A 72,089-nucleotide genomic window follows, 5' to 3' on the forward strand; every position below is an offset into this window, starting at 1 on the left:
TACACCTTATGAGAAGGATTTAGGAGTCATAGTGGACTCCAAGCTATCAACTTCCCAACAGTGTTCAGAAGCCATTAAGAAGGCTAACAGAATGTCAGGTTATATAGCACGATCTGTGGAGTACAAGTCACAGGAGGTTCTGCTCAACCTTTATAATGCACTGGTGAGGCCTGATCTTGAGTACTGTGTGCAGTTTTGGTCTCCAGGCTACAAAAAGGACATAGCAGCGCTAGAAAAGGTCCAGAGAAGAGCAACTAGGCTGATTCCAGGACTACAGGGGATGAATTATGAGGAAAGATTAAAAGAGCTGAGCCTTTACAGTTTAAGCAAAAGAAGATTAAGAGGTGACATGATTGAAGTGTTTAAAATTATGAAGGGAATTAGTACAGTGGATCGAGACTGTATTTTAAAATGAGTTCATCAAGAACACGGGGACACAGTTGGAAACTTGTTAAGGGTAAATTTCGCACAAACATTAGGAAGTTTTTCTTTACACAAAGAATGATAGACACTTGGAATAAGCTACCAGGTAGTGTGGTAGACAGTAAGACGTTAGGGACTTTCAAAACTCGACTTGATGTTTTCTTGGAGGAAACAAGTGGATTGGACTGGCAAGCTTTGTTGGGCTGAATGGCCTGTTCTCGTCTAGATTGTTCTAATTCTAATTCTAAAATCTAATTCGTGTTGCCATCAGGGAACAGTAGTGTTGCTTCCCAATGAAGAGGCGTATCCGCGAGAAATAAAAGATTTGTTATTTGGTGAAAGTGAAATCAACAAACACTTATAGGCAAAATATCTGAATCTATAATAATCTGTTTGTGTTTGCATCATCCAATGCTCAAAACGTTACACTATTCAGGACCATACGCTACGAGAATCTGTGATCCCGCAACAACTAATGCTGCTACAAGTTTAATTTGAAAGAAACAACAATTCAATCAGGTTTATATTTATGATCACAGAGAAGCGATGCAACATAGAATTGATAGAGTTAAACGATCATACGTATTAGAAATTCTATAGCCAAAAATGGACACAAATTCATACGTCCAAAAGTATCACACTTTACACAAAAATTATCTGAATTTTTTAGATTTCTATATGAATCTGAAAGATCACGCTCACATACATAATAAACCAACATGTGAAGAATTGTCAACGATAATAGTTTTGAAAGACAGAGATATAAAAGACAGAGTTGATATTCATGTTTATCCAAAAGCACAGCATGATTCGGCACAAGAGGCAGAGCTGGGAAATGACTAACGCATAAGGCCCGCACGAGGGTTGGTGAGTGAAGTGAGCAGGGGGCAGAGCCCCCTAGTGCACTTTAAATTAAAGTTTATCGTCTATCCATATTCCCAGATATTTATATGAAGGCACCCGTTCAATAGATTTAACATCGATTGTGAAAATCAAATAACAACTGAAAATGAGCTTTTGCAAAGACCATAAACTTTGTTTCCTGAACATTTAAAACCAATTTTAAACTCAACAAAGCAGTCTGTAGTGATTGAAATGCAATCTGAAGCTTCTTTACTGCCTGCATTATAGACAAGTATGCGTATAAATAACCATCAGCATTGAGACACAGTGGTGTGAAAAACTATTTGCCCCCTTCCTGATTTCTTATTCTTTTGCATGTTTGTCACACAAAATGTTTCTGATCATCCAACACATTTAACCATTAGTCAAATATAACACAAGTAAACACAAAATGCAGTTTTTAAATGATGGTTTTTATTATTTAGGGAAAAAAAAAATCCAAACCTACATGGCCCTGTGTGAAAAGTAATTGCCCCCTGAACCTAATAACTGGTTGGGCCACCCTTAGCAGCAATAACTGCAATCAAGCGCTATGATAACTTGCAATGAGTCTTTTACAGCGCTCTGGAGGAATTTTGGCCCACTCATCTTTGCAGAATTGTTGTAATTCAGCTTTATTTGAGGGTTTTCTAGCATGAACCGCCTTTTTAAGGTCATGCCATAGCATCTCAATTGGATTCAGGTCAGGACTTTGACTAGGCCACTCCAAAGTCTTCATTTTGTTTTTCTTCAGCCATTCAGAGGTGGATTTGCTGGTGTGTTTTGGGTCATTGTCCTGTTGCAGCACCCAAGATCGCTTCAGCTTGAGTTGACGAAGAGATGGCCGGACATTCTCCTTCAGGATTTTTTGGTAGACAGAAGAATTCATGGTTCCATCTATCACAGCAAGCCTTCCAGGTCCTGAAGCAGCAAAACAACCCCAGACCATCACACTACCACCACCATATTTTACTGTTGGTATGATGTTCTTTTTCTGAAATGCTGTGTTCCTTTTACGCCAGATGTAACGGGACATTTGCCTTCCAAAAAGTTCAACTTTTGTCTCATCAGTCCACAAGGTATTTTCCCAAAAGTCTTGCCAATCATTGAGATGTTTCTTAGCAAAATTGAGACGAGCCCTAATGTTCTTTTGCTTAACAGTGGTTTGTGTCTTGGAAATCTGCCATGCAGGCCGTTTTTGCCCAGTCTCTTTCTTATGGTGGAGTCGTGAACACTGACCTTAATTGAGGCAAGTGAGGCCTGCAGTTCTTTAGACGTTGTCCTGGGGTCTTTTGTGACCTCTCGGATGAGTCGTCTCTGCGCTTTGGGGTAATTTTGGTCGGCCGGCCACTCCTGGGAAGGTTCACCACTGTTCCATGTTTTTGCCATTTGTGGATAATGGCTCTCACTGTGGTTCGCTGGAGTCCCAAAGCTTTAGAAATGGCTTTATAACCTTTACCAGACTGATGGATCTCAATTACTTCTGTTCTCATTTGTTCCTGAATTTCTTTGGATCTTGGCATGATGTCTAGCTTTTGAGGTGCTTTTGGTCTACTTCTCTGTGTCAGGCAGCTCCTATTTAAGTAATTTCTTGATTGAAACAGGTGTGGCAGAAATCAGGCCTGGGGGTGGCTATGGAAATTGAACTCAGGTGTGATACACCACAGTTAGGTGATTTTTTAACAGGGGGGCAATTACTTTTTCACACAAGGCCATGTAGGTTTGGATTTTTTTTCTCCCTAAATAATAAAAACCATCATTTAAAAACTGCATTTTGTGTTTACTTGTGTTATATTTGACTAATGGTTAAATGTGTTTGATGATCAGAAACATTTTGTGTGACAAACATGCAAAAGAATAAGAAATCAGGAAGGGGGCAAATAGTTTTTCACACCACTGTATATTTCTGCTTGAGATTGAAGAGGCCATTTATAAAAACAAAGAACAGAATAGGACCCAGAATGGATTCCTGCATAAGCACACTGTGTTCAACCTACAAAATAAATTCTGAACCATTTAACAGCATTAGGACTGTAACCAATATTCCTAAGTTTGTTCAACAACAATTCGTGGTCCACTGAATCGAACACTTCAGACAGATACAAACAAGGCCACACAATGCTGTTTCCTATCCAAGGCAGCCATCAGATCATTTGTCACAGCCAATGCAGCAGCAATAGTACTGTGGCCAGGCCTAAAACCAGATTTAAACTCCCTTCAAAATGTTATTATCAAGTAAAAACTGCAGGTTTACTTCAAATACAAGGATCTCAGCCAAGATTGAAAGTTTGGAAACTGGATGGTAGTTACTCATATCTGACTGATCTTCACCTTTAGCTAGGGGGACAAACTTTAGGTATGGAATTGGAAAAATAGACACATCAAAATATGAGTTCATCAATAACATCTGGTGTGACCTTTAGGAGATAAGGATCTAAATCAGGGGTCTCCAACTCCAGTCCTGGGGCCTCATGTACAAACGGTGCGTACGCACAGAAATGTTGCGTAAGAACTTTTCCACGTTCAAATCGCGATGTATAAAACTTGGCGTAAAGCCACGCACTTTTCCACGGTACCTCATGCCTTGTCGTACGCAAGTTCTCTGCTCGGTTTTGCAAACTGGCGGCACCCAGCGTCAAAGCAGTGCTACTGTTCCTGTGTGGTTACTCCTTATTTTCCTGACGCGGCTTTATAAATGCACTGAAACTAACCGCATATTGTTTATTAGTGTAATGCATCTGATTGTAATTAACTTGTAACAATAATTTAGATGTCCAGGGAACAGCCATAGTATTCCAAATACCATAACTGCTTTAGCGTTGTTACTCTCACTTCTTCTTCTTTCAGCTCCTCCCGTTAGGAGTTGCCACAGCGGATCATCTTTTTCCATATTTCTCTCACTGCACCACTCGGAGTATTTATATTACTGTATCTGAGTGTGAATCACAGCAGCAGCTGATCGGAAAGAGAATTATCGGTATACGGCATTAAGCACACGCTGTTTTGGCCACTGCAAAACGTTTCAAAACCTTTCCTGTACGGATCTCACAGTTCAGAAACAATTTCATCCCAAGAACTATAAACACACTCAATCAAGTGCTCCTTGTACAGTAGAACTGTTTTTACTTATAAGTAAAATGACCTCACTGTAAACTTGCACTACAGTTATAATATTACACAACCTGCGCCACTTTATAAAACGCGTATTTACATATGATGACAACATCATTTTTAAGATGAAATGCAGCAAAATATGTTTATTATATTTTACAGATAAAACTTTTAACTTCATTTAAATAATCTAAATTCTTCACTGGTACTGGCGTGAAGGATAGAATAATTATTTCAATATTTCAATGTTCCTTTAACGTTTTGAAGAATCGGCACTCTAAGCTTACAGATGGCTTAACGTCTATTACAGAGCTGATTGTGTGGCGATCCACCATGCATAAGATAACATATTGACATTGGACTTTTTCTATTGGACATAGAGCCACCCATGAGTACTGCTGCAATAAATAATTTCATCGAAGGTCGCACACAATCACTGCGCCGTGAAACCCATGTTTAATAGCGTGCTTTAACTATCATCATGAAAATGACATCACGTATACATCTCAGTATTTTAGTTATTCAGAGAGCTGTAATATCACAAATGTAATGGACTCTGTGTCCAGTTGGAGGAAGAGAGCCGGTTTAAGAAGCAAGTAGTGATTCACACACATAGAGCACATAGAAGATCACATACAAAACAAATCATTTAATGTGCTACTTTAATTACAATGTGATTTGAGAAACTGGTTAATTAAACAATTTTAAGATGAAGTTTATGATGTTCTATTTTAATGACAAAATAAACTACGTGATTAAAGTGGAAATTTTGAGTTTGAAGTGGACATTTCGTGCTTTTTCCCCACCGTGTGCCTTTTTTTTCTCTGTACCCTAATAAGCTTTCATATGACACTCAGATGGTGGGCTACGTCTTGCCTTTTCACTACGACTTTGCCTCCACTTAGTATTCGCTGAAATTCTTCCATTTTCCCTCTTCCTTTTCCCATTGTGTTTTCACAGAAGGCTGAGCTTAAGGGCGATTTATATTGATGTGCATATTCAAAGAGGCGTAATTCTGGGAGGAGTAGGGGCGTTACATAAAGCGCGTGCACGAGCGTTACTTTTCACGCTGATCGGGATTTATGTAGCGGAAGGACGTGGAAGTTGGAGTACACACAGATTCCAGCATCTGGATTTTTCTGTGCGTAAGCACATTTCGGCTTTTGTGCTTACGCCATGTTATAGTGCGAGTTCTACGCTCGGCGTTATACATGAGGCCCCTGGAGTTGGAGACCCCTGATTTAAATGATTTGGACCTGCAGACTTTTTGTGATCAATGTATTTCAGAGCTTTTGAAACTTGAGCAATTATAACGGGTTTAAAATGAAACAAATCAGAGTTTCCATTAGTTACAATAGTGGCAGGACATGGAACAGATGTAGTTCTACTTACATTGTCAAATACAGACCCAGCACAAATAAAACGTTTATTAAACTGACTAACCAAGGCAGCCTTGTCACTTATTTTATCTGAGCCAACAAGAATATCTGAAGCAGCATACGTACCTGACAAAATTTAACAAAATTTCAAAATTTTGCAGGGTTATTTTGGTTTTCCATAACTGACTTAAGATAAAACTCCGATTTGGATTTCCATACCATTAAGGCACACTTATTCCTTAAGGTTCTAAAAGTAGCCCACTGTAGCAATTTTTTTTTTTCTTTAAGTCACCATGGCAGATTTTCAAGAGACAATGATGGTCACCTTTTTTCGACTCTGACAGACTTTGCTCCCTGCGAACAGATTGTTAATCAGTGACATTGCACTGAAGTGCTGAAGCCTCTACAAGAAATCATCACAAGCAAAAACGTTCTGAGCAGCAGGCACACAGAGAACTGCATTTTGCAACGTGACTGCACACCTGCACACACCTGCATTGTCATTCAAAGAGGTTTGGATTAAAAAAAAAAATGCAGGTGTTATTTCACCCAACAATCATTCACCAGATCTCACCCCCTGTGACTTCTTTACGTTCCCAAATTAAAACTGAGAATGAAGGGAAGAGGATTTGATACTGTGGAGAAAAATCCAAGAAAAAACACAGTAGGCTCTAAACACAGTATCAAAAGATGAGGACAGGAAATGTGTTGATAAGAATGGGAGTGCTGGGCAAGTGCATTACATCTCAAAGAAAGTATTTCAAAGGGGAGTAAAAGGGAAATTGTGAAAGGTTTAAATTGGTGTCCCTGCCAGTTTAATGAATTCAAAATATCCATTCTTCTAAGCAAATAAATATCCAAATGAATCTGAAACATGATAACCCACATTTCTGAAAATATTTAATTTCCTAAATACTATTGTAAATTATAACATATGTCCGATAATATACACTTTTGCTGCTTGCACACTTACATTTGTACAGCTCCTGAATTTGGAGGAGCAGCAGCACATTTCTGTTCAAATCAATGCAGTCACATATCTTGTAAATCCATCTTTAGCAAAGGTATCTGCTAAATTAAACAGCATCAGTAAATGGTTACCCAAAAAGTTCAAAGTACACAGAAAAAAAAACTACTGCTAAATATCTGACAATGAAAATCATTTAGTTACTAATGTTACTGTGGAAAACGCATTAGACTGCCACTGCTGCTGAGGAACACAAAGTTAACTGTGCTTGAAGTATCTTGTGGTAAAGTGGTACAAAACTGAATCATTCGGAAAACCAACAATTGCAACTTGACAGCAATTACATGTATCAGCAGTTACATTTTATAGAACCCTATGGATTTTAAGAATAAGCATATTTCACTGATTAAACCAATGGATTGTGCAAAGTGCTGGCAAAAGGATCATCTTTGAGACTGTACTCCTTATTGCCATTTAACATTTGTAACATAACATGTACTGGTGTGTAAAAAATTTGTAATATCTAGCATGTACAGTGGCTTGCAAAAGTATTCGGCCCCCTTGAACTTTTCCACATTTTGTCACATTACAGACACAAACATGAATCAATTTTATTGGAATTCCAAGTGAAAGACCAGTACAGAGTGGTGTACACGTGAGAAGTGGAACGAAAATCATACATGATTCCAAACAATTTTTACAAATAACTGAAAAGTGGGGTGTGCGTAATTATTCAGCCCCCTGAGTCAATACTTTGTAGAACCACATTTTGCTGCAATTACAGCTGCCAGTCTTTTAGGGTATGTCTCTACCAGCTTTGCACATCTAGAGACTGAAATCCTTGCCCATTCTTCTTTGCAAAACAGCTCCAGCTCAGTCAGATTAGATGGGCAGCGTTTGTGAACAGCAGTTTTCAGATCTTGCCACAGATTCTCGATTGGATTTAGATCTGGACTTTGACTGGGCCATTCTAACACATGGATATGTTTTGTTTTAAACCATTCTAGTGTTGCCCTTGCTTTATGTTTAGGGTCGTTGTCCTGCTGGAAGGTGAACCTCCGCCCAAGTCTCAAGTCTTTTGCAGACTACAAGAAGTTTTCTTCCAAGATTGCCCTGTATTTGGCTCCATCCATCTTCCCATCAATTCTGACCAGCTTCCCTGTCCCTGCTGAAGAGAAGCACCCCCAGAGCATGATGCTGCCACCACCATATTTGACAGTGGGGATGGTGTGTTCAGAGTGATGTGCAGTGTTAGTTCTCCGCCACACATAGCCTTTTGCATTTTGGCCAAAAGGTTCCATTTTGGTCTCATCTGACCAGAGCACCTTGTTCCACATGTTTGCTGTGTCCCCCACATGGCTTGTGGCAAACTGCAAATGGGACTTCTTATGGTTTTCTGTTAACAATGGCTTTCTTCTTGCCACTCTTCCATAAAGGCCAACTTTGTGCAGTGCATGACTAATAGTTGTCTTATGATCAGATTCCCCCAACTGAGCTGTAGATCTCTGCAGCTCGTCCAGAGTCACCATAGGCTTCTTGGCTGCATTTCTGATCAGTGCTCTCCTTGTTCGGCCTGTGAGTTTAGGTGGACGGCCTTGTCTTGGTAGGTTTACAGTTGTGCCATACTCCTTCCATTTCTGAATGATCGCTTGAACAGTGCTCTGTGGGATGTTCAAGGCTTTGGAAATCTTTTTGTAGCCTAAGCCTGCTTTAAATTTCTCAATAACTTTATCCCTGACCTGCCTGGTGTGTTCTTTGGACTTCATGGTGTTGTTACTCCCAATACTCTCTTAGACAACCTCTGAGGCCGTCACCGAGCAGCTGTATTTGTACTGACATTAGATTACACACAGGTGCACTCTATTTAGTCATTAGCACTCATCAGGCAATGTCTATGGGCAACTGACTGCACTCAGACCAAAGGGGGCTGAATAATTACGCACGCCCCACTTTGCAGTTATTTATTTGTAAAAAATGTTTGAAATCATGTGTGATTTTCGTTCCACTTCTCACGTGTACACCACTCTGTACTGGTCTTTCACGTGGAATTCCAATAAAATTGATTCATGTTTGTGGCTGTAATGTGACAAAATGTGGAAAAGTTCAAGGGGGCCGAATACTTTTGCAAGCCACTGTATGTTAATAAATATTTTGTATAATTTTAATTTTGTAAAACTAGTTTAATACTATAATATAATGTATAAAGGTAAGAACACTTTATAACCAGTTGTGGTTTTAGCACATTTATGACCCTGCTAAATCAGATAACATTTCTCTTCTCTTCATTCCCACATCTGTGATGGGAAGAAGTTAAGTCAACCAAAGTGCACCAGGTGTGTGAAGAGGCACTTTACATTCTGTTAGTCTGTATGAGCTTACTAGCTTATACCCCTAGGAAGAAAGCCAAGACTAGAGGGCAGGTTTGAAAAGACAGTTTGTGCACCCATTGGCCCATGTCATGCCGAAACAAGACTGGATGAACTAATGGAGTCGCCATTGTCGCACACGTGCAATTGGGAGACAGCCGAAGGGCCTAAATGATAGCAATTCCACACCAGACCAGGGGGCGGCAGGGTGTGCTGACTGTCTCTCTCAATCCCTTTGCAGACCATCCATGGGAAATCCCACAGGGTATCAGCGTAACTGATGACATAATTTCCGGTCCTGATGACAACACTTCCGGTGCCAACCCCAGATGATGTCATTTTCTTGACTAGCCTTTAAAATTGCCATCTTGTCTCAATAACTTCAGTTCTGTTTTGGACTCGCATCTGTGAACATCTCTGTTCTATGTAAAATCTAATTTTTGCAGCCCTTGAACAATATATGGGTGGCTGCCCCAAACCTTCATGATGTTTATGACTCATTCTTGTGACACCATGCACCCACTGGTCTAGAAGTATAACAATGAAGATTGTTGCTTGAGGACATAGGTATAAAAGGTAATATAACACAGGGCTAAAGGCTGGGATTTGTATATTCTACAGTAGTAAAGTCTACATAATAAAAAGTGTAAAAGGGCAAAATATATTATTCTCAATCCCCCATAATTCAAATCAGGGTTATGGAGGGAACAGAATAGAGAATGGGAGCCTGGGGTGAGAGCTGGAAATAAAACTGCACAAGGCGCCAGACCATTAATGGTCCCACTCACTCTCACACACAGGCCAATTTGGAATTGCCAATTAAACAACTAGTACATCTTTGGAAATATGAGAGGGAAATTCACACAGAGACAAATATGTCAGCTCTAAACAGCCGAAGTCTTGGTGCATAAATTGAACAAGGGCCGCTGGATCTGAGACTGCCGCACTACCCACTCAGTCACCATGTATTATGTCATTTGAAATGTACGCCTTAGGCGAAAATATGCCTCTTTTGAAAGACAATAATAAAAGAGAATATAATTCTTAATATTCACTGATGCCAAAGAGTGGGTGTATGAGGATTTTTTAATTGTACACAATTTGAATACACATAAAGAGAATATTTCAGTTTGGAAAATATATTTACTCCATATGAGATACCGGGTGGACTGTACGTCACAGATGTCCCAGTAACCAAATGCAAACAAAAACTTTACAGTTCCTGTGTAAGGCAGCAACATGTGTAATTTCATAGAAGTGTAGAATCAGAAGAAACTAAAAAGTCAGTTAAATAAACTCTTGAAATTTGAACATAAAAAGACCTTTAGTTTTTCAGAGTTAAAAATATCTATATATATTTTGACGTCTAAATTTTTTTTAACAATCACAAAAAAGCAGTGTCAGGACTTGCATAACATTTAAATAGCAACTCACAAAGTACACAGACACTCTCCTGGAGAAATAAAAAACATAGAATGAAAAACTGCAATGAAATACAACTACATGCATTTCTATAAGATAAAATAATAAATATGTGGCTGCAATTCAACTTGTTAAGTCAATCATATACTGGATAAAATACTCAAATTGCAGCCTCAGAAAAGAACTCAGTCAGGCTTATAACTCCAATCACTGAAATTTTATTCAGGATTCCACCTAGAGGGTTGCACATGTACTGTACTTCACACCAGTGTTCATACATCTGAAGACCAAACAAGTTATGAATCTTGCAACAGGATCACCAATAGGCAGGAACTGGTCATCTAATTGTACAGTAACAATTGACTACTGATTGAACATACTTTTACATACTTTCAATGTAACAATAACAAATAATACTCCTCTCCATACTTTGTTCATACCATCAGTGACATATACGTCTCTTTAGGACAGACGCACATCTTTTTAACAGCCTTATTGTAAGATTTACCACAATGTGCATCTTATTCCATGTGCACTGGAATCCTTTCAGACTAGTTTAAAGAAGAATCACACTTCATTTACATAGTTAATTTGATTTGATATAAAAGCTTGTGTATAATCATACTGCTTCACCCAAAATGTACAGGACATAGTGGCCCTGCAATTAAACTACAGTGAAAAAGCATGTGACCACCATTAAGTACAATGATTTGGATACTTTCACAAGGTAGACATGTAAATTCTGCCAAAAGCTTTCGAAAACAATTGCAATTAAATGTTCACTATCTCGTATTTGCAAACAGAAAGCAATAGTGTCAGATTTTCAGCAACAGAAATACTGCTTCATAAAATAAAGATTTATCGTTATTTCATTTTTTGAACAAACCTTACTTTATTTAGTACACATTTGGAGAAAGTATTTTATTTCACTTTGAAGTTGTATGTATATCATTTTTTTGCTCTTGACTCAGTATTTCTAGGAAAAAAAGATGATTTTTCAGTTTCTTAATGTCTTAGTGACTCTTCCACAAAGAGCAAGTTTTGGACTGCTAGTTTTCCCAGCCTTTGCCCCCTGGCTGCTGGGGCAAGCGCAGTCCCACCAACTTTGCAACATCTTCAGGTTTGGACTCGCCTTTGCCATGATATTCTTCATGTAGTGCCAGATGCATTCTGGTACTTCTCAGCAGACACAAGTAGGTGGCAGCTTGGTGAAGTAACTCTTGTTGTGCACGGCACAGCTTCTCGCTAGTCACCTGTTAGAAAACAGAAAGAAAAAACACCTCAGGAAGAAGAAAAAGCAGAATCAGGCACTTCTAGTCTGTTCACGTAATGTGTTGTGGGGGTATAACATATACAAAAACTCCAAATGTTTGAAATTACACAAAGAGACAGTATACAATATAATAGTCTGACTGATCAGGAAACAGCTACTTAAAAATGAGAATTCAGACAGTGCTTTGTAAAAGTATTCAGAACCCAGTAAATTTGAAAATGTCAATCCACAAGGCACCATCCAAGAAACTTCAGTTATCTGAAGCACATCTGCAAGGTAAACAGGCAAAACGTCTAGTCAGTGTACAAAAATAGTAGATACCCACTACAAAAGAAATTAAGCTGATAGTGAGGAAAAGCTGTCACAGACAAATGTAAGTGTATTGAGTCTGAAAGCAGTATTTGTAGTGACAATTAATTTGTTTCAAATGTTTGTTCTCTTTGAATAGATGATTTTGCAACAACAATAAAATTGGAACAAGTTGTGTATTTACTGGTTGTAATCCCACAACATATGAAAACTTTCACAGGGTCTCAATTCTTCTAAAGGGTATCGTATGTTACTTCTCCAGAAGCCAAACAAGTAACTTGTGAGCCGCAGACTGTCTACACATTGTGATTTTGTTTAACAGATATTAAATTGGTTGGGAAATAAAATTTTAGATATTTTTATATTTAGCAAGTTGATACAAAAGAGATAGTTTTGTTGGGAAATTACTGTTGCTTTAATCCTCAAATAAGATATGTGTAAATATTATTGAGATATACTGCAAACCATTTTGTTAATAAAATCTATCGACTTGTTCCACAGCGGCTTATCATCCTCCTGGAACAGTGGAATTGAGGAACACTGAACTGTACCCAGACTGTAGTTTGCTATTTGTCCCTACACAAGTACACTGAGTGTATCTGGTGGGCAAAGGTTGGACAAATACTGATTAAACTGACTATTATTTGTATTGCCTATTTGTAAAATAATGAAAACAAGCAAAAACTTAAAATTGTGCAATAAGTTGTCCACAAATGCTTCATCTCCATCATCTTTCCCACAGTTAGCTAACTGTACTAGAAACATTTATTATTGCCAACATTTAGAAATGTATGCATTATACCTGCTTATGGTTGTAATTTTATCAGAGAAAAAAAGCATAAAAAGCAAAGGCAAACTCCCTAGACATGTAATGAGAGTATGTAAATGAAAAATGTTAAACACAAATAAGTATTATAAAAACATACATGCAGAGATAAGAAAAATAACAGCATAAAATAAAATCTTCATTCTCCACTGAATCTGCTGTGATTGTAACAACAATCTGTAATCTGAACACCACACAGGAAGGGAAAAAACTGATCCTGAAAAAACAAAAATATTTAAAAATGTAAAGTACAAAACAACAGAACAGACACAACTTTGATGATGCCATGGCCCACATAACAAGGTCAAGCACTCTTTTAATCCAGTGGTGTGGCTAACTTGTTTTCCCACCATAGCACCAAATCAAACACTCCTTTCGCATCTAATTTTTATTTTTCTTCAGGCCTCAGCTTCTCTTAGCTCACTGTTCACCCCACAATTCTCCTGCCTCTGCACTCAACAGGTCACTGGCTACAACTTAGCTTTACACCACTGGATAACTTCTGGACAAGTCACTTGATGAGTTCTGAGTTAGAGATGGCCTTCCATTTGGTCCAGGAACACTCCTAGTCCATTTGCTTTGTTCTGAATTAGGGGATGTTTTGTTACTTTGTTCCAATTTCCAGTTAGTTCCGTTTCACAGTGCAAAACACATATAGCAATAAACATCCCACAGGCATGTTGTGGACTTCTTTCATTGGATAGAAACATTTTTTTTCTCTGCAAAAAAATGTCATAGAGAGTTAAGAACAGTTATATTTGTGCACCACCCTGCTTTCCGTAATTATTTGGTTTATTTACTAAACACAGCTGTATGAGCAAAACACCTATTATTGAACAACTGGAAGACTACTTGAAAGCTATGCACTACTACGCACAATAAGAAAAGGACACATTTCAAATTGAGGAGTGTACAAAAGAAGGCAAGATATGCTGAGGGTATAAACTGATGTGCTTCAGTTTTATAACAGTAGATGTGTCATGAGCATTTCACTTACCTGTATGATGTTGCATCTTTACTCTCTGGTAGCCATATCCTCAATTTAGTTTATCACAAATCACATCTACAGTCTTAACACTTATAAATATTTTTTAATAATATTCATTTTGGAATTTTTGATTAACATTTACTGCATATGTTAAAATTTACTGTGTCTCCATATACGCATTGCGCCTGCAAAGTGATCGCAATGAAAGGCCATTGCATCTGCATGCATCCCTTTCATGGTTTAAGATCAGAGGGTTTGATCATTGGTCTAACATTACACTGTTATTTGTTTCTTACCACCTCTGTATGTGTTTTGATTGACCCAATCACACCTGAATTTACATCTTTTTTCTTTCTTTCAATTGCTGTATGTGTGTGGTTGAAGCTGTGAACCTGAATCAGAAGACTTGCTCTGATAAATTGGTAATTTTCTTTGTTGTTTTATGCAAATTGCTTTACATTCGTATCTATGAGCGTATTTATGCTTACCTTTTCTTAACCATCTTAACCTTTGAGATTACAGATGTGGTAGCTCTTTGGAGTAGTGAGAACAGCAATATATAAAATGTAATTAATTATTATTATTATTCCCTAATTACCAGCAGTAGACTCTTCGCGTAACTACCACAGCATACACTATTCTATTGATAATGCAGAGTATTACATGTAGATCGTTCCCATTTCAGATCACATTCCCACCTCATGCAAACTGCTTTTGGTACCACACCAACACAACTTTGCCAAAGGATCTCAGTACAGTTGTTTTGTTGTTTTGGTCCACACCAGAGTGTTCATATCTACCAAAAAAGGAAAATCACAAAAGCAAAACCGAACTAACTGAACTGTGGAAATACCTCAGAACTTGGTCCATCAACACTCTTTGTGCCTACACATTTGGAGCTTCAGGTGCCCTTAAAGTGGCCAAGTCTTCAAGGTAGCTCTCCAATGGCCAGGAAGAACTGAAGACCCTTGTATCTCCTCCCTGGACTCTCACTCTTTGTTTAATTAGAGGCATACTGACCACCTAGCTGATTTTGCCTTCTCATACTTACATGCACTGGGGTGTTCCTGCTACAAGTGTGGCTCTCCTCCTCTCCTGGTGATGTGATGCAGGACTTTTCTATGCTTTTTGCCATCCTAGTGGTTCCCTTGCTCCTAAGCAGTATTTTGCTAACACATAACCCCTTCAAAAAACTATGTCTGCCAGATAAGATGGATCACCCATTTCAATAGGTCAGCTTTGACAGCTTAGCCCTAACCTTCTTTGTATTTTTCTTGTGAATCTGGTTCTGATTCTTCATCTAGTGAAACTTTGCCCTAGCTATCTACCCAACTAACATTAAGGGTGCCCGCATGTGTAAGACAACTTTAGATTGACCCTTGGTATCATTCCTAATGCCACAGGAACACCTCTAAGAAGTACCTGAGAGCCTAAAGGAGGCCTTAAAGACTCCACCATGCTGCCCACTTTTTTCATGGGATGACAATACTCCACTCCCACTTTACGGACCTCAATGGCATTTATCTCTGCTTTATGAAGATATTTTGGCACCCTTCCTTTGACTGGAGGAACCTCTCCTCAAACTCTTGTCAACTCTCTTACAAAAAGAGTATCCAAAGATGTATGCTGCTACAATTTTAACAAAACATTCTCAACCCTATTTACTCCAATTCAGCGATCAAAATGTCCACTCATGCACACAACACTACTCACATTGGGTCAATATGACATAACCACTTAAACTAACTAGCACATCTTTGGAAATGCAGGAGGAAAACTGGAGTACACAGAGGAAAACCTATTAAAGTATGGAAGTAGCTACAATGACCAGACACACGAGTAAAACATATGACGCTGGATACAAAGGGCAGCAACACTACCCATTGTGCTACCGTGCTTCATCATTTCAACTTTAGTTTCCAAAAGCTGTACAAAAGCACAACTTCCACTGATAAAGGCCACTTAATATAAAACTCACTTTGGGCAAAATTTAAAACAAAAGTGGCAACATCAAGCAGAAAAGGTTTCAATAATAGTCTGGAATAATTTGAAAATACTTTCAAAAATAGCTAACCTTGAAGAAGAGGAACAAGCAAACATTTGGAAAACACTTGACTTCATATAGAACTGTTCCAATCAGTTACACAGTACATGAACATGTGCTTTTCTACAGCATTTTAATTGCTCGCTGCCACATCTTCTCTTATAGTCGCACATCACTGCATCTTTTTTTTTTGTGTTTACAGTTCTTGCAGTCCACAAACAACTGCAGATTGCAAATTACATTCTGAGTAGTAAAATAATAATGCATACCCTGAAAACAAACATGAGAACACATACATTTTTATTTTCTATCAATTTTTTTCTTACTTTACACAAACTAAACATGAAACATGCTCACAACAATATAAATCATCTGATTTAAGTTTTAATAAATGAGGCTTTTTTTCAGAATGCAAAAAGATAGAATTCTTTCACCAAAAGTGCTTCAAGATATACGAGGGGGGACCCAAAAATAACCGGAAATATTTTTAAAACGTGTTTAATTTAATTTTCTGTGCAAACTACAATTAGTATTCTTCAAAGTACTCTCCATTGGCGGAAATACACTTATCTAACCGTTTGTTCCATTGTTCGAAACATTTTTTAAATTTGTCTGAAGTAATGCCTATTAATGCTCTGGTCGTTTCTTGTTTTATCTCTTCGAAGTCAGCAAAACGCCTTCCTTTCAAGTCTTTTTTCATCCGAGGGAACAAAAAGAAATCACACGGAGCTAAATCCGGTGAGTAGGCTGGGTGGTTCAGGGTTGTCATACCGTTTCAATAACAATAGTTTCTGCAACACTTTTTTTCAAGAAGAAAACAAAATTGCACTGCTGCGCGTTGTTCACGATAATCGGCCATCATAAAAAAACGACGCTTGCATAAAACTACTTTTACAAAATTCACTGAACACAAGCACAACCTTCCAGACTGATGGCACTTGGCAGACTGACTTGTGAGGAGTGTAACTAGATCGCCCTAGCGGCCCAATCACGTACTACAAGTACCAACCTAACAACAGCAAAATTCCAGTTATTTTTGGGTCCCCCCTTGTATATATGATGATAAACAATGAAGATCTAAGCAGGGGGAAAAAAAAACAAAAAAAATACAATTTTCTTTTTTCAAAACTGTGCAAATAGCACTAGATAACAAATATGTTTTCCTTAAAGATGACTTGCTTTTTGCACAATGCAAATGATAGCAACAGCAACTACTCATAAAATATCTCAAGTTTTAAAACATATCTAAAAGGATTAAGAAACAGACGTGATATAATACACTATTAAAACACAATCAACTTTCACATGGGTCATTCAGCTTGACACAGCATAAATAATTTATCATCATTACTGTTAGGCCAGCCATGAAAAACACAAAGCCCATTGCAAAGTATTGCTGCTTGCAGTGGCTTTCAACATGAGGTTATAACACAGTCAAAAATAAAGCGATAAACTAAATTATTTTCAAATAAATAACATATAAACTAATACAGGAAATTAAAGTTTGAAAATGAAATTTTAAAAATTCTTGTAAAAATTACCGCCAGGTTTCCCAATACTCCTCAATTACAGCACATCTCACACTAAATGTCCTTGGTCTGCAAGGTAGCAACAATGATAAATCATGCTTCTCAAAAGGTATGATTTGTGTAAGACACTTGTGATCATTTATAGAGGAACAACTTAATGTTCAATATAATACTACGATGAACATTTAACATTATCTGCATGAACAGGTAAAGAGATATAAGCTGTCAAATGACATACTTAAATACAAGCTTTTGGTTTATGTCACACAAAAGAGGATACGCAATCTCTTTTTACTTTTAAACTGGCCAAATGGCAAGTTTTTCGGCACTGTTTAACACTGTGAAGGACAAAGTTTTTTGATACCTTCTTAGATATTAATCTATATACAGCGCTTCCCTATGAATTGAAATGCTTGTACTATGCAAGTGATCCTCTAAAATTGTTAGGCAAATTTGCCCAACATGCCCACTGCAAAAAAAAAAAATTCCAAATAACTAAGGAAAGTAATTAAAAATGAAAAAATAAATGTTTGGGCACAGGCCTCCAAATACTAAGCACCTCATTCTTCTGCTTTTTTACACACCACAGACTCCATAGAGACACCAATAAACCCTCCCAGCTCGGTAACATGCTCGAGACTACATGGGAGACCACTCTTGAAGCTCTGGAAATTTAAAAATGAGAATCTAGGAATTTGGCAAGACAAAGAGGTGTGTATTTATGCAGTACACTGAGGGGGTTGGAGTGTTTGGGGACGCTATTTGGTTCGGTACCGGCACTGAGGTCTAAAAGCTAGTAGTGATACTCAAATTAAAGTTTTACTACTGACACAGCACTAATATGTATAAAAACCAAGAATGATCACAACAGGACGTTACCAGGTCGGATCACGTTCACATACTGAGTAGGAACAAACTGTACCCATTTCTTAGTAGGTCCTAGGAACCTTGACTAAAAACACAAATCATTCAAAAACCATTTTTTTCAGAGCAATTTAACTATTTACACTATAAAAGAGACATTCACTTTAAAACCCCAAGTTCTCCATACCTTAAACACTGCTTTGTTCCAAAATATACTACCACATACACAACAAAGGACTGATTAAACATGATGCCAGCTCAGCACAAAGCTCTAAAAGGATAGCTCTTGGAAATTGAAATTGACTTAGAAGCCAGTCGTCATCTACAGTATAAATACACGCTCTTTTCTAATTTTTTCTCTGTGATGTCTTCTAACAACGTTAAAGCAGCTATGGTAGTTGGAATAGTTTGGCCTTTCCATGCACCATTATATTGCTACAGAATGACTACAAACAAGTGAATTAAGCTTGTAAATGATATGCAATTAATTTCTGTGTATTTGATAAAGTCTGCTTCATTGACGTGAATATGAAAAAGAAAAGTAAACGATATAGAAACAACAGCACTGCTTCCAGATTGGAAAACCGAACAGAAAAGTGTATACGCAAGGTGTGCAAGCTGCTGTGAAAATGTGTGTGACTTTACACCAAGTTTAGTTTTTATACACCTCGAAGTGAGAATGGAAATGGACGTACATCAACATTTTTGTGTGTACGCACCATTTATACATAAGGCCCAGAGTCCGAGGCGCAGGCTTTGCAGGAATGTGCTTAAGAGAGGGAGTGCTGGTCAAGAAAAGTTAAGACACAATTATACTTAGGAAAGGAGCTAAAGGTACAACATGTAGGGCTAAGGGTATCAGATATTTTTAAGTGTATCCTTTACCGGTCTTTAACAGGTAATGTGGCTAGTCATAAATAAAGGAAGAATATTGATCTCAGATGATTTAACTTCGATTCACAATATGCACTGATGTGTATGACTGCTATTTCTATGAGAACTGTTTTACTGACTTAAGCTGTCTGGTTAACTGCATTTTATTTTCCATTCTGCTCTTCACAGATTTTTCATCTGTTATGATACTTTTATTGTTACACTTGCAATGCTACATGCCATGCTTTCTCTTAATGTCTGTTATACGACATTGCAAAATTTAAACAAAAGAGGTAAACTAGACCTCTGCTGCAAAATAATATTGCCGCTACTACCAACTGTATATGGCGAAAGAGAGTAGGATGTGAAACATCATCATCTAATTCTAAACCTTGCCATTAACAAATCTATACTAATAAAAGGCAAAGCCCTCACTGACTGACTAACTGACTCATCACTAATTCTCCAACTTCCTGTGTAGGTAGAAGGCTGAAATTTGGCAGGCTCATTCCTTACAGCTTACTTACAAAAGTTAGGCAGGTTTCATTTCGAAATTCTACGCATAACAGTCATAACTGGAACCTACTTATGTACATATATACGGCCATAGCCTGGAGCTCAGTCGCCGTGTGAGGCGCAGTTGCGTTCCTCATCATCACGCCTCCCACGTAATTAAGTTCCTGCCCATATAAGGCCGCCCTTCAGCAGCAATCCAATAGACACGCTGCCGCTAAATATTCGCAGGTGAAGGACTGTGCTTATGCAAACAAAGATGAGATAGTCTGGGATAGACTAGTGTTTGGCACAAACTCAGCGAAAGTACGAGAGAAACTTTTAAGTGCCGGGTCTTAGCTAACATTAAATAAAGCCGTGGACATGGCAAGATCGCACGAGATAGCACAAGCACAGCTGAGAACCTTCGATGCATGTACTCCGAGCGGCTCATGTGAACTGACTGTGAACGCAGTACGCAGAGAACAAGAAAGAGCTCCAAAGAGCGCTAAAGAAAAAACGCATTACACAATTGAGACAGCAGCAAAAGAATATGAAGCGAGTGACGCATACAAGCATATTCATAAGTGCAGCTACTGCAGAAACAAAGCACGGTGTATACCTTAAGTTTAAATTAAGTTCATAGACAGGCTGCCGCTGGCGTTTGTCATGCCAATGACGAATACGATATTCGCGAGATACAAGTTTAATGAGAAGACGCAGGGTATAAATGAGACTTTTGATCACTTTGTAATGAAGTTAAAATTGCTGTAACGGAGTTAAAATTGCTGGTGAAGGACTGTGCTTATGCAAACGAATAGGAAAGCAAGGTGTAAAGCTTAACTTTAAATTAGGTTCATAGACACGCGGCCGCTGGCGTTTGTCATGCCTAAGACGAATACGATATTTGTGAGATACAAGTTTAATGAGAGGACGCAGGGTATAAATGAGACTTTTCATCACTTTGTAACGGAGTTAAAATTTCTGGTGAAGGACTGTGCTTATACAAACGAAGATGAGATGGTCAGTGATAGAATGGTGTTTGGTGCAAACTCAGCAAAAGTGCGAGAGAAACGTATAAGTGCCGTGTCTGAGCTAACATTAAATAAAGCCGTGGACATTGCAACATCGCAGAAACCTGTTATCTTTACAACGGTTGATAAACACGGATTATAACTTGAACACAACACATCCTCCAAATACGAACCTGATTGAAAGAAATAATGATAATCAAATCCTTGATGACAGCAACACTCATAACAGTGACAAAACAATTACATTGACAATCATGTTATGTTATTTTTAAAATGTTTCCTTTTCTTTTTCATAACTTCTTTAACACACTACTTCTCCGCTGCGAAGCGTGGGTATTTTGCTAGTGAAATATAACTATTGACATAGCAATGGTAAAGAATCTGTTTTGCTATTTATTTAATGCTGATAAGATGTTGAAATAGTCATGGTACTGAACCATTCATGTAAACATTGTATTTCAAAATGCCTCTCTTGGTTAATTGCTTTTTTGGATGATAGTAAACCAGAATTAAAATAATTGCTTATTCTTAAAAAGGTACTAAATATACTGATGCAAGGTACCAGGGGAACTGGTTATATATCAGAACACCATTCCTTTATGGTAATGAAGAACCTGAAGAATTTTTTTTTTTTAATTTTGCAAGAACAAAAAATGATCAAGTATTCAGATGACAGTGAGAAAGAGAATGCACTAATATTGCTGACAAAAAACAAAGATGCTATGTTTACTCAAATGGTTGAATAACAAGGCCCAAATGGCAGATTTCCGGGTGAAAAAAACACTATTACCATTTAATTCAAATCCTACCAATTTTAAATATTCTGTCCAAATGTAGCTGTATTATGGATAATACTCTTTAACCATGAGTGATGGCAATATAACAGAAAATAGGCTTTGAAAATTACCATTCAATGAAAACAAAGGACTCAACCACCAAAACTAAAAATGGAACCCATATTACGCATCCCAACATTCCATAAACACCCTACATAGCAAATCTTGTGAGTTCAAGCTTTAAAAAGCTAGCCAGAATCTGACACTTCATACTACATTACAGGGCTTGTAATATTTAGAAATATTTGGTCCAATAAACATTTTAAATGATATATTCAGAAAATGGTCTTAACTTGTGTAAGAGTAATTATGTGGAAAACAATGGCAACTCTGAATTGTGTGAGTGGGGCCTGAAAAAGAGGCTATATATCACATGCTCAGAGCAACCAGGATTAGTGTTGAGAGATGACAAACATGGTGCATAAACTATGGCTGCCGCATCAATAATTTTGTAAATGATAAATCTACAACTAATTTTTACCAAATAATTCAAAGAGGCATATGAACATGTGTTGTGTTTAAAATATTGAATAATTTTACATAAGGAGAAAAAAACACAACTGAAATAACTCCAAATAAATCGTCTTATTTTTTAAAGATTATCAAGCAAGTCACAAGTGAGAAAATTAGGGCCCAAGTCCAACTCAAGTTCAGTAATGGTACTCAAGTCACCCACCTTTAATCTGAAGAGAAGTGAAAAGTGGAAACAAGAAGTTGGAAATCTTTTTTTTTTTTTTTGATTGTTGTTTATTTAAAATCCACAAAGGGCTGAGCTTATCCTGGCAATAGCTGCAAGACAGGGAGTGTCTGCCGAATAAAGTCTCACAATGAAACTAGTGTTGTTTGAGGAAAAACATACAAAAACAGGAAAAACACCCAAACTGCAAACAAAAAGACACTGGTAAGTTGTAGCCATGTCTGTTTGAGTTTTTCCCAAGTATCTGCTCAAGAAATATATGTCTATTTAACTGGCAATTCCAAATTGGCACTATGTGAGTGCGAGTCCTAGTGTACAGTGGGCTTAGTGATTGACTGACAGCCCATCTTTGGCCTCCTGGATTAAAAGGGTTTGAGAAAGTTACGCTGCCTTAGGGAATACTGTTGATAATCTGTATGATTGCAATTTCCTGTTTCCCATTTTATATTGTTACTATAAGAATAAATGTAAATAGAAATTTAAGTAAAGTTCTAAAGAGCTTTTTTCCCCAAAATCCAACTCAATTTTTAAACAAGAAACCATGTATATACTGAAAAACGTAAAAAAAAAAAACCTGACATCTCTTTTCTCCTGTAGCACGTTGCAAAAACTCCCTGAGCTAAATGCACTTAATGTAAATTTGCCAAAAGCGGCACATGATATTTTAACTCAAGTCATGCTATCTCAGAATGACTTCCCCTGTAATGGTATAAAGGATTGCTCTCTAATGACACAAGCCAAAGGTTGGCAGCTTCAACAGACAAGAGCAGCATTGTGATCAAGTTTAATTTTTAAACACCCGCAAAGCAGACAGACAGACTGGTAAATATTAAAATAGACGAAAGAAAATAGCAAGTACATGGCTTGCAAGGATGAATTATTGACACACTTAAGGTGAATAATTAACTGTGATGTATTATTTAAATAGGTAGGAATGCTGGAGGAAGACAAGAGGACGTTGTACCATCAGACAAAATTACAAAAACAATGCCGTGTATGCAGATGATAAGACATACTAAACACAGAAATCAAAATCGTTAAAAGCAGCCATATACAGTGTCTTGATTTTCTCTTAAACAATAAAAAAAATATTTCAATAGTAAAAAAGGACAGATGATGAACAAGACTGAGGCAAAATTAGTAAAGAAATAAATAAACAGAACTATTCTCTAGCATGCTGAACTGAAAATACTGTCTTCGAGACATGAGAAAAAAAAAACATGAAATGTTTTACTGTTTAATTCTTAAGACTCTTGCAATGTACTTTGACTATTGCTTTGTTTTTCAAGGTGGGAATGCTTGTCCCAATACAGAGTGGAGCATTGCATTGTACTGTATACAGATTTGCATGCCCACTATAGGCTAAATAATGTACTACAGCTACATTTCAGTATAAATCCAGACTTCACTTGGCAAACGAGCAGCCGCTAGGTGCACTGAGGTTAGCTATTACATGATTACAGAGAAAACTGGACAAACTAATGAAAGTGACACTTCAATTTCTAACTATTAAGAAATCCAAAGAACACTGTGTGTAGTTGTGTGCCATGATGTGACAGAAGGGTGTTTCTCCCAGGGTTGACCCACTTCATGTGCCCACTGTTGAGGACAGGCAAAACGTGTCAGTTCTTGTCACACTTGCCTATACTAATAAAAGGCAAAGCCCTCACTGACTGACTGACTCACTCACTCATCACTAATTCTCCAACTTCCCATGTAAGTAGAAGGCTGAAATTTGGCAAGCTCATTCCTTATAGGTTACTTACAAAAGTTAAGCAGGTTTCATTTCGTAATTCTACACATAACTGTCATAATTGAATCCTACTTACGTACATATATACGTCCGTAGCCTGCAGCTCGGTCACCGTGTGAGGCGGCGTTGCGTTCCCCATCACCACGCCTCCCATGTAATTGACTGCCTGCCCATATAAGGCCGTCCTTCGCTCCCGTCTCTTCATTCTCTTCCTTGGTTCGCCACGGTATTCACGTCTCCCACCTGATAATTGTTTGTTTATTACGATGTGAAGTTCGCGATGAAGGTGATTGTATGCTTACAACACTTGACAGATGCCGAATGTCACTTCAACACAAGTCCTACAAATACTAACATATTTGAAAAAACCATGAAAGTCAAACCGATTACGACAGCAGCAATCCAAGCTGTGAGAAAACAGTAAAAAGGAGGCATGTCAGACGTCGTGGTACATTTTCTGTTGCAGCTAGACAGAAACAACTTCATGATGCTGCCGCCAAATACTCGCAGAAAAATCCACAAGTTAATAGACACGCTGTTGCTAAATACTCGCAGGCAAATCCACAAATTTATAGAGACGCTGTAGCTAAATACTCGCAGGCAAATCCGCAAGTTCATAGAGACGCTGTCACTAAAAAATCACAGGCAAATCCACAAGTTCATAGAAACGCTGTCTCTAAATACTTGCAGGCAATTCCATAAGTTCATAGACATGCTGCCGCTAAATATTGGCAGGCAAACCCACAAGTTAATAGACACGCTGTCCATAGATACTCGCAGGCAAATCCACAAGTTCATAGTGACGCTGCCGCTAAATACTCACAGGCAAATCCACAAGTTAATAGAGACGCTGCCGCTAAATATTCACAGGCAAATCCACAAGTTAATACCGGTAATGCCTGTTAAACATCTTAGATTCACAGGTGACGATTTGAGTAGTGGACACTTTGATGTTTATGAATGTTTCAACTCTGAAAAGCTGGATGCGAAGTTATCAATGAAGCAGGTTGTATGCTTACAACGCTTGACAGATGCCGAATGTCACTTCACAAGTCCTGCAAATACTAACGTAATTGAAACAAACCATGAAACTCAAACCAATTATGACAGAAGCAATTCAAGCTGTGAGAAAACAGTAAAAAGGAGGAGTGTCAGACGTCGTGGTACATTTTCTGAACCAGCTAGATGAAACCAACTTTGTGACGCTGTCGCTAAATACTCACAGAAAAATCCACAAGTTAATAGACACGCTGTCGCTAAATACTCGCAGGCAAATCCACAAGTTCATAGAGAAGCTGTCACTAAATACTCGCAGGAAAATCAACAAGTTAATAGAGACGTTGCCACTAAATACTCGCAGGCAAATCCACAAGTTCACAGAGACGCTGTCGCTAAATATTCGCAGGCAATTCCACAACTTAATACCGGGAATGCCTGTTAAACATCTTAGATTCACAAGTAGCGATTTGGGTAGTGAACACTTCGATGAATGAAACCTGTTATCTTGACAACGGTTGACAAACACGAAATGTAACTTGAACACAACACATCCTCCAAATACAAACCTGATTGAAAGAAATAATGATAATCAAATCCTTGATGACAGCAACACTCATAACAGTCACAAAACAATTACATTGACAATCATGTTACGTTATTTTTAAAATGTTTCCTTTTCTTTTTCATAACTTCTTTAACACACTACTTCTCCGCTGCGAAGCGCAGATTTTTTGCTAGTCACAAAGCTTTATGTTCCAAACAACTGTATTCAGTTTGCCTTTTCGCCACAAAAACTGTGTTAACAGCCATTCTCCCTCAGTAGCTGCTGTTTGCTGGAGATGTGAAAAATCGGGGAATGGATACATGTGACTAGCGATGGAAGAGTTATTTTAGGGATAACGGTAATGCGGTAAAAGAGGACTTAATTAACAAGACTGCTGGCCAGAGTACTATTATGATAAACAGAACAAATATTTAACCGTATATTTTGGTTAACTTTGAAGCCTCTGCAGCCCAGATTATCATGTGCAGACTTCAGTTTATGAGGAAAACAAAATATTTACTATAATTTATTACTTTATTTCTGTTAGTATTTTCAGCTACTTTAATCGTTTTATATAGTTTTACTTTCTCATCTTTGTTAAATATTTCATTTCAGTTTATGATTTTTTTAAATAGATTTTGTTTAAAATAATAACCTTGCTTCACAGAGATGGCAATTATTCCAGGATATGGATTCATTAATATAAAACTATAACACACCAGTACTAATTACCATACCACTGTGCTGTAGGAAAAAAATAACTAAAAATATATATTTTTATTTATATTACTATTACTATTATTATATTTGTATATTTCTTTAAAAAGTCTATTAAAAAAGCATTTTTTGTAAACTATACATTGGTAAATATCAAATGAGATGGCATCTTGGACAGCATAAAACATTGCTGACAAAAAACAAAGTTAATCATAAGTAAACAGAACTGCAGCAATTTCCCCTATATCGATCATGTGTGTACGTACAGTATGCAAATACATTTCTCCTTGACTTGACATAATGTTTTTAACAGGAAAAAATATCCATCCATACAACTGGCTTTGTTATGGTTCCTGGGTTTAGAGGAAAAGTGACATAAGGAGGCCACTGCAATAGCTTCATGAAGAAGAATAAAATATGTGAACTATTGTTTTAAACACAAGATTTAGTCAGACAAGTCTTTCCATCTGAGAAAAAAGATTTTAGAGATGTTTATTTTGATTTTTGTCATACTATGTTAATCCATGAGGTGAAATTAAACTAAATCCCAGATGATATACTCTTTAGTGGACATGTCCTTTACTGCCACCTCACTTAATCTATACATCAAAGAAAAGAAGATCATCTGAGGGCAAATGGAGAACCAGCTCACAATCGGATGGTGGCAACTAATTAGGCAAATATTAAACAGATATTGTGGTCCTCTACTATCAATACTCTAATACAGACACAGAAGAAATATCAAGTTTAAAAATGTAAAAAAACCTTAATACTAAGCTTTTCCCTCTAGTAACTTAAAAATATTGTTTTGATGGTAAATAAAATGTAGTTATCATAAAGTAAGACTGAAACTGCAGTATAAGACCCCAATGCTCTATATTGCCATAAGTTTCTAAAAATTCTTATTCATCCATCCATCTGTTTCCTGCATCTGCTTTTCCAAACTTAAGAGTTTATCAAAGCATCAAAGTGCTATGGGAGGAAATAAGTCTTGTTTGGGTGTTAATCCATTGCAGAGTGCACTGAAAAATACATCCACTCGTTTCAGGACAATTTACAATCTCCATTTAACCTAACAACTATCCAGGGCTTTGGATTCAGACAGGAAGTACACCCTGGGGAAAACAAATACAAAAATCAATAGAAGTAAAAAAAACTTCACAAAATAAGGCACTCCATGTTGGATCTAAACAAAGATCCAAGCACTTGCACTACCATCCCACCAATAGTACCACCAGGATTAAAATAGATACATAAATAGCAAAAGTCACAACTTTCTCCTAATTTAATGAACTTTATATATATTTATTTTGAGTAGTGAACTACTTCCACATTTTTATGAGGGTAACTACCTAATATCTTTTTTTTTTTTTATTATTAATTTTATTACAATCAATACATAGCAATCAAGTTTTTACAAAAAAAAAAGAATTATGCTAAGAACAGATCGGTCCCCACCCTTGAGAGAGAGAGCAAGCCAAACAGTGTAAAATTGTAAAAATACCTAAATCAACAAATTCTCTGTGCTTTATAAACTCATTTCAAAATATTACTGATTAGATCCTGTCATGTTTTGAAAAAAGTCTGTACAGATCCTCTAACTGAGTATTTGATTTTTTCCAATTTTAAATAATATAACACATCAGTTTCCCACTGACTTAAAAGAGGAGAGTTTGGGTTCTTCCAGTTTATCAGAATAAGTCTGCGTGCCAACAGTGTAGTGAATGCAATCACAATTTGTTTGTCCTTCTCCACTTTAAGACCCTCTGGAAGAACCCCAAACACAGCTGTTAATGGGTTAGGAGGGATTGTGAGTCCAAGGCTGTCTGAGAGGTAATTAAAAATTTTTGTCCAGAATAATGTTAATTTGGTGCAGGCCCAGAACATGTGACCCAGTGAGGCTGGGGCTTGGTTGCAACGTTCGCAGGTTGGATCATGCCCTGGAAACATTTTGGAGAGTTTTAGTCGAGACAGATGTGTTTGATATATAATTTTGAGTTGTATAATTGTATGCTTTATGATATGGAGCTTGAGTGAATTCTCTGCATTGCTACTTTCCACTCCTTTTCTGATATATTAATTGAGAGATCATTTTCCCAGTGTCCTCTTGGATCTTTGAAAGGAAGGGATTGTAAAAAGATTTTATATATTGTAGAGATGGAGTCTAATTCCTCAAAATTGAGCAATATTTTTCCAGCGTGGATGAGGGTGCAAGATGAGGAAAATCTGGAAGGTTCTGTTTAACAAAGTTCCTGATTTGAAGATAGTGAAAGAAATTTGTAGCTGGAATGTTAAATTTGGAATGTAATTGTTCATAGGATGCAAAGACGTTGTCTATATAAAGATCTCTAAGCAAGTTAATTCCAAATTTTTTCCAGATATTAAAAACTGCATATGTTTGTGAAGGTTGAAAGAGGTGGTTCTTTTGCAGGTGCCACAGAATGAAGCTTCTCCGTCTTAAAATGCTTTCTACATTGGTTCCAGATTCTAAGTGAGTGGAGCACAATTGGGTTATTAGTGTATTGTCGATAACGTGTGTTTATTGGAGCGCAGAGCAGGGAATACAAAGAAGTACTGCAGGATTTTACTTCTATTGCGGTCCATGCCTATATATGTTCTTCTATTTGTGTCCAGGTTCTTATCGACTGTATATTTGCCGCCCAGTAATAAAACTGGAAGTTAGGTAGAGCCATGCCGCCTTCTGCCTTTTGTCTTTGTAGGGTCGCTCTTTTGATGCGTGGATGTTTAGAATTCCAAATAAATTAGGTTATTGTTGAATCTAATTGCTTAAAGAACAATTTATTAATGTATATTGGTATGTTTTGAAATAAAAAAAGGAGCTTAGGAAGAATATTCATCTTAACAGTGTTAATTCCTCCAGCTAGTGTGAGATGAAGGGTTGACCATCTATGCAAGTCTTGTTTAATTTTTTCCATGCAGACGACGAAATTTTAGATTTTAGAGAGTATTTTAACGTCGTTATTCAGAAGTGAAATTGGTCTGTATGATGCACATTGTAATAAGTCCTTATTTTGTTTTGGAAAGACAGTGATTAGTGCTTGGCAAAAGGTTTTTGGAAGAGATTGGTTATCTCTGGCTTCTGTAAATGTTGCTAATAGGAGGGGAGCTAGCTGAGCGGAGAATTTCTTGTAAAACTCTGCAGGGTAGCCGTCAGGGCCTGCTGCTTTTCCACCTTGGAGTGACTTTATAGCATCCAGTAATTCTGATAATGACAGAGGTTTATCGAGTTCCTCCACACTAAAAGCGTCAATTTGTGGTATCTGTAATGTATCCAGAAATGCATTAGATTGTATATTGTCTTCTTTAAACTCAGTAGTATATAGGGATTTATAGTAGTCTCTAAAAGTGTACATTATATTTTTGTGTTCGATGATTTTATCTCCGTTCGTGTTAGTAATTACCGAGATTGCGCTATGCATATCTTGCTTGTGAATTTGTTGCGCTAAAAGCTTATTAGCTTTCTCCATGTTCATAATAATGATGTCTGGATTTGTAAATTAGTTGTTCAGTTTCTTTAGTTGTCAAGAGGTTTAATTCTGAATGTAGAGCCTGCCTCCTCTTATGTAGAGTCTCGCTTGGTAGTCTGGCATGTTCTTCATCTATTTTAGTAATTTCGCTTTTTATCTCTGCTACTTTCTTCGCTTCGGATTTATTTCTGTGGGAAAGATATGAGATAATCTGTCCTCTTAAGAAGGCCTTAAGAGTTTCCCAGAGTATTCCTGCAGAGATCTCAGGGATGTATTTGTCTCTAGAAAGAATTCGATTTGTTTGGATATAAATTCAGTACAATTCTCGTCAGCTAATAGAAGCAAATTGAGGCCATCTGGGGTGAGTGTATGGGGCTTAGTAATTTCAGCTCCAAGATCATCGGAGCATGGTCTGAAATAACAATAGCATCGTATTTACAAGATTTAATCTTAGGCAAGAAGTTATTATCTATAAAGAAGTAATCAATCCTTGAGTAGCAATGATGTACTGGTGAGTAGAAAGAATATGTTCTTGAATTTGGGTTTAAAAACCTCCAGGGATCTGATAAGTTGTGATCAGTTATAAACTTTGTAATTATCTTTGCGGTGTTAGTTGCCGTTCCCCCTGTGGAGGAAGTCTTATCTAAAAGTGGATTTAGAACACAATTAAAGTCCCCAGCCATTATAAGTTTATGAGTGTTCAGATTGGGAACGGATGCAAATAAATTTTCTATAAATTCCTTATCATCAACATTAGGTGCATAAACATTTATCAAAATCATTTTACAGTTAGATAAGTCTCCCATGACCATCACATATCTCCCTACCTAATATCTTAATTTGACTTTAACGTAAGCATATTCTTTATATGTACTAAACCAGTATTTTTATTTATGAAGGTAAATATCCTACTGTGTCCAGCCCTACTGAGCAGAAATTGATAAAAAACATATGTCAGATTTGGATGAGACTCTGAGCGAAATCTTAGCTGGTCTTAGATGAAAGCAAAGATTACAAGCATATTCACAGTATGTACATTCACTAAAAAAGAGTAATCTGTGTAAAATAAATTGAATAAGATTAATTAACTTATAAAAGGCAAATAAATTAGTGAAACTCTGAAATCTTCAAAGTACCTAATCCAAAACTAAACTGCTCAAAAAAATTAAAGGAACACTTTGAAAACACATCAGATCTCAATGGGAAAAAGAAATCCTCCTGGATATCTATACTGATATAGACTGGGTAATGTGTTAGGAACGAAAGGATGCCACATCGTTTGATGGAAATGAAAATGATCAACCTACAGAGCCCTGAATTCAAAGACGCCCCAAAAATCAGAGTGAAAAAATTATGTGGCAGGCTAGTCCATTTTGCCAAAATTTAATTGCAGCAACTCAAAATTGTACACAGCACTTTGTATGGCCCCTGTGTTCTTGTATACATGCCTGACAACATCGGTGCATGCTTCTAATGAGATGACAGATGGTGTTGTGGGGGATCTACTCCCAGATCTGGACCAGGACATCACTGAGCTCCTGGACAGTCTGCGGTGCAACCTGGTGGCATTGGATGGAACAAAACATAATGTCTCAAAGGTGTTCTATTGGATTTAGGTCAGGAAAGTGTGGTGGCTAGTCAATGGTATCAATTCCTTCATCCTCCAGGAACTGCCTGCATACTCTCACCACATGAGGCCAGGAATTGTCGTGCACCAGGAGCCACTGTACCAGCATAGGGTCTGACAATGGGTCCAAGGATTTCATCCTGATACCTAATGGCAGCCAAGGTGCCTTTGTCAAGCCTGTAGCGGTCTGTGTGACCCTCCATGGATATGCCTCCCCAGACAATCATTAACCCACCACCAAACTGCTCATGCTGAATGATGTTACAGGCAGCATAATGTTCTCCATGGCTTCTCCAGACCCTTTCACTTCTGTCACGTGCTCAGGGTGAACCTGCTCTCATCTGTAAAAAGCACAGGGCACCAGTGGTGCATCTGCCAATTCTGGTATTCTATGGCGAATGCCAATCAAGCTGCATGCTGCTGGGCAGTGAGCTCAGGGCCCATTAGAGGACATGGGGCCCTTGGGTCACCCTCATGAAGTCTTTCTGGTTGTTTGGTCAGAGACATTCACACCAGTGGCCTGCTGGAGGTCATTTTGTAGGGCTCTGGCAGTGCTCATCCTGTTCCTCCTTGCCCAAAGGAGCAGATACTGGTCCTGCTGATGGGTTATGGACCTTCTATGGCCCTCTCCAGCTCTCCTAGAGTAACTGCTTGTCTCCTAGAATCTCCTCCATGCCCTTGAGACTGTGCAGGGAGACACAGCAAACCTTCTGGCAATGACACGTATTGATGTGCCATCCTGGAGAAGTTGGACTAACTGTGCAACCTCTGTAGGGTCCAGGTATCGCCTCATGCTACCAGTAGTGACACTGACTGTAGCCAAATGCAAAACTAGTGAAGAAACAGTCAGAAAAGATGAGGAGGGAAAAATGTCAGTGGCCTCCACCTGTTAAACCATTCCTGTTTTGGGGGTCATCTCATTTTTGCCCCTCTAGTGCATCTGTTGTTAATTTCATTAACACCACAGCAGCTGAAACTGATTAACAACCCCCTCTGCTACTTAACTGACCAGATTAATATCCCATAAGTTTCATTGACTTTATGCTATACTCTGATTAAAAAGTGTTCCTTTAATTCTTTTGAGCAGTATATTTTATAAGGTTTTTATCATGAAAATTCTTAAACACAACTGATTTAATAAAAGTCTCTTTAATGCTTCATAGCAGCTTTGGGGAAACGTTACTTCCTTTATACAGTATCAGAATGTAGAAGAGTGCCACTATCTTGAATTGTTTTACTCACTTTCAGATTAGTGGCTCTTAAATTTTTACAAGGAAAGCAAAATCAATGAAAAAAATCTTTGCTGTAATTTCGATAGAAATCATGCAATTGTAAAAATAATTTAAGCATTCTTTTTTACTTTTCTCAGTCTATAAATGTAAATATTTAAATATGTATTTTTATTACTATATGACCTCTAGGATATTTGCTCATCCAAGTTTATAACCTGATACAAGAAAACAATAGTTTGAAAAACAGCAAACTGGGTATTGTCATGTTAAACCAGGAACCAATTAAATGAGCTCGCAAAATTGTTGCAACAGCACCACTTGCAGTCAAATCAAAAAGTCTACAATCTCTACAAAGGTACAATGAACGACAAAGTGTTTCCAATCATTTATGAAACTTGAACACTTACTATTACAGCAGTAAGCAAATGCATGCTCAGTTATTCAAAGAGCTTACGGTGGAATTATAAACACCAAACTCAGTTCTTTTCAGTACTTCAAGCAGCCAAATAAACAATGCTTGCTTATGTCCTTGTAAGGCGCACACACAATAAACAACACTCCCTGCCTTATAATTAAAGACTTCAGCCATCCAGCACAGATGCTTTACTTACTTTTACCTTCTGGCAAGTGGTATAAGGCCATCGATACACACATCAGTACATTCAGCAGAACCCAAAGTTCATAAGGCTGCAGAACATTCAAACATAATGAATGATACTGTATACACAATGCATGCTATGAACACTTTTTGTTTATTCTTTTGTACTTTATTTATTAACAGTTCAGAGGAAACACACAAGTAACAATTTCAATGTACTACGAACACAACAATAAACTTGAATTGAAGTTAAGATTGAGTTTAGTAAGTCTCACTTGAATAAGCCTTGTTCTGCAAGGCTCAATCTATTCCGTGTACACAAAGAGTTTCTCATTAACTTAGGAGGGCCTTAGGTAATCTGCAAATATGTGCATGCTTGTGGTATTTAAGCAGTTCCAAAAAAATATCTTCGACAACACCTATCATGGCTCAAAAAGCACAGAGGAGAATGCAACATCTAGATAGCTTGAAAAAGTTTAGAGTTTTATTTAATGGTTATAAAACACAAGAACATATAACAGAGACAATGTTATTCTTTACAGCAGTTGAACAAGAAGTAATACATGTCCTATAAAAACAGAAAAAGGAAATAACATTCGCTATTTAGAAAGCAAGACAGGCTACATAGCAATCTTATTAGATAGATTAAAGGCCACGGTATATTATGGTTCTGAAGTTGTGTATGGCATCATTAAATGAAAATAGCACTATTTAAATTAAAAAGGTTTCCTTTGAATTGCCCAGTTTGATTATAAATTTACTGTACTAGTGTGAGTGTCAGACTTCAAGAACTTAAAAAACAGTCAAAGAGTTCAAATCAGGGTACTGACATGCCGGACTGAGGGTTGGCACTGAGTACCAATGCCTCTTCTTCTGTCCCCCCAGACCATCCGAGGAGAAAACCATCTAAGTAATTCACTTCCGGCACCAAAAGAAGACCTCCTTCTACCTTCTGCCCTACAAACACGCCCTTCCTGCTTTCCCATTATAAAGTCAATCAGTTAACTCAATCAATCAGTCAGTCCAGTCATATGGTACTCATATCAGTCTTTTGAGACTACTCAACTTCATTCTTTTATTCTACAATATATGGGATGGATCCTCTTTTTTGGCTTGTTTTGTGCTTATTACACAGGTTAAATGAATTATTGAGGTATCCAATTGAACCACTTTGTTAATTGCTACTCTTTATTTGATACAATAAATATATTATCATGACATGCACAGTATATCAAAATACAATGTGCTATCTTTCTAATAATATTTTTGTGCTGTTTTTTTAAAAGTTTAAGTAGTACACAGGCTCACACTTCAATAAAATTTACATGGAAAGCAGCACATCACAGTTGACCCTAAGTGTGGCATTTTTTCTTGTACATCAAATTACTATGAACATCTCTTAGGTAATTAGTTTCTGAGGTTCACTGACTTAGACTTGGTACTTCTAGTATTAGAGAGTTTAAATTCACTCTTCACTCTTATATTACTTAGTTTTATTACTACATTTTACTTTGCCTCTTATAAAAAAACAAACGCAAAGGGGACAAATTAAGTAATAATTTATTATTAATTCTTAGTGTTTTCAATGTATAGTTTAGCTTTTAATGTTATATCATTTTGTAACACTTTTTACACATTGTTTAACTAAGAATGTAACAACAACATGCTAAAGAAAAGTCAGAACCTTTTTCCTAGGTTGAGGTTTTCATTAGTTGCAGGAGCCATAAACTCCCAAGCTCCAGCACACTAAAGTTTTATATTTAGCCTGGTACAGAGCATGCAAAGACATGACGCTTAGCTGCCTCAGTTACCAAAAGCAAATTGCCCCAGTCCTCCTTGGTGGAGCAAAAACCAAATGTAATAAGACCAGCTTGTTCAATTATGCAAGGTTTACTCATGACACTCGCTTTGTGGAATACCCTCTGCATTTTGCAATATCATGATGCCTCGCCACTTGTCCATGGCTTAAATATCACAGTCAGTCACTAATATAGTCTTACTTTTCAGCTACAAACTATTAATGCAATCAAATCCTTTAGGACACTAAGTGTTGTATTTTAAATAATTTCAGATTATACAATGATTGCCACCATTATTCAGATTGAATAACATAACAGTACATCACTAGATACAGTATGAACCGATGTCCTCTTTATTTTTTGTTAAATGTAACTATTAGGATATAATGAAGAAAGCAAACTTCACGGAACAAGATGAATTAATAGGAAAATGACAAAAAAAAAAGAGTTAATAGCTTAAAACTACAACAAGAATAAAAATATTCCTAAATTTCTTACAAACGTAAATCTTAAACTATTGATGTTTATTTAATGTAGAATAAGAGGAGAAACTAAGACCAGCTAAATCAAAGACGAGATCAATTTAAAGTAAAATGACTCACTGACTGTAAAACTGCTGGAACAAAAAGCCACAGGGGTTTCCAAGACTGGGACTGGAAACCACTGCCCTAATATCTCACGTTTAGTTCCTGCCTTTCATGATTATGACCTGTATTTTTACTGTTTCTTTGCTTCACTATTTTATATAACCCATACTTTCTCACCAAAAATAACACTGCTAGCGGCTCTGCTCTCCTTCCTCACTCCACAAATTCATTGCACATTCTTTAATCAACAAAGGTAAAAATTACAGGAAAATAGTGCAATTGTGCCAAAACTCTACATTTTAGGTCAATATCTTAATGATCATAATTGCCAAAATACAATTTGGCTAAAAATGTAAAAACATATATGGCTGTTTTGTTAAATATATTTAGATAATGTATAGCATTAATATCAAATGAAACAAAAATGTTAAAATATTTACAGCAGCCAACCACTGGAAATGGAAAGCACTTTTTCTTTACAAATTTCTTAGAGATGCAGCCTATCCTAGAAGCATCATTTAAAAATGTAAGAACTGGTCTTTGTACCTTTGGGATAATAAGAGTGGATTACACAGAAAAAAATAGAAAAATCCTGTTAATTCCACAAAGACTTTATATTGACTCGTAAATCAAACACTGAAGAGCTGTGAGACAGCAGCACTAACCGTTGTGCCACAGTGCCATTCTGGTTTGCAGCTTTTGTGAGGTTTATTTGAGTGGATACTTAAGCCAAAAAAGAAGCAGTCACTAGAATTTTATAAAAGTGTTTTATAATTTTTGTTCTGTTAGAACAGTATAACCAGTGACCTTTAAATCCCTCAAGTATTTATATTCCAGACCATAAATGCTCATTATTTAGCTGTGGAAGCAAATTCTTGACATTTTAGTCTTTAATTTTTCGCTAGGTATTTCTGAATACGTGATGATAATGCACATGGAATTGAATTATATAGATATTAGCTAAATCTATTTAAAGGTCCCAAAGCCTAAATGCACTTCTAAATATCAGTTTATTATATAAAAAAATCTTGGGATGAGACAAGACTTTTTCAGAGAGACCAATTGAGATATTTTCAGAGAGATAATTTCATGTCCCGCGAGACGAGACTTTGTGCCAACAGATGAATTGAAAACCTAACAGGTCCAAGCGGGGGCAGAAATAAAAGACAAACAACAGAAGAAGAAAAGACACATAGTAAAAGATAAAGAAGAATGTCGTAAAGATGTTCAAAAACGTTGGCGCGGAGCAGGTTGGAGATTATGAAAGTACTAAAATTTGAAAGTCTCAAAAAGCTGATACTAAAGATCACATTAGCACTAACAAACTGAAATTATTACTCAGTGAAATAACGGAACAGCGAAAAGAGATTGAATATATGGACATAGGTGATATGACAGAGCTACTACAAGTTTAACATCAAAGAAACCACAATTTGGCTAGGTTTATATTTATAATCACGGAGTTAAACGATCAGACGTATTAGAAATTCTACAGCTAATAATGGATACAAATCCATACATCCAAAAATATCTCACTTTACACGAAATTTATCTGAAAAACAGACAAAGAAGTTTTCTTGGATTTCTATATGTATCCGAAAGATCACACTCACATATATAATAAACCAACAGGTGACGAATTGTCAGCGATAACAGTTTAGAAAGACGGAGATATCAAAGACAGTTGATATTTGTGTTTATCGAAAAGCACAGCATGATTCGTCGCAAGCTCAACAGATTACATTAATGTTCAAAGAAATACTACGGGAACAACAGGCCAGACAAAGATTACATAAAATGATGCAAACAAACATCAATCATTAAACACTAAATAATAAATGAAAGTCAAGCAAAAAACAATAAACAAGAAAAAAATAGAAAACCATAAACACAATTTGTGTAAGCTTATGTAGGAGTCACATATACCCACATTGATAAAGAACAACAAATATGAGAAGACCACATTTTGTTATCAGTTTTGAAGCCAAAAGCTCAATGAACAGAGGCCTTTTAATGGCATTTCTTTTGATGAGCAGCCACTGACCACTGGACAAATAATTTGTTAGTATCCATGAAAACATAAAATTATATATTTTATTCTCAGGCATCACTACAAACTACATGGACTAAGTAATATATAAAAATAAATATCTTTGTGTGGAGTGTTCATTTAAGTGGCTTAGACATAAATGCTAATGGTTTTAACACATGCACAAATACACATACTTTGTCAAGCACACTTAATCCAATACTATATATATATATATATATATATATATATATATATATATATATATATATATATATATAAAGCTTCCATTTATATACATATATAAAATTGTCACATTCTGATAAAAAGAAAAACATTTACTCTATCATCCAGCACTATAAGAGTCAGAGGGAGAGAAAATGCAGATGATGGGCAAGAGGCATTTAAGACAGCCACAAATTTATATAAAAAGAACTCAGTATTATTATCAAGGAACAGGACAAGAGAGGACAAAGAGGATTATGATATGTAACCAATGAGAGGTTTTGGAGGTAAACAAGGGGTTTGTTTAGTTACAGGAGAAAACAAGCCTGACGCCCTCTCTATGACTCCATTTATGCCCTTTTACTATGCCAGTCTTTGGAATGCTATTTATAAACACATTGGTCACATGTGGTCACCTAAAGTGCCAACTAACTTCAGTGCTGAAAAAGAGATCTGTTCAAAATTTCCTCTTTTCGTTAAGAATAGGCCAGTAACTACTGTTCTGGTGATAAATGTGTTCACATAAAATAAAATAAATAACAGATCCATTTTCAAACTTGCTAACTTGGTTCAAGGTTGCAGGGAGACTGAACTAGTCCTGAACATTATCAGCCATTGTTACCTCTCAGGACTAGAACTGAAATCCACTTAGCAGAATTACTGCACTGCTTCTTCTTCCAACAACAATGAATCACATAAACTGTTTGCACAAGTGGGAAACTATGATGTGCTAAGCTACTGTAATTTAGGCTAGGCAAGGCATCTTATTTCTATAACATTTTCTATAATTGTAAAGTTATTCTAGGCATCTTTACAGATTAAAAAACACAAACAAAACAAGTTACAATATAAAGCTGAAAGCATTTAGGCAATACAGTGGAAAAAGTTAAAAATAAAACATATTAAAAATAATATATAAAATAAAAGTAAAAACTAAAATATCAACAAGCAGAAGAAAGAAATCAATAAAATACATCTGATTTCAAAGTTAATAAAACAAGCAAAAACTGTAAAAGAAACGTAAGAAAATGATCAGAAATAAAAACTAATTAAAAGCCAAACTACAAAGGCAAATAAAAAAATAAAGACAATTTGAACATTATGTGGTAACCGCAACTAATAGAAGATCATGCAATACAACACGTTCATGGTGGCTTATGGGTACTTCAGACTGCGCACAGTGTAATGCTCTACCATTAGTCTAGTTGAAGTCAGATGCTGTGGGACTGCAGGATTGTTGAACAATGCGCCATAGTGAGATTTCTTTGGGCAGGGTGAGAGGAATCTGCTGAAATTCACTGAATGATGTTGGCTCAGTTCAGAAGTAAAATCAGCATGACTTGATGAAAAGTGTTGGAATGGGCAGAAAGGTGCAAAGTGTAACTGACAATATGGATCTGGACGTGTTATAGTTCATGACTTGGGGTACAGCAAACTTTGCACAAAATGGGCACCCAAACAGCTTACTGATCTTCTTAAGCAACAGTGCATGGAGGTTGGCACCCAATTCCTGAAACATGAAGAAGATTCAACTGTTTTGGAACAGTTGGTAACCGGAGATGAGGCATTACCATGAGCCAGAAAGCTGGAGACAAAGCACGCAGTGTCTGTCTCCATCAGTAAAGAAGAAACTTAAAAAAACAGCCCTCTGCCAAGAAAATCAAGATGACCTGCTTTTGGGACAGGAAGGGTCCTATTCTGGCTCATTTTCAGAAACACAGGCAATCAGTGAATAGGGCAACAAACTGTGCTATGCTTAGAGAAAAACTGAAAACTGCAATTCACAGCAAAAGAAGATGAATTGAAAGAGGAGAAATGCATGCTGTCAAAAACAGTCTTGTTGCTCCATGACAAAAAAACCCCATGCAGCGGGCACAATGATGGAGGCAATGCAATAGCTGAGGTTTGAACGCGCAAATTTACAGCCCTGATCTAGCACAATGCAACAATCTCATCCTCAGTCCTCCACTTAAAGACGCTCTACATGGCTGCAGGTTCACCTCTGATGATGAGGTTAAGGAAGTGATGCAGACCTGGAGGCGGAAGCACTCAAAAAGCTTCTTTCCTAAGGAATGAAGAAGTCAATACAAGAAGTGCATCGACCTGAAAGGACACAATGTGGAGAAGAGGTACAACTGTTACATTTATCAGCTCACAGTTACCAGTATCCAGCCTTTACTTTTTGATTCTCCCTCATAAAAAGATATGTTTAAGCATAGAGATGAAAACTGTAATGATATGAACCAAAGGTGGTACTCTGTTCCATAATTTTGGGGCCCTGTATGTAAACACTGCTGATTTTTTTAAAATTTGAGGCACACATAACAAGCCAGCATCCAGAGATCGTATTGGCCAGAAAGGTTTACAAAAAAGAAATACATGAATTAAGTAGTTGGGGGCCATGGAATGAACTGCCTTATAGACCAGATGTAAAATTTTATTACTGTGCAAAATTTAGTAGGCAAAGTAAGGCAGCTAAGAGAGAATTAATATGGTCCAATTTCTTAGTCCTTGTAAGAGCTCTGGAAATGGTATTTTGTACCAACACCCACTCAAGCAGTGCATTATAGTAACCATGTCTAGACGAAATAAAATCATGCACTCATTTTTCAGCATCATCAGCTGACAACATATTCCTTACAACAAACTGAAGCATATAGGGCAGGAGTGTCCAACTCCAATCCTGGAGGGGCTGCAGGTTTTCATTCTAACCGTCTTCTTAATTAGTGACCTGCTGCTGCTAAGTAATGTCTTTTGCCTTAATTTTAATTGATCTGACTCAGACCCCTGAATGGTTTCTTTTTTTCCTTCATTAACAACCAAACAATAATCAGACACAAAACGAGCCGACACGTGACCAGCTAACCTGTGCCCATCACAAGATAGCTGAAAATAAACAAAGGTGAAAGTCTCAGTACAGCTGATCTGCTCAGGTCACCAAAACATCATAACTGTGTTTTTAGAAAATCAACAGTTTGGGAAATGTCTACCATGGCTGAATGTGAGCCGCATCAAGCTATGGAATTAAATAACAGGTTTCTAATTAAGATATCGTTTGGAGTTTGAAGCCCCAGTTTAGCTGGTCATCTGTTGGCTCGTTTCGTGTCTCATTTCTGTTTGGCTGCCATTTAATGAAGAGAATAATGAATTCAGAAAATTGAAATCGTTAAAACCGGGCTATTAAAATGAAGGGAAAAGACATTAAATAGCAGTGAAAACTGATCAATGATTAGGAATAGAGTCAGAATGAAAACCAGCAGCTACTGCGGCTGTCCAGGGTGGGAGTTGGACACCCAGATATACGGCTTAAAAGATGGGGTTGAATCGAAGACAATACCAAGGTTTTTAACAGTGTTTTTTTAAATTACAGAACTGCCGTGCTTACATTACAAGGCAAATTTACAATTTGCAATTTACATGTCAAATGACATTTAACAGCCTCTTCAAACATAAATTGTATCAACGAATGATAAGGAATATCTCAAAGTATAGTAGACAGTAAGAAAAAGAGGACAACAGTCTTAATGAAACATGTACGAACTAAATGTATTGAAAGATATACTGAGAATAAGACCAATATGGTCATATCGGAGTTTGCAAGCAAGAAGTATGGCCAACTTTAAAACACAGCATCATACAGCCAGGAGTAAAGGGGTTTCTAAATATAAAATGCAATTTATAAAGTTTTCATGGAGGCCAGTTGTTTTTTGACATCTGTTTATTAAATTGTGATGCTACACTGTATATATAAATGCATAAGGCAAACATTTAAGGACGATGAAACAAACGAACGCGTCTGTTTTACAGGTGTTAATTTTATTTACCAATTTAGCATTACCATTAAATCCCATGTGATTGTACTGGTAATACTTTTTATTACAACTACACTCAAAATCTCCCCATACAATGTATGGCATACATGAGAATAGCCAATAAGAATGCCGTATGAAGAACAACAAAAAAATCGATAACTTGGATAGGCGCAGCTGGCTCGAACGTCACTCATACGTTTCTACTGAATGTCAAACACACACACACCGGCAACAGCGTGCCCTTGTAATGCTCCGATTACCCAAGATAATAACTCGTATCATTTTGATTGTTTTAGGTCACCATGTACCTGGTTCTTCCGGAACTGCTCCATCATGTATCTGTACGCCATGCTTTGTTGATATTTATGACCACATTGAGCTCGGAGCTCCTTTAGAATTCCGCGACACACACGCAACGGAGAGCCTACGGACGCCATGTTTGCGCTTTTCAGTTAGACTCGATTGTAGAGCACGGAACGATGCGAGCGTCAGGATCATCGATGGGCGATGTCATCGAACTCAGCCTCGGGTTGGAGCGCCACCTTCTTGTAATTTGTGAGAATTGACCTTAACGGGTTTATAAAACAGTGGAATGTAAAGTAAAAGAAGTGAAGATATGATTGAATACGTCATGTTAGGTCCTACAAATGGACAGCAGAATATTTAAATTTTACCAAAACAATAGGCTTATTAAAATGTTTATTGATTTATTTTATTTTAGGCATTGCATTTCAAGCCACATACTTTGAGCACAGGCCAGTATAAGTGACCTGGTCAGGGCTGGATTGAGAATGAAAAATAGATACTAAACTGTAAGAGTGAAAAAGCAAATTATGCTATTCACTTATGGTGCTTTTAAGTGAATTAATGCAATTTTATAATCCATGTATTCTCCTTTTTTTATTGATTATGTTCTTAATGGTAAGGAATCTCTTTTTTCTGATCCCTCTTCTGATTACTGGTTACTTATTTTGATTGATGGGTAAGAAACGGAAAAGGGAAGAAAAAAAACAAAGAGTGACAGAAGGCTTAACACCTAGAGAAAGGTCAAACGAAAGAACTTGTCTTTTATTAGTCCATGTCACACTACTCAATGATAATATTGTAGTATTGGTGCCGAACGCCACAATGGATGGATTCCCTGCTCTTTACATGGCTTTTTGAGGTGACTCGCTAACCTTAAAAGGACCACTCAGCTTTTGCCACACTAGTTGGAAAAGCATGCGACTTTGCAGGTTTGCCATTTTATACAGGCGCCCCTGCCGCTGGTGATTTAATGCCAGCTCATACTTGGGTGACTCATCCCTGGCTGATGTAACTTGTCAGCACCGTTACAAAACTATGTACAGTATTATAAAACCACTGAATGTGTAACTTCAAAAAGCTATATGTGCATTGTGATAGACAGCCGGCAGTTCAACACGGCCAGGACGCCTACAGAGTGGAAGGACGGGAGAAGGCAACCTCTTTGGGACACCACTTCCCCCAAGACACTAGATGGCAGCTTCCCTGGTCTGCAGAGGTGCTCTGGATTCCCACAGGGTACTATAGGACATGGAGTTTGGCAACACAGCCTTGCTGGGTACCGTGGGTGCCGCCAGGGGACACTGCAAAAGAACCTGGGGAGTCATGTCTCATCCATAGCCCGGAAGTACTTCCCAGTCACAAGGACGAAAGCCCAGATGTACTTCCAGGCTGAAGAAAACTTGAATTCTCCTTCTGACCCGGAAGTGCCGGCAAGTCACATAAACAGAAGGACAGAAGCTCTTTCTGGTCAAAGACTATAAAAAGGACTGTAGAAGACCCAGCAAGCAAGCCAGAGTTGGAAGGAAGTGGAAAAAGCTTGCTGGGAGGTGTGGAGGAGAAAAGACAAGAAGGAGAATTGTGCTTATTGTGTTTATTTGCCTGTTTAGTGTGGCTGTGGTGCTTAGGGCACTGTTTTAGAGAAGAGAAGAAATAAAAATACTTCTCAGTGCTTTCACCCTGTGTCCTGTGTGTCTGTCTGTTGGGTTTAAAGGGGCAACAGCGACCTCTAGCGTTCACAGCATGTATGAATTTTATATATTTGTGTATTTCTGTGCAAAATGGCATGATGGCATAGTGATTAGCACTGGCACTTCTCAGATTCAGTGTCCTGGGTTTGAATGCAACGCCAAGCTGCTGTTTTTAAAGACTTTGCACATTCTGCATATGGAGGAATATTTCAGACAAAATAAAATAAATGTGCAAATAAATAAAAGTACAGAGAAATGTGAGCATAAATAAATAAATGTGTCATGAAATGTAAGCATAAATAAATAAATGTGTAATGAAATGGGAGCAAAAATACATACATTTGCCACAAAATATGTTTTGCTGCTTATTTATTTATTTAATTTTGTCCGCCACCAAACATGGCATGAAATACGACTTTAAACAAAACTGTCACTTTGACTCGTCAAAGTTGAGTGGGTGGGCTCTAGCACATACTGTGCTTTGATTGGTGAATTGTCTTCTGTAGATTGCTCATGCCTATTTCGATATGTCAGAACGGTAGATGGAGGTTAATGAAACATCGCAAGAATTAATTAGAAAAATGCTTACTACTGTCGATGAAATGAATTCTGCCAAAGTGATCACGTATTTCAAAGAGAACATTGAAAATTTATCAGAAGAAATTACAATGTTGATGACCATTTCAGACTACAATATTGTTAATACTATTTTTGAAAACATCAAAGTACTGGTGCAATGGACTAATCTACAGAGCAGTTCAGGTCATGAAGTTACCTGCCCTGGACACCCATCCTTTGACATTACAGCTGATTCAATAGAACAATTTCATGTATACAGTTTAAAAGTACAACAGGTTGCAGATCTCCATATTGCTTAGACGAACACAAGGCGAATGAGCCAGTCAATGTGTGAGATACAGTTACTTTGACACAGAAAGCCCAAAGCAATGCCAACTAATATGTTGAACTCAATATTTCACTGTTGAGTCTTGAGTCAGGTGCATAGTCGCAGCCACAGTGTCAAACATGATCAGCGACAAAATATTAGAACAATCAGACTCAATGTAACTGTCCAGTTATATTGTTTTTTTTATTATTCCCGCATGCTAGCAATGTTTTGTGCAAATATCTGGTGACCTACACGCTTTAGTTTTCATGGGCGCTGACTTGTCATAAACTGCAGGGGGGGGTTACACCAATAATGATAATAAAAATCCTCAAACTATCATAGCTTAGAAGAAACAGACATGGCAAACTAAAATTAAACAATCAAAACATCAAGAGGACTAAACATCTTAAAGTGAATTCCTAAAAGCTGATTTCATTCGAACCATAATCATCATCCAAATGAGCTTACATTACAAATTGTGTGAAAGCTTGGCAAATATCGTTCTCCATTGTTCTTTATCTGTGACTTTGGTTTTTGGCTTACTGAAAAGTTCTCCATAGCCCGCCTTTCTGCCTGGAAAAACCCTGTAAAGGTGTGCTTTGATTGGGTAGTTATATTTCATCATTTGAATGTGCAAGCATACTGTAAATAGGAATTATGGGGAAATGTTTAAAGATAATCATTGTACTTCAGTTTCATGGCATTTTGTCATTATATTAAATTTGTCAATTTCAATTGATTGTATGAACCATTTTTTTTTACTTTATTTCCTACTTGTTTTCTGCAGTATCACTCCGTATAAGTGTATTTTTCTGAGGCAGTTTTGTAAACAGATATTGCTAAAACACTCTAAACACTTCACCCTCCCCAGTCCTGGCTTCTCTCTCGTGTCTCCAGGTTTCTCTGTACACGTCTGCCAGTGGTGATTACAATCAAAACAAAGACGGCAGCAGGATGACATTTATAGCTTTGCCTACAGCAGCAAAAAATGTTAGAGCCGGCCCAGCTTACACTTAAGATGTCCAGATTTAACCAGGATAGTCCAAATTTCAGTCTGTGTAACCCAACAAATAATTTTAAGATACCAATATATTCAGATTTTAACAGGCTGGACATCTAAAAGTTTTATTGTGCAGCAAACATAGCTCCACAAACAAAGAAAACATTAACATCTATTGGCTGTTAGTGCACTGGAAAATCTAGGGATGCTCAAGCCCCCTACCCATTCTTCAATTTTAAATATATATAACATCACCTGCAAAATTCCCAAGCCACCTCCACTCTTAGATTTCACATACAAAATAAACTACGCATCCAAAACTTCAAAGGAGACGCAGCCCTAAACGCACAACTCCAAGAAAAGGATCTGGTTTGGGACTGCTCACCCTACCTACAGTGTCCACAGCTGATTTCTGCATTGTGTCCAATGTTCAGCTTGTACTGCATTAGGAGTATTTCAATGTTATGTCTTTGTGCAAACTGTATAGAGTTCAGCACTATGTAGTTATTTTTTTATTGTTATTTTTTTACCAAGGTCTAATATTATTAGCATGCAGTCTGGTGTAGTGTTTAAGGCTTTGGTACTAGTAATTCAAACCCTGAGCTTGTGGATTCAAATCCTGCTACTGATGCTGTGCGACCAGAAGCAAGTCACTTCATCTGTCTGTACTCCAAGTGGAAAAACAAAAGAAATGTAATCAATTGTATCTGAAATGATGTACAAGCTATGGACTATGGCCAGCTTGTCATCCCGGCCAGTACCCCCAGGCCGCCAGATGGAGCCCCTCCTGCAGCATGGAGGTGCCCCGAAGACCAGCAGGGAATCATGGACAATGGAGTTTTCACCCACAGCCCTGCTAAATACCACAGGGGCCGCTAGAGGGAGCTGCAGAGAGGAGCAAAGAGTCATATGTGCCCTATAACCCGGAAGTGCATCATAGGCAAAGCGACAGCAGAAGTGAAGTACTTCCGGGATGAAGAAAAGGACTTTTTATCTGACCCAGAAGTGATAAGGATCACATGAACTGGGGATTGGAACACTTCCGGGTCAGGGACTATAAAAGGACAGTGACAGCTCCCAGACGGCAAGCTGAGCTGGGTGGAAGGGTGGCAACACGTCTGGGAGTGGAGGAATTGTTTATTAGTGATTATTGTGTATTGTTGGATGAGTATAGTGGAGAGGAGGTGCTTTGTGTACCGTTACTTATAAATAGTCATCTTTTGGACTTTTATCTGGTGTCTGATGTCTTGGACAGGGGTTCAAGGGAGCGATACTGCCCCCTATCTGTCACAAAGCGTAAGTCACCTAGGAAACAGGTGTCAGTCAAGTAAGAATAATATTATTAGGTCACTGGAGCTGATTGCTCTTGAACACCCTATATAAAAATGTCCACGAGTAAAATATTGCTGCATTAGATCAATTCCTGCTTTTCCTTGTTTTTTTGTGTTTGCTGATGGTGTAATAAGTACAGAAAACTCGTGACAACTTCACAAAGGTTTGGGAAGTAGCCCTGTATAATGCCCAGCCCAAGGACCCAATATTAAACATGGGATCAAAACAAAATCATTTGATAAAAAAACAGAGGTTGAAACGGGGCTATTTATACAAAAGAAAATCAGGAAATTAAATCAAAATATTGGAACGGAAGTGACATCATTGGCTTGTTGACGGAAGAGACATTGTCATGTCGGCGCCAGAAGTGATGTCATCAAGTCGGACACAGGAAGTGGTGAGTTATTGTTTTCCTTCATTGGTTCTGTTGGTAGAGAGAGTGTGATTGAAATTTTACATCTTATTAAAGAAAGAAACATCCTCTAATAGGACAAATCATTAATCAGGCAGGAGAAAACATGTTCATTGTATCTTTTAATTACTCCTCAGCAAAAATGCCTTGAAGATAGCATTCTTCAGAAGCACTCTGTTACAGCAGGGCCTGAATAGTCAGAGAAACAAAGAATAACAGGTTCATTTTATAAGTTATTGAATTTACATAGGGTGGCACGGTGGCACAGTGGTAGCGCTGCTGCCTCGCAGTTAGGAGACCTGGGTTCGCTTCCTGGGTCCTCCCTGCGTGGAGTTTGCATGTTCTCCCCGTGTCTGCGTGGGTTTCCTCCCACAGTCCAAAGACATGCAGGTTAGGTGGATTGGCGATTCTGCGGTGGGTTGGCGCCCTGCCCGGGATTGGTTCCTGCCTTGTGCCCTGTGTTGGCTGAGATTGGCTCCAGCAGACCCCCGTGACCCTGTATTCAGATTCAGCGGGTTGGAAAATGGATGGATGGATGAATTTACATACAGTGTCAATCAATGCATATATTTTACTCTGGTTGGTTCATTGGTTTACACCCAAATGATTTATATAAAATAAAAGTCTATTATATTATATTCTGGTTCTTCATATACCTTTGAGTTGCGCCACCACCCTTGAAATTTCTGTGCATATAATAACTGTCCATTCTCTTTTATTGGACATTTGCTGATTTCTTAGTCATCCTTCAGTACATTTTGTATATTACATCAGCCTTTCTTCTGGTACATTCTTTTTTACTTTGACCATGTCAGTATTTTTCCAAATCCAATTCTTATATTTCAGTATACATATTGTTGTTCACTTGATCTTTATCTCATTTCTGACTTTTGGTAACCCTTATGCTATTTCTTAAAGATAAATGCTATGTTACCCTAAAATTATTCTTCCACAAGGGAGAGCTTTTATTGGCTAAGTAAAAAGATTACAATATGCAAGCTTTCAAGGCAACTCAGGACCCTTTTTCAGGCAAGATGTAATACAGAAACTGAAGTTCCCTGTGTTTATATACACACACTAGGACAAGAAACAACATTGGCAAATCTTAAATGTAAAAAATTAATAGGTTCATTCAGGCTAAGATTAATTTAACAAGAGAGAAAAGAACAATGTATGGTCAAGATCTTTGGATATCTTTTCTTTTTTCCCTTTTTTCTTGGGCTAGCTCCCTCTTATATACCTCCATGTGCGCAACGCCTCAATCACATACTGCAGAAGGCAGACAAAGCAAATGAGACGGACCGCACCCTCACGTGCAGGTGTGCCTGACCTCAATTACCCCACCAACCTCCTGCAGCAGTGTGAGCACACACACCCACGGAGATCGACCTGGCCATTCAATTATTTCTCTCTATTATAGAAACAAATCTTGGAAGGAGACAAGACGTGATTTTCTCTGAGAGACACTTTCAAGAGATTTAACCCCACCTGGGGCCGGAAATAAAAGACAAAGAGTAGATGAAAAAGTATAATGTCGTAAAGAATTCAAAAAGGCTGGCGCGGTACACATGCAGAGCAGGTTAGAGATAATGGAAGAACGAAAATTTGAAAGTCTCAAAAAACGGATAGGAAAGATCACATTAGCGCAAACAAACGGAAATTATTACTCAGTGAAATAATGGAACAGCCAGAAGAGACTGAATATATTGTTTGGATTTAAACTTTAAGTCAGAGACTTGTAGATCGCCTAATTTGTGTTGCCAGCGAGAATTAAAAGATTCCAAAAATGTAGACGCGGTATGAATTCCTGTGAGACAGAGACTTTTAATATGAGATTCTTTCAAGTCACGCCCTACTTACAACTATTTTCAAACAAGACCACGGTCATCTAACCTCAGTTGTGTGAATGCTTTTGGCAGATACACTTCCTGCGCTCTCAGCTCTTATAAATTTTATCAGGACAATAATTGTATACATTCACATCAATGACTAAGCGAAGAAGAAAGAGTATGGACAAACATTTGAAAAAGTTATTTTATTTATTAGAGAGAAAGAAACGATATTCACTCACAGGCAGTTATATGTTGTGTTGTCACGATGTAAGTCCAAACACAGAATCAAAATTCAATGCGATCTTGAAGTTAATTCCAAATATTGTTTTTACTAGTTTTAAAGTAAAAGTGAGACTAATGCATATGTAACAATTCCCATGAAATTAACAATCTGTTTAAATTGTATATTCGGTTAACCAAATCTGGGGGTGGACGAGCAAAGTAAGCAGGGGGTGGAGCCCCCTAGTATTTATTTAAAAATGGGCTACTAATATGTTAAGCTGCAGGCCCGCTATTCCACAGGCTCAGTTACACAGTACAGAGAATGCCTTAGCTGCACAAATACAGGCTGCCCACCTCATGACTAAATGAGACAACTCAGCCATGTGCCCACACAGACCATAAACCATGAACTGCTAAAAATCACAAACGGAAAAACAAGGAAATGCTTGATCCCTGCATAGTGCTCCTTTATATTCCTAAGGTCCTACCCACTACATAGTTGCCTTAAAACTAATGCTAACAAGATTTATTTGTGGGTGGGTCAGGTCAGAAAAAAAGCAAATCCTGGTCAGGACTTACACTTGGCTTAACTAGCTGAACCACAGAACAATCAGACTAGAGCCAATGCAAATGTTTAACAAAGTTAGTTTAGTGGTAAAAAGGCCTGAAAGGTGCAGTCATGGGCAGAGACTAAGCCAGATTGTAACAGTTTACACCTATGGATTGTTTACATGCCTCAGGCAAGCCTGTGGTTGGCAAACAGATCAAATGCATGGATCCCAATTCTATACGTTAATAGACCTGTAACAACAAAAACATTTATTTCTATTGCACATTTTCATACATGCAACAATCCCTGTTGATCTGGAAAAATGGCAGTTCTTCACCAGTATGGCCAAAGTCTTCATTCCTTTTCAGAGTGTGTGAGCCTAGCAACCCCATGCAGGAACCTCGTTTTGACCTCGTGTATTGAAAGTCTCATTCTCTCATTCACTACCTAGAGCTTGTGTCCATAGGCGAGGATGGAGATCCTCTCAAAACAAGGCAGAATTATGGCTGAACTTGAGAAGATTTTTACATCATTTTACAATGTGCCCCATTATAAATAATACAAAACCGATATTAATACAAAGTTGAGACAGACTGGAAAATGCTAATAGAAACAAAAAAGAAGAGATTTGTAAATCCATGCTGTACTATATTGAAAACACTACAGCAGTACATTATTTGATATTTTGCCTCATATCAAATCCACAAAAAGTGTGGACAATCAGGTGTTTCCCACTGTGTAACATCTCCATTTCTTTTAATCACACTTATTAAGCATTTGGGTACTGAAGACATGAGTTGGTTAAGCATAGCAAGTGGAAAACCATTCATTATGCATCTATGGAGCCTTCATTGCTGTATTTTATGTATCACAGTGTGCCACCCATATCAAGAGTGCAAGCTGGTCAACTGGGTAGGCCTACCCTCACCCTCTGCTTACACAGCCATGTAATCTGTGCAGAAAGTGGTTTGGCATTGTGTCCTGCTAGACAATGCAGGGACCTCTCTGGATGACAGTGTATGTTGCCACAAAGTGTATATGTATCTTTCTACAATAATGGTGCCCTCACAAATTTGCAAGATACCCATTTCATGGGCACTGACACACAAACATACCATAACAGATGGCATCTTTTGGATCTGATGCTGTTAACAGCTTGGATGGTCCTTTTCTTCTTTAGCCTGGAGAATACAACAGATGTTGGAATTGAGGTTGTAATGTTAAACAAAAACAGTTCTAACACCCCACCAACATATTTTGACTACCCTAAAACGTAGGTGACACATCCTTCAAGCATCAAGTTTGCAAATGACACTAAAGAAGTGGATCTGATTGCAACAGTGAAGAGATGGCCAACAGGGAAGTTAAACTCACTGAACGATGCAATAGCAGCAATTGACTGTTCCACCTCTGACATCACTTCCTCCTGGACCAGCCTCTACTTACCTGGATCCCATATAAGCTCCTCCTACACCATATCACCTCAGCCTGATGTTGGACTCCTGTCTGCAAAGATGTTTTGCTGTTAAACTCGATTCCTTGATTTTGTTTTCCTGAAAATATACAGGACTCACAAAAGTGCGTCAACCATTTATAACTTGTTCTTGCATTTCTTACAACATTTATTGTAAGTAAAAAGTAAGGACAGTTTAATGTTACTGGTAAGAACAGCTGTGCTTTGATTCCAAACCCCAACCAGAGCCTTTAGGATTCTGATAAGTACTGACTGAGAATGTGAAATTTGTGATGGAGTAATAGGGAAATGAAGCTGGAGCATCTGGAGAAATTTTGAATCAACAAGATCTCTGAGTCCACACTGCAGCTTTTGAAGCACCATGCTTGAAAAACACAGTAGGCCTACACTTACAGTGGTGTGAAAAACTATTTGCCCCCTTCCTGATTTCTTATTCTTTTGCATGTTTGTCACACAAAATGTTTCTGATCATCAAACACATTTAGCCATTAGTAAAATATAACACAAGTAAACATAAAAAGCAGTTTTTAAATGATGGTTTTTATTATTTAGGGAGAAAAAAAAAATCCAAACCTACATGGCCCTGTGTGAAAAAGTAATTGCCCCTTGTTAAAAATAACCTAACTGTGGTGTATCACACCTGAGTTCAATTTCCGTAGCCACCCCCAGGCCTGATTACTGCCACACCTGTTTCAATCAAGAAATCACTTAAATAGGAGCTGCCTGACACAGAGAAGTAGACCAAAAGCACCTCAAAAGCTAGACATCATGCCAAGATCCAAAGAAATTCAGGAACAAATGAGAACAGAAGTAATTGAGATCTATCAGTCTGGTAAAGGTTATAAAGCCATTTCTAAAGCTTTGGGACTCCAGCGAACCACAATGAGAGCCATTATCCACAAATGGCAAAAACATGGAACAGTGGTGAACCTTCCCAGGAGTGGCCGGCCGACCAAAATTACCCCAAGAGCGCAGAGACGACTCATCCGAGAGGTCACAAAAGACCCCAGGACAACGTCTAAAGAACTGCAGAACTCTCTTGCCTCAATTAAGGTCAGTGTTCATGACTCCACCATAAGAAAGAGACTGGGCAAAAACGGCCTGCATGGCAGATTTCCAAGACGCAAACCACTGTTAAGCAAAAAGAACATTAGGGCTCGTCTCAATTTTGCTAAGAAACATCTCAATGATTGCCAAGACTTTTGGGAAAATACCTTGTGGACTGATGAGACAAAAGTTGAACTTTTGGAAGGCAAATGTCCCGTTACATCTGGCGTAAAAGGAACACAGCATTTCAGAAAAAGAACATCATACCAACAGTAAAATATGGTGGTGGTAGTGTGATGGTCTGGGGTTGTTTTGCTGCTTCAGGACCTGGAAGGCTTGCTGTGATAGATAGAACCATGAATTCTACTGTCTACCAAAAAATCCTGAAGGAGAATGTCCGGCCATCTGTTCGTCAACTCAAGCTGAAGCGATCTTGGGTGCTGCAACAGGACAATGACCCAAAACACACCAGCAAATCCACCTCTGAATGGCTGAAGAAAAACAAAATGAAGACTTCTGGAGTGGCCTAGTCAAAGTCCTGACCTGAATCCAATTGAGATGCTATGGCATGACCTTAAAAAGGCGGTTCATGCTAGAAAACCCTCAAATAAAGCTGAATTATAACAATTCTGCAAAGATGAGTGGGCCAAAATTCCTCCAGAGCGCTGTAAGAGACTCATTGCAAGTTATCACAAACGCTTGATTGCAGTTATTGCTGCTAAGGATGGCCCAACCAGTTATTAGGTTCAGGGGGCAATTACTTTTTCACACAGGGCCATGTAGGTTTGGATTTTTTTCTCCCTAAATAATAAAAACCATCATTTAAAAACTGCATTTTGTGTTTACTTGTGTTATATTTGTCTAATGGTTAAATGTGTTTGATGATCAGAAACATTTTGTGTGACAAACATGCAAAAGAATAAGAAATCAGGAAGGGGGCAAATAGTTTTTCACACCACTGTAAATATTCTGTCTGTGATGGCAGATGCATGGATTTAGTTTTATCGGCTCTCAATATCTGAGAGAGGTAAACTTTAACTTTTATGAGCCTCTGGAAGGGAGGCAGGAAGAAAGCTTAGCGGATAAAGTGATAAGAGGACAATAAAAATTCAGCCGATGAGCTGGCTGAGGAGAGAGTAAGGGAGACACAGACACAGAAAGCTGACTAGAGATGAGATTACCATCAGGCTACAGTGAGAGATATCAGAGCAAACCATCAAATAATTAAAGGCCTGCTTACAGTAACAACTAACTAGTAATGATTACCATTAGCTGATGTAAGTACCTAAGAGGACGGATGGCCAGCCTGGCCAGTATGGAAGAATATTTCTTACCCGGCCGGGAAACCATAATGAAAGGATGGCCTAGTTACAGACATCACCCGGCCAGGATGCCTTATAATTTCCATCCCTGCTGGGATACCGGAATGTCTAATGAACTGAGGAAAGCTGGAAGTTGAGAACAGTTCATTTCCCAAATAAACAGGTGGCAGTTTTGCTTGCCAATGGTCCCAGTCTGAACACCTGCAGGGCTGCATGGGAATTGGAGTCCAGAAGCACAGCCCTGTAGGGCTGATAGAGGATGCTGCTGGGGGAGGACTTCCCTGGTTTCCAAATGACTTGGAAGTGCTTCCAACAAGCCAAATATTGCCAGTGGAAGTACTTCTGTGTCCAGCTTGAAAGAAGCCAACCACCACACCTAAAGAAGTCAGAGTCGGGAGGCAGTGGGAGGAGAGGAGAGAGAAAGGAGAAACAGAGAGAAAAAGGAACAGCTATTTAAAGTCTGTATTTGGATGTGTAGATTGTTATATTAGATGTGTGTTAATTAAAATTCATATATATTTGAACCCAGACTTGTGTTGGGTCTTCTGTATCTGGGGTTTGGGGTCTCAGTGGCACCCCAAACTGTTCACACAGGGTAGTCAATAAATCAAATGAATACATTTAGAGAGCATACCACAAAGAACTGGAAATGTAAGACAAATGAACGGAAATGGTTTTAGATAAACAAAAAATAAAAAGAAAAGAACAAAAATCAAATACATTAATATATGTATATACAAATATAGGTTAAAATGGCAACTCAAACTGGAAACAAGTAACGTAAGGGATTCAAATAAAAGAATACAACATGGATGTGGCATATTTAACAGAAACATAGAAAAAATAGAAGACCTTGAACCACAAGAATGTTCAAATAAAGTTATAGATTGTAGACAAATGTTTTTCAAGGTTAATACAGGTTTTAATGACATTAAGATGAAAAATAAATGAAGAAAAAAAGTCCCTTGGCTTCAGATCCATGTGTTCAAAATTTCAAGGACTTGAAGCCCTCTTCTTCAAGGACATAAAAACATATCTCTGTTGAGTAAATGTTTAGTGTCACAGAACAGGATTCTCATCTCTAAATATATAAAATCCAACGTCTGTCTGTCTGTCTGTCTGTATGTATGTCTGTCCGCTTTCATGAGAGAACTACTTAACAGACTTAGATTGGGTTATATTCTAATTTGCTTGAACATTCCGGTTGATTTTACGACTTCTCTCATGGTGCTATGTATCAAAGTTCGCTTGTGGTACCAATTTATTTGTGCGAATCCAAGAAAGACGCAACGGGCCGAGGGTAGGGGGCGATACCCTCCTCACTCACGCACCGGCCTCGGGGCATATCTTACATCCGCTTAGCTAGCGAACATGAGAACTCCTTAACAGATTTAGATCGTTTTTTTTTCTAGAGTTTGCTTGAACATTTTGGTTGATTTTGTGACTTCTCTCATCGCACTAAAATTTATAGTTCTCTTGCAGGAGTGATATATTCGTGCTAATCTGAGACAGAGGCTGCGGGCCGAGGGTAGGGGGAAGCATGACGTCAGGAGTGGGGAGTCGGTTTGCCTCTGTGTTTAGTAATGAAACTTACCTCCGCTTAGCTAGAGATAACTTTTTGTTTAATGTTTTATAAAGTTTGTCCTGTTTCACTACTACGTGGGCGGAGCTGCGGGGAACGGCTATTAGTAATTAAATTGTACTTGAAAACGAAATAAAGCGAAGATTCTAACTGTACAAGAAAACATCCATACATCATTTGACTTTATGCTTATGGTTTATAAAGCCTTAAATAATCTCGCTCCATCTTATATATCGGAATGTCTGACACGTTATATTCCAAATCGTAACCTTAGATCTTCAAATGAGTGTCTGCTTAGAATTCCAAAAGCTAAACTTAAAAGAAGTGGTGAGGCGGCCTTCTGCTGTTATGCACCTAAAATCTGGAATAGCCTGCCAATAGGAATTCGCCAGGCAAATACAGTAGAGCAGTTTAAAACACTGCTGAAAACACATTACTTTAACATGGCCTTTTTATAACTTCACTTTAACTTAATCCTGATACTCTGTATGTTCAATTCTTCATAATAACTATTCATAGCGGCTCCAAAATCCATACTGACCCCTACTCTCTCTTCTGTTTCTTTTTCCGGTTTCTTTGTGGTGGCGGCCTGCGCCACCACCACCTACTCAAAGCATCATGATGCACCAACATTGATGGACTGAAAGCCAGAAGTCTACGTGACCATCATCATCAGGTCCTTCCATGAGAACCCTAAATACAAAGAGGACTGTTTGACTTATGTTAGGTAGATTGCCCAGAGGGGACTGGGTGGTCTCGTGGTCTGGAATCCCTACAGAGTTTATTTTTTTCTCCAGCCTCTGGAGTTTTTTTTTGTTTTTTCTGTCCACCCTGGCCATCGGACCTTACTTATTCTATGTTAATTAATGTTGACTTATTTTTATTTTTATTGTGTCTTCTATTTTTCTATTCTTCATTTTGTAAAGCACTTTGAGCTACATTTTTTTTGTATGAAAATGTGCTATATAAATAAATGTTGTTGTTGTTGTATCATGTAAATAAACTAGTTTTGAGCTATGTTCTTTAAATATATATAATTTACAGTGAAAAGTAGATGTCCCCAAAAGGCTTCTTATGATTAAACAGCGTATAATGGCAGGAGATTTTAATTGTGTATTAGACCTTGTTTTAGACTGGTCAAAACACCTACCACCATATTATCTAAAACTGTTGCAGTAATCATACATTACATTACATTACATCGGAGCTTTGGAAATTTCACTACCCTTATTCTAGACAACATTCCTTCTTTTCAACAGTACAGCATATCTTTTCACAAATGGACTGTTTCTTCATCCTTGATAATAATCTTTTGCTTATTCTTAAATCTTGCAAATATGATCTTTATTAGGCATGTAACCAATGGATAATCCGACAACCATTGGCACCCACAGCAGCGTACACAGCAAAAAAAATATCTTGGGCCATTTTTTTTCTTGTTTAGGACCTTAAATCACAATGGTTGCAATTAAATCCTCTAATTTTAAAACAGGAAGACTTCATTAAAATTAATTTTCTTACAAATTATTTTTAATGGATATTAAGGCAACTCCACATATATTGTGATGATGTGTGTTGTTTTTTAAATCTTTCTATACTCTCTGCACCTATCTATATCCTTCTTGCTTCTTTTGGAGTTTTTGACATGATAATTCTTTTTCACCAAGTACAAAATTATCTGAATACTGCTTAAAAATATAAAAATTTTTGTTGCATTTATTGTGACGCCTTTATTGTTTTTCATTGACACTGCTTTTTAATGAACTGTATTCTTTATGTGTGTTACATTTTTGTTTCCCAGAGTTGAATGGAAATGTCTACCGTGTAATGTCATGAATGTGATGATTTGAAAGGTCAGTACTGTGCATTTTCCTGGTCATCCAAGTTTAAGGAGATTTCAAAATAAAAATTTCTATATTGGTATGCAAGTATGCAACTTCTTAAACTGCTTTAGTGTTTTGACCTTTGCTAATGACCATGACAATCCTTATTTGATCTCTGACACTCATTACCGATATTGTCTAAGTGATGGTCTGGGTTGGCTCCATGATCCCTGGTTGCAAGAGCTTCTTGAACCCGTGACTGACTACAAGTGTGGGTGAGCTGGGCAAACGAGGAACACACACAGTCAGCAAGGGGTTTGTGCAAAGGGGATAAGTGTTTTTAATTAAAACCCAATAGAGCGTTCAAAAGTGCAGTGCTCCAGATATTCAATAAATAAATAATCCATAAAACCAGGAACCAAAACAAAGTGAAGTTTAAAATGTCCAAATAAATGATTCCCATAAAAACAAAGTTAAAACACAAAGCAGGAAACAGTTCTAAAAACTCCCAATCCCAGGTACATCGTTTTCAAAACTCAGTGTCTCCTCTGCTTACCCCAGATGGGAACCTGCAGCCAGAAGAGACATAAACCAACAGACTCAGCAAACCTTTTAACTGAGCTTGGGCCCCTGCTGCCATCACAGGCCCCTGGCAAGGCACCACGCCACTGCTCATCTCACTCCTCTGACTCCCACTGCCACTCCACAGCCTCCTGAGCAACACATCACTCCATCTACCCCATGATGCTCAGTCAAAGTGACCTTCTTCAGCCTCCTCAAGTGTTGGCCATACAGTCCTTCTCAGGGCTCTCTACCCAGCTGCCTGCCTCGCTGGCATCTCCCAATTCTGGTGTCTTCATCATCTTTTCCTTTAACATCCATCTCCCTCTATCTCTTTCTTTCCTTTTTATTCTCCCTATTTTATTCTCATCTCTTTTCAGTCTTTCTTTTTGTTTCTTCTCTCATTCTCATCACTTTTCGTTCTGTTTCATTCCTTTTTCTACAGATTTTACTGTGCAGGCTCCCTTTATGGAAAGAATTGGGTGCAGCTGCTGTCCTCCCCCTGCTCAGAGGCGTGAATGAAGCACTTAACTGAACCACTCACATTTGAAAGTGAATGTGCGATCAGCCAAGCACCCCAATCAACCTCAGAAAAGCACATGCACACCTTTTTTCTATTATTAAAAAATCTTGTTTCACCACAGACTTCTTATCGCCGTCCAGTGGGACACTCAATATGTCTTACATGAATACTGTAATGGCAATGGTGCAGGCTGTGCAGGTTGGCCTTGTAATTAATACATACAGCAACAGCCTTCAGCTCCTCCAGAAGAATGCTCTAAGGCCAGCCTAAAATATAAATTCAAGATCTGAAATATGAAGGGGACAGAGGCGCCCTTAGGGGTGTGCGGGGCCTAAGGCTGACCAACCCCACGTGGGGCCAGTTACAGTGCATCCGGAAAGTATTCACAGCGCATCACTTTTTCTACATTTTGTTATGTTACAGCCTTATTCCAAAATGGAATTAATTCATTTTTTTCTTCAGAATTCTACACACAACACCCCATAATGACAGCATGAAAAAAGTTTACTTGAGGTTTTTGCAAATTTATTAAAAATATAAAAACTGAGAAGTCACATGTACATAAGTATTCACAGCCTTTGCTCAATACTTTGTCGATGCACCTTTGGCAGCAATTACAGCCTCAAGTCTTTTTGAATATGATGCCACAAGCTTGGCACACCTATCCTTGGCCAGTTTCGCCCATTCCTCTTTGAAGCATCTCTCAAGCTCCATCAGGTTGGATGGGAAGCATCGATGCAAGTCTGGGCTCTGGCTGGGCCACTCAAGGACATTCACAGAGTTGTCCTGAAGCCACTCCTTTGATATCTTGGCTGCGTGCTTAGGGTCGTTGTCCTGCTGAAAGATGAACCGTTGCCCCAGTCTGAGGTCAAGAGCGCTCTGGAGCAGGTTTTCATCCAGGATGTCTCTGTAAATTGCTGCAGTCATCTTTCCCTTTATCCTGACTAGACTCCCAGTTCCTGCCACTGAAAAACATCCCCACAGCATGATGCTGCCACCACCATGCTTCACTGTAGGGATGGTATTGGCCTGGTGATGAGCGGTGCATGGTTTCCTCCAAGCCTGGCATTCACACCAAAGAGTTCAATCTTTGTCTCATCAGACCAGAGAATTTTGTTTCTCATGGTCTGAGAGTCCTTCAGGTGCCTTTGGGCAAACTCCAGGTGGGCTGCCATGTGCCTTTTACTAAGGAGTGGCTTCCGTCTGACCACTCTACCATACAGGCCTGATTGGTGGATTGCTGCAGAGATGGTTGTCCTTCTGGAAGGTTCTCCTCTCTCCACAGAGGACCTCTGGAGCTCTGACAGAGTGACCATCGGGTTCTTGGTCACCTTCCTGACTAAGGCCCTTCTCCCCTGATCGCTCAGTTTAGATGGCTGGCCAGCTCTAGGAAGAGTCCTGGTGGTTTCGAACTTCTTCCACTTATGGATGATGGAGGGAGGCCACTGTGCTCATTGGGACCTTCAAAGCAGCAGAAATTTTTCTGTAACCGTCCCCAGATTTGTGCCTCGAGACAATCCTGTCTCGGAGGTCTACAGACAATTCCTTTGACTTCATACTTGGTTTGTGCTCTGACATGAACTGTCAACTGTGGGACCTTAGACAGGTGTGTGCCTTTCCAAATCATGTCCAATCAACTGAATTTATCACAGGTGGACTCCAATTAAGCTGCAGAAACATCTCAAGGATGATCAGGGGAAACAGGATGCACCTGAGCTCAATTTTGAGCTTCATGGCAAAGGCTGTGAATACTTAGGTACATGTGATTTCTCAGTTTTTTTATTTTTAATAAATTTGCAAAAACTCCAAGTAAGCTTATTTCACGTTGTCATTATGGGGTGTTGTGTGCAGAATTCTGAGGAAAAAAATGAATATAATCCATTTTGGAAGAAGGCTGTAACATAACAAAATGTGGAAAAAGTGATGCGCTGGGAATACTTTCCGGATGCACTGTACGTCAAACACTGTTACCGGTATGTATGGACTGTATAAACTTGTGAGTAAATTTAACAAAAATAATGTTAACATACACCGGATTTTCTCATTACAGTATTCAGCTAAAGTTTTGCAAGATAACACGTGGACTTTATCAAAATATAAAAATATGATCTATTAAAAAAGTGCAATTAATAATTTATGACAATACCACGACAGTGCGAAATGCAATGCAGTGTCATGTGGAAATTAGCAGGGCCTCGTCTAGAAAAGTATTCAAATTGTAAGTATACTTTGTGTCTCAATATGCAATAAGGGTTCCTCTTGGAAGCATCTCAAATATACAGTATATATACTGGAGAATATAACTTGACAAATCCGCTCGAACGGGACACGCATACCTCAAAAGCGGGGCCCCCTTAGGCACCGGGCTTGGGGCAGTCGTCCCACTTGCCACTCCCAAACGCCACTCTTGAAGGGGGATAAGAGTTTTGGGACTTCATTTTTAGTCCTATGTATCTCTTTAAAGCTGGAACATCAAAATTATAAGGTGGTCCCTTAGATTTTTTTTAAATGTATTGTGATTTTATAAATCACTCAGTATTATAAGAATTGCAGCAGTAATCGCAGACAGCTTTTCACAGGATGAGTGGCATTAGATGCTTCAGTGGCAGCAGCCCATCGTACAGAGGAAGGAAGCACATTCACAGACAAGTATCAGGAGGATTTAAGGAAAAGGCCCAAGAATTTCAGAGAAAAAGTATAACATTGGAGCCTTGATCTCTGTGATAATGATGAGTGTAACAGTAGATAGCAGAAGGTGATTGAGACTGCTGTTACTGAAATACTGGAAGTGCAGTTGTAGGGGAAGGTTGCTTTACTTTTGAAATGACCTGCCTCTGTCTTTCATGCTTTTAACTAACTAGAACTTCAGTGCCGGTCCTTGGCAGTGCAGTGAATTATTTCAGGGCACACAATTAGTTTAATACATATGGAGAAATAGGCATATTAGTGCTGCGCACACAATGTCTATGTGCTGAGTGGCTGTTCTGTGTGATGCATGGTGACATTCAGATTTGTGTACAGATTTGTTTATCTGTGTATGATGTGCTTCATCTACTTAAGTTATGCATATCCAAAATAACAGCATTCTCCATAGTTCATTTATTGGATATTCCAAATTACCAGAGTTAGGATTTCAGTGTTCAGCCCTCAGTGGAGGACTAACATGACCCACTGATTACCAAAGGGGATTTCACTCCCTAGATGTAATTATTACAAAGTTGTACCAATTCTGCCCCATGACTTCTCCCACTGGCTTAAACCTGGTTCAACTACTGGGGGATTCTTCACTAAATACCTAAACTACCTCAAATGAATCCTCTTGATATCAATGACAGGTAACTTTACTATAAAGATTGTTGTTTCTTTCAACTTGTTTCCTTGCAGATAAACATTGTTTGTACCCACAGTCTCATTCTTTTTGGTAAAATCTCAAGACTATAGATAAAGATGGGAATGTTGGCTGTCTGGCAAGTGGATCATTTTCTCTGAAGACTAAGCATCTGCTGCAGAATAACCATTCAGTACAACACCCATAGTTCTGCAGCTGTGACACGGAGTCGTTTATCATTTTCACAATTACTTCTACCCTCACTTGTGAACAGAACTCCTACGTAATTAAACTCCTACACTTTGTCAAAGCTGCTGGCTCTTCAATTACACACAGCATTCTGTTCTTTTCTGATTGAAAACTGCATTTTTCTGATATCTATAAAAGACACACAACAGTATGATATGCAATGAAGATCACAGTTAGTTAAATCTCAGAAGTCAACAACAACTAGTAACTGTTTTGAACTGGGAGTCCCAAAAGCACATATGTCCTATAAATACTTCCAAATTGTCTATAAGGGGGAGCTACCATCACAACTCTGACTAGAAACAAAAAGGGCCTTGAAGAATCGTTATAAAATAAAAAGCTTTATTCTTGACAAAATTGTTCTATGAACAAAATTTAAGCCTCGTAGAACACAGTGGCAAAATGGAATTGCCTAAAAAGCAAAGAAACCCAAAGGAAATAAGTCCCAATTCAGCATCCCACACAAAACTGAAAAAATAGAGCAAAAGGTTAGAAAAAACAGAAATCCACAAAAGACACACAAAACACAATCAACTCACCACTCCTAGAGCACATTCGAAATTAACCGCCAGAAGCTATGGGAGAAATCCTGATTTATAGGGCGGAGGGCAGTTCACGGCAATGATTGGCATATAGCCCTGACTCTTGGGGGACCACCCACCAAACACATGGAACATCACCAGGCTTTGACAAAGACAAAATGAAAAACAAAGAATACAGATAAACACAAGCAAAACGAATGTAAACAAAAGAATAAAAAATGAACAAAAAGGACATAAAACAAAGATTTGAACCACAACCAGAGGAGGAGCCCAGACTAAAACATAACACTAACCAATGTGTTGCCTCTCCTGGATTTGATGTTTGCCTTTTGGTTGTTGTCCCCACTCCAGTAACTTGACATAGAATTTCTCAAGGAAGCTGATGGATTGGATACCTTAATAAAATTGAAAAAAAAAACTCTTTCCCCACCTTTTTGAAAGGAGACCATTCTTGACTTTATTTCATTCATTCACTTTCCATCGCTAATCCGAGTCGAAAGGGCAGCAATCTTAGCAATGTGGCCCAGACATCACTTTCCCCAACCACATTTGCCCATGCATACAGTAGAATCCCAAGACGTTCCCAGGCCATCTGAGAGATGTAATCCTCCCAGTGAGCCCTGGGTCTCCCCTGTTGTCTCCTCCCCGCTGATTGTGCCCATAAAACCTCTAGAGGGAAGTGTCTGGGAGGTATCCGTATCAGATGCCTGAACAACCTCAATTGGCTCCTCTCGATGGGCATTGTCACTCTAAGCTTCTCTCGGATATCTGCACTTCTCACCCTATTTCTGAGAGTCAGCCCAACTACCCCGCAAAGAAACCTCATTTTGACCACTTCTTCACCACCACAGATCAGTATCACAACTACATAACAAATCCGTCTGTTGATCTCACCATTCCTTTTGACATCACTTGTAAACAAGAATCCCTGAAGTATTTAAACTCTTCCACTTACAGCAGTAATTTACCACCCTCTCGGAGAGGGGGTTACATCTGTTCTCTACTGAGAACCATGGCTTCAGATTGCTTCACACTCGGTCACAAACTGTTATAATGTGTGCAGAAGTTCACAGCCCGATGTAGCCAACAGGACCATGTGTAGCGGATGTCACATGTGCTACTGTCCTGTTGGCAGTTTGCAGCTGCACTTCAAGAAAAGGGGTTACTGATAATACACCTTTAAGGGGGAGGTCACAACACCTTCTCAACTAGGACCTCTTTCAGTCAGGAACCAGGCAGGAGGAAACTTGTTCATTGCGTCATTTATTTCTCTTCAGCAAATGTTTGAAGAGGGATCACTCCTGTTACAACAATCTGCTAAGGGACAGTGCCCTTTATTTGTTCCTGGGAAAATTTGCAATTTTCATCATATTCGTTTTCATCCTCTAATAAGAAACTGATTTCAGTGAGTTCCTTATCTGCTAAGACCCTTCTGACATTGTGGTGAAAGAACTCAGCCCAAATGCCAATTAAATTCTTGGAGAAACTTTAAAACTTACTTAATTTAGAACTTTCAGCCTCTCGTATTAATTTTTGTATTAATTGTTCTGATCAGGATGTGGAGGGCATGCTTCTAGCACTTTTCTTTTACTTTTTATTGTTTTTGTTTCAGCCATCTCCAAACTTGGGGGTGGTTTGTGGAATGAAGCGGGCACCAGTGGGATAAGGTCTTTATTCACTTTTGATGTTGCATGTTTCTTATCCTGTTGTTCCCCTTTTTTCTCTCTTTAAAAACTAATAAAAATGTTTGCAAAGAAATCTACTATATAATAAAACAGTAAGGTCTGTGTATCCAGGCCCTCTGAGCAATTTCATTGGTTAGTTCGGCTTTGGTGTGATTGGTCAGTTTGGCTTTGATGACGCATTGAAAGACGAAGATGTAAAAGGAGGAGTAAAAGCATATGAGGCACACTGGGAGAGACGCAAGTATAAAACCAGACAGAAGGTGAGACAAGTACAGAGTCTGAGAAGCAGGCTTTACAGGAGCGCGCTCGACAGAGGGGGTGCCAGAGAAGAGACATTTACACACACATGAATACAGAGGGAAGGCACCAAAGGAACATGTAGGGCAAGAGATAGCATATATATTTTAATTTTTCTATTACTGGTCTTCAACAGACTAGTAAATAAAGTATTACGTGAAAAGGATGCCTATGCTTATATTTCATTTAATGTCTATTACTTGGTGAAGAGTAATTAATAATTTGAGAAAGAACATGCTGTTGCATCCTGGAATTGTTCTATTTCATTCTCCTTTCTGTTTAGTTGGAATCAACATTTCTCATTTAGTTTTACTTTAATCTCCTCTAGAGGGTGGCAAACTCTCATTTTGTTTTATTTCAGTTCAAATCATTTTTAGTACATGTCCCAGGACTGCTTCATTGAACTAGCACATTGCTAGTCTCCAAACATGTACAGTTTTTTATGGTATACAGTTGCAAATTAATTACAAGATCAGCCTCTGTTTTGGGCCCATTGCATTTGACCCCAAGGTTTTCTTAAATCTTTATTAGTGATACGGTGGTACCCATGAGAAAGAATGAGTTCTAATTAAAATGTTTTTTTCTTATGATATAGTATTTGAAAAGTAACTAAGTTACTGGGCTTAATTTACAAAACAGCAAACTTTGTGAATAAACGTGACCCTCATCCTTTACCTTGCCAGTGGTAAGCCCTCATTGTGAGTCCAAGCATTTTTTTGCAGTGACCCGGACCAGGCTACTTGGGTCAGTTGGCCATCAGACACTCACTGGTAAACACCACCACTAGATCTGGCAACAGAACTGGGTCCTGGCATTCCTGATTTGGGTGAAGTTTGTTTAGTTTTATTTAGAACTATCATTGGGGTGTTTTGGCTAACATGTTTTTTCACTGTTAGAGAGAAGATAGGGAATGTGCCTCAAGTCTGAGAAATTTGAGTGGTGGTCCATGTTTTTAAAAAGGGGCAAAAGGGTGTGTTCTAAATTACCAGAAGGCAGCAGGCCAGTCAATGCTGAGTGATCTGCCCTCAGATATTCAGAACACATAGTCTTATTCTGACCATATCACAATTTTGTCTCAGTACAGTAGCTAATATAAGCATAAGGCATAAAGTTCAGATTAGTGACCTTACGTCTGCCTTGACTTGATTGTATGCATGCTCACTGCCAGCACCCACAGTCAGGGATTTACTGGGCCCTACTCTCATCCCAGACCTCCTTTTCTTATCCCTAATGTCTTATTTACTATCCCACCCATTTTACAATGCATACATGCACCTGTTCCATTCTGTAGACAATTAGGTCACATCAATAAGGTTGTGAACAAACTAAGCTTGTCCCCAGAAGCATAATGTATTGTGGAATAGGAGATAGAGAAACTGACAGGCAACCCAAATTACAGTCAAAAATCAGGAACCAGGAAGTCAAAAAGCTCAGTCGTCAAATCTTAAAATGTTAACTAACATCAAATGTTAAAATAACAAAATCGATTGCCTTTCAAACCTTTTCCTCTTTAAATACCACAAATCACCCCTTTACTTTTTAATACTTTATCTGTATTTGGGTACTGCAAAGAACTGGGTTACACTTCTTAGTTCTGTTTTAATGTTGGATGGGATCCATCAGACTGAGTGGTATAAAGCAGGAGGGGAACTGGAGATTTTTGTGAATGTACAATGGTAAAAAAGTGGCACAGTACAATTAAAGTAAAAGAAGTTACATCATCCTGGCTGATCCAACAACAGACATGATTCACTCTGTGCCAACATCTTAATGCTGAATCATTCTGAACACTTGTGGTAATTTGCCTGCCAGGCATTACCAATTTAAAGGAAAAGTCCAGGACTAGGGTGAAAGTGATTTAAGCTTAGTAAAATAAAGGCACTTACCTTTGCAAAATCATCAAAGAGCTGGGTTGTGTTTCTGCAAAGATTTTAATTTTTGCTTCCACAGGATCACTATGTGGGTTAGGAGCATGTCGAGAACAGGCCTGCTGGACTTCGCGTGTGCCCAGTCAAAAAGGTGAGCCCCTCCATAGCCACCTGCCCAAACAAAGTAAGAAGCATGGAGTGTTTAGTTCAGGCATTCATGCATTAATTCACAGAAGTGGACCCCAAGTTAAAACTATAGAAAAGTAACTTACAATCTGGAAAAGAAATTGGCTTGTCCGAATACAAAATCCATCATAGGTCCGCTTGTGCTCGTGCTAATGCTCACTCACGCGCATACACGTAAGGTCGCCATGCTATTTATGAAAGGCCTTGCAGGAATTGAGTGTAGCGCATATGTGGATCACACTTGCATCAGCCGCTATAGGAGGAAGAGAGCACCATGACGCAGAATTGGCTCATAGTTTCGTTCCCCAGTATAAAAGGCACTTCCTACCTCTAGGGTTCATTTCTTATGACTCAGTCGTGGCAAGAGAGAGTTTGATTTAGCTAATTCTAACAGTATACCAAGTGGCTTGTGCCTTAATTCGTATTGTGATGAAATAAGAACACAGAAACACAGGATAAGGGTTGGGGATCCTCCCCATATACTGGTTGTAGCGTCCAGTACAAAATTCAGGTCAAAATTAAAGCAAAACATTTGACAACATAAGGTTCGTTCTTGATTCTTTTATATGAAACAAAAAGGAAGTGCAGGCTCATATTACCTTTTTGAATATATAGATTTTACTTTTTTAACATTGTTCTATTTATTTTCTGTAGTTTATTTAAATTAGTTGAAATATGTTTATTCAATCCTTCCCAACACAGTCTGTGTTATTGAGGGGGTGCCGTAATTTCAAAGGGCTGACTATGAAGTGATGTCACCAGCACAATGGTAAAAAGGTCACACTGATGAGCACTTCCTTATCATCAACCCAGTTTACAAAGAAAAGGACAAAGAGATGAACATGTATTTATTTAGGGTGGCACGGTGGCGCAGTGGTAGTGCTGCTGCCTCGCAGTTAGGAGACCCGGGTTTGCTTCCCGGGTCCTCCCTGCGTGGAGTTTGCATGTTCTCCCCGTGTCTGTGTGGGTTTCCTCCAACAGTCCTAAGACATGTGGGTTAGGTGGATTGGCTATTCTAAACTGGCCCTAGTGTGTGTTTGTGTGTGTCCTGCGGTGGGTTGGCACCCTGCCTGGGATTGGTTCCTGCCTTGTGCCCTTTGTTGGCTGGGATTGGCTCCAGCAGACCCCTGTGTTCGGATTCAGTAGGTTGGAAGATGGATGGATGTATTTATTTAGTTAGTGTTCCTGACAAAGCAACTTTTGCGCTTTCAATTTTGAGTACGATTTATGGTTTTGATATTTGTTTTGGTAACAGTGCAAAGCAAATAAAACCACAAACTGCCATGTGAAATCTTGGCATTTATAAAGAATGTTTTCGAGTCCAGTATTTTATTCCTGACTTGTTATTTCTGACTACAGATTTTGTTTAGCGTTTTTATATTGGTACATTGGTCATATTGCTTCCCTGGTCTCTGAACTTTGAACTGTTAAAGAAGTTGTTGATAACTATTGTACTGCCTACATACCACATTTCAACCACTATGTGCCTTAAGGCCAGGATTACTTCCCAAGAAGGCAATGAGTCACAACAACTGTTAAGGGCAAACTAGTCTGTAGCTACAGTACATTGGGAACATGAGATAAAGGAAGCTGTAGGATGTTACCACGCTGCCCATTTCCTTACAGAATTATTCATTGTACTATCAATGTATCCAGAAATGTCAAAATAGTTCTGCGTTAGTAACGTCATCCTGCAAAATACTCAAAGAGACAAAGTAGCAAGAAAGTGTATCTTACTGAATTTGAAGTACAGAAGATGGGGCAGTTAAAAAAGGCACTTCCTGCCTTTATGTGCTGTCTCTGAATTTTTTCTAATTAAATGAAATGCGCTGGCAAGCGTCAGCTATGGTCAAGTGTGATTTATTAACCTACTGTTGCTCATGTGTTCAAATATTTCTTTGTAAATACTAGGGGTTCCATCCCCTGCTCGCTTCGTTCTCCCAACCCTGGGTTTGGTTAACCGGATATACAATTTAAAGAGATTGTTATTTTCATGGGAATTCTTGCATATGCATTATCTTCACTTTTACTTTAAAACTTTAGTAAAAACAATATTTGAAATTATCTTTTCTTCAAGATCGCATTGAATTTTGATTCCATGTTTGGACTTACATCGTGACAATACAATGTATAACTGCCTGTGAGTGAAAATCGTTTCTTTCACCCTAATAAATAAAACGACTTTTTCGAATGTTTGTCCATGCTTTTCTTCTTCGCTTAAATGTTGACGTGTCATCTAGTATGTATACAATTGTCCTGATAAAATTTATAAGAGCTGAGAGTGCAGGAAGTGTGTCTGCCAAAAGCATTCACACGACTATGAGCTGAGAGCACAGGAACTGTGTCTGACAAAAGCATTCACACGACTGAGGTTAGATGACCGTAGTCTTGTTTGAAAATAGTTGCAAGTAGGGCGTGACTTGACAGAACCCCACGTCAAAAGTCTCCGTCTCACAGGACTTCATGCAGCGGCAACATTTTTGGAATCTTTTAAATCTCACTGGCAACACGAATTAGACGATCTACAAGTCTCCAACTTAAAGTTTAAATCCAAACAATATATTTTCGCTGTTACGTTATTTCACATAGTAACAATTTCCGTTTGTTTGCGCTAATGCGGTCTTTCCCATCCTTTTTTTGAGACTTTCGAATTTTTTTACTTCCATTATCTCCAACCTGCTCTACATGTGTACCGTGCCAACATTTTTGAATTCTTTACGACGTTCTACTTTGTCATCTACTCTTTGTCTTTTATTTCTGGCCCCAGGCATGGTTAAATGTCTTGTCTCTCCGAGAAAATCACGTCTCGTCTCCGTCTGAGATTTTTTTTTTATAATAGAGAGAATAGAGACATTGTTACCTATCCTTTGCATACTGTTCAATACATATTCCTCTAAACTTATATATTTTAAAAATGCTATTGTGTGTTTACATTTTTATTAATGAGTGACTGCTATAATATTTATCTTTTAATGAAGGCTTGTAGGTTTTCTCGTTTCTTTCCACACCCCAAAAGATTTGTATGTCAGGCTAAAATCTCCTTCCAAACTGGCCTTGTACCAGTGTGCGTGTTCCTTGTGGTGGAGCTACAGTCTGTCCAGTACTGGCTCTTATGATATGAGGGGCATTCAATAATTTATCTACCTCAGTAGGAAAAAAAACAGTTTTCAAAAAATGTTTGTTTTATTTTTCAATATAGGCCCCAGATAGCTCCATACACTTCAGCCACTTTTCCTGCAATGACTTTAACCCCTTTTAAAAAAAAATTTGACTAAATAATATTTGACTAAAAAAGGATGTCACAACTGCCTTGACATCTTCATCACCTGAAAACAGCTGTCCATGGAGAGATTTCTTCAAAACTCAGAACAGGAAATGATCTGTGGGAGCCATCGCAGGACTGTAGGGTGGATGGTTCAGTGGCTGTAACCCACCTTCTCAGATGGCAGCCTGTGATTGATGTGACATGTGAACTGGCGCATTGTTGTGAAGAAGTTTACTTGATTCACACGAGGACTCTCCTGACATCCTGTCTCTTAGAATGTTAGACTCGCACTGAGCCACAACTCTGCAGGAGTAACCTTGAGATATGTCACAGCATACCCAGACTTGTGTCAACATGCTTGTTACTTTCTTTCATACTCAGGTAGATAAACTATTGAGCACCCTTGTATCTTGTGCCCAGTGATGCCAGGATAGGCTCTTATACATTCCATTGAATGGGTTTGGCAAAAATTGTAGAGGTGGCACTGGAAAAATTTGGAATCATTTTTGATTTGTCTTTCCATTGTCATTTTGCCAGTGTCAGAATTTACTTCCCTATAAATGTCTCTTATAAAGCAGTTTATTATAATGTTCCCATACTACATATGTGATGAATATCATGCTATACTTACTACAGTGAAAATCATAATCAGATAAGTATGTGTCTCTACAAGGATGTTTCTTCAAACAGTTCTTGTTGTTACACAGTACAGTGTGTGATTCATTCATTCAGTTCCTAAAGCCGCACCTCTATAAGTGGGTTGCAGAAAGCTGAAGGCGATTCAAGTAGCATCTGGCAAAAAGCAAACAAACACTCTGAATGGATTAGGCACCAGTCGGTGGTGACAATCAGCTGTGCCACGCAGACAGTGACATGGAAAATCATCACAGCTTCCAAGGTTCAGTCTGGGCATACAGACGTTGAATAAATTCTGAGAACTAGAATTGTATTTGAAATGAGATTCACAAAGAAATGTAGAATGCATATAGATGTAGATTGTGCAGAAGTGGGCATGTCAGGAACCAAACCTAGACTGCACTTCTGCCCATTGTAGAATACAGCTCAACAGACCCCCACTGGAGAAAATGAAGACACAAGTAGAACATGCAAGTCCCACTCAGATGGTATTAAGTTAGCACTCTGGAGGTGTGCGGCACCACCATGCTGTCTTTACACTGCCTTGGGCATTCAGACAGCTCACCTCAATTATAGTTGAACTCAAAAGGAGGAAAAGATTCTTCATTTCTCGAGGTCGTACTTTGAATGTCCTGAGCATCAAACCAACCAACTAGTTTAGGTTTCAATAAATAGACTCTCCTCCAACTCCTCCTATGACACACCAAAAGAACTGACTAAACTGACATGCAATAGTGGAGAAGAATTGAGCAGATGCAAGTACTTTTTCACAGAGCTGACTGTGCATTGGCTATTGCTGTTGCCCTGGATTCAAATCCTGTGCCAGGTCAGCCTCTGTGTAAAATATACACATGTCTGCCATTTGTGCATGGGTTTTCCTCCAACATCCTAACACACATGCAGTTTAGTTTTTTTATGCAGTTTAGTTTTTTTGTGAGGTAAACTTTGCTCCCAAAGTCACTCTGGAAGCACAGGAGATTCCCTGGGAAGGGAGAAAACCCTGTGCATGCACACTTGGAGCATTCACCCCTTATCCCAGCAGGTGTTTTTGGTATTATTGTATGGACCATATCTGGTTACAGATGGTGGATAGGGTCCTTAAGAGTTATCAGCTTGTTTGCTGTCTTTCTCCAGCCTCCCCTGTGGCCTTGTGGTCTGTGGTGTTGGGTTAGGTCCTGGGGATGTGATGCTTGATCCTTGTCCTCCAGACTCCCAGTTTAGGTGAATCGTTGATTATAAATTGGGTTTGTATGCTTTACTGAGATCTCTGCCATGGGCTGATGCTCTGTCTGGGGCTGTTTCCTAGTTTGTACCTAGTGCTGCAAGGACAGATTAATGTCCAGCACAATCCTGAAACGAATAAAGCAAGGTTGAGACTGTTATGTAAATGTCATGTCTCTTTTGTATTGCTGCTGTCATCATTCCTCCCTATTTGGGAAGACAAAAAAAGTATAATGTATAAACGTACGCAAGGCCAATTTAAAGCTATGAGCTAGTCTAACATGTGTTTTACTGTGATATATGGTAGAAAGAAACCTTAGAAAGGACCTGAAAAGAAAAAAATACGAGACACAGGGAGAACATGCAAAATCCACACAGACATTGGACCAAGCCTCATTTTTGACGTTTTGAAGATAAATAAGCTATTTCATCCCTGCGTCCCATTATGTGAAATGATATAAGAACATTGGCCCATTTTGCATGGTTGCCAAAGCCAATCCTAGTAGCTCTGGGTACAAGGCAGG

General features: G+C 38.3%; 1 protein-coding gene across 1 annotated transcript; it reads right to left on the reverse strand.

Moving 5' to 3' along the window:
* Positions 1-10,499: 10,499 nt before the first annotated feature.
* fmc1 (formation of mitochondrial complex V assembly factor 1 homolog) lies at positions 10,500-42,195 on the reverse strand. The gene is made up of 2 exons (XM_039765687.1): positions 42,034-42,195; positions 10,500-11,803 (listed from the first exon to the last, which is right to left on the reverse strand). The coding sequence occupies exons 1-2, from the start codon at positions 42,160-42,162 to the stop codon at positions 11,600-11,602; spliced, it is 333 nt and encodes a 110-aa protein (XP_039621621.1). The 5' UTR covers positions 42,163-42,195; the 3' UTR covers positions 10,500-11,599.
* Positions 42,196-72,089: the final 29,894 nt, after the last annotated feature.

Source organism: Polypterus senegalus, chromosome 10 (genome assembly GCF_016835505.1).
Source record: "Polypterus senegalus isolate Bchr_013 chromosome 10, ASM1683550v1, whole genome shotgun sequence".
NCBI classification, from domain to species: domain Eukaryota; kingdom Metazoa; phylum Chordata; class Cladistia; order Polypteriformes; family Polypteridae; genus Polypterus; species Polypterus senegalus.

Excerpts from the sequence above, each read along its gene's own strand:
- fmc1 (XM_039765687.1), bottom strand. The coding sequence starts at position 42,162 with ATGGCGTCCGTAGGCTCTCCGTTGCGTGTGTGTCGCGGAATTCTAAAG. Across the intron at positions 11,804-42,033 it reads AGCAGTTCCGGAAGAACCAG|GTGACTAGCGAGAAGCTGTG; the intron begins GTACATGGTGAC and ends GTTTTCTAACAG.